At 44.7% G+C, this 72,089-nt stretch overlaps 1 long non-coding RNA gene across 1 annotated transcript; it reads right to left on the bottom strand.

Moving 5' to 3' along the window:
• Positions 1-23,121: 23,121 nt before the first annotated feature.
• On the bottom strand, positions 23,122-51,576 carry LOC138300817 (uncharacterized). Its single transcript, XR_011205014.1, has 3 exons — positions 51,419-51,576; positions 28,591-28,641; positions 23,122-23,321 (listed from the first exon to the last, which is right to left on the bottom strand). It is a non-coding gene; the product is annotated as an uncharacterized lncRNA (long non-coding RNA).
• Between the last annotated feature and the right edge of the window lie 20,513 nt (positions 51,577-72,089).

Genomic DNA, 72,089 nt, shown 5'->3' with positions numbered 1-72,089 from the left:
CTTTGGGTGTGTTTATTTCAAGGAACATATTGGAGGGGGAAGTTAATTGGTGAGGGGTGATGGCGGAGTATTGTCCATGGCAGAGTCCAGTCTATTAGTCTCACAGGTGTATTGCCCATATGGGCATAGGAAGTGGAGCTGGGGCAGTTTAATAATGGACAGGGTGACAAAGTGGGACAGTAGGATGACAATCAGCGTGGTCTCATTTCTTGGCGGGGGTCTTGGCATCGTTCTCTGTCTTGTTCCTGGATCTCAGGGACCGTTTGCGAGGTGGTTCTCCCTCTGCAGGTGGTGGGGTGCTGGTGTGGTGGTCCTGTGGCTGGGCGTCCTGTCCACTAGGGCCGGCGGAGGTGGTGGGCAGTTCATCGTCCATGCTAGTGTCAGAGGCCCCTTGTTGTGCACAGTGTCCCTCCTGGTGTTGAGTACTTCCTTCAGCACCCCTACGATGGTGCCCAGGGTAGAGCTGATGGTTCTGAGTTCCTCCCTGAAGCCCAAATACTTTTCCTCCTGCATGTACTGGGTCTCCTGCAACTTGTCCAGTACCGTTGCCATCGTCTCCTGGGAGTGGTGGTATGCTCCCATGATGGAGGAGAGGACCTCATGGAGAGTGGGTTCCCTTGGCCTGTCCGCCCCTGTCGCACGGCAGCCCTCCCAGTTCCCCTGGGTTCATGGGCCTCCGTCCCCTGGACCGTGTGCCCACTGCCACTGCCCCCAGGTCCCTGTTGTTGTTGGGGTGGACGGTTATCCTGGGTTCCCTGTAGTGGTGGACACACAGCTGATTGATGTGTCCTGGGGACGGTGGTATGGGCCCGCTGGGTTGGTGCTGTGCTGGTGTTTCCAGAGGAGGGAAGGCCTGTGGTGGCCTGTGCCTGTGTGAGGGGAACCGACTGTCCAGAGGTCCCTGATGGTCTGGGCTGGTCATCTTGATCCAGTTGGACAGAGCTGCTGTCATCACTGTGGACCTCTTCTGTGGGTGGAGTGGACATGTCTGGACCCTCCTGTCTGGTGACGTTGGGTAGGGGTCCTGCAGGGGTGGAAAGGCATGATTATTGCATCTGTGTGTGCCACGGTGTGCAATGGGTGGGTGACTGTGTACCCCAGTGCTGGCATTCCTGTGTGGGAGCTTGTGTGATGATGGTTTAGGGGGGTGCATGGCTATGTGCAGTGTGCATGCTTTAGTGATGGGTGTCCATGCTTTGTTGTTGCATGCAGGGCTTGGTGTTGAGATGGGTGGTTTGTGATATTGGGACATTTGTGAGGAGTTGGTGTGATGGGGGTGAGGGTGGGGGATATATTAGTAAAGCTTTGACTTACCAGAGTCCATTCCTCCACCTACTCCTGCGAGGCCCTCAGGATGCAGAATCCCCAAGACCTGCTCCTCCCATGTTGTTAGTTGTGGGTGAGGAGGTGGGAGTCCGCTGCCAGTCCACTGAACCGCCAGGTGGTGTCTTGAGACCACAGAATGCACCTTCCCCCGTAGGTCGTTCCACCTTTTCCTGATGTCCTCCCGATTTCTTGGGTGCTGTCCCAATGAGTTGACCCTGCCCACTATTCTTCGCCATAGCTCCATCTTCCTTGCAATTGAGGTGTGCTGCACCTGTGATCTTAATAGCTGTGGCTCTACCCGGACGATTTCCTCCACCATGACCCTAAGCTCCTCCTCCGAGAACCTGGGGTGTCGTTGCAGTGCCATGGGGTGGTGTAGGTGATGTGTGGGGTCGAGTGTGTGGTGATATGTAGTGGTGTGTTGTGTGAGGTTCGTGGAAGTTGTGTGGGTGATGGTGTTATGTGCCTGTGGAGGCTGTTGCACTTGCTGGTGGTGTCTCTCTCTGGCCTTCTTCCTGTAGTTTTGGTCGTAGGGGTTTGTGGGTGATGTGGGTGTGTGTTGTATATTGTAATTGGTGTGTGTATGTGTCTCAGGTGTGTGTATTTTGAATCATCCAATGTGGCTGTGTTTTGTAGGAGTGTGTGTATTTTGAGCGCGGCGGTGTGTACCGCCAATGGAATACCGCGGTTGAAAGACCGCCGCGTGGATTCGTGTGTCGTGATACTGTGGGCATATTTCTGTTGGCGTGACGGTGGAGGTTTTGTTTTCGCCAGTTTATCACTGACCTTTGGTGTGGCGGACTTGTGTGGGTGCCTGAATTTTGGCGGATTCCGAGATGTGGGTCATAATATCTGTGGCGAAATTCCGTGGCCGCAGCAGTGTGTTGGCGGTCTTCTGCACGGTGGTAAGCGGCTTTTACCGCCAATGTTGCAATGAGGGTTATAATCTTTAAATATCAAGAAAACACTGAAATTCACCAGCCTTACATAACTGACATAAGTATAACTTGCACAGCAATAGATTTCCGATACCATATGGGAGGTCATGAGCAGGGCATCATAGCAGTACAAGTTATACTCTACACGTATTACTCTTGCTGACCAGTGATAACATGTTTGTGCTCTCCCCTGTAAACATGATAAAATTGGTATACATTTGATTTGTCCATTTAATTTACTTCCAATTCCTGAGTATATGACACTTCATGTACCCACAGCCTGTAAATGAACGTATACTTTCAAAACATGTCTCAGGCCTGCCACAGCATCCTGTACTGCAGTTTTAAACTGCCTCTTCCATGTGGCAAAATAAACCTTTTGCAAGGCCTAAACCATCCTTTTGAATACTAAGTCAGCCTCAAGTTAGGCCCTAACACCCCATACGGCAGGGTGCATGGTATTCGATAAATGGAAATGTGTACTTAAGCTTTACTTGTCAAGGCAATGAAACCCCTCCAAACTCCACTCCCCTCCAAGTCATTTTTCACTGTAGCCATGCTAGTTTTCCTGTAGACTAACACTAGGTCACCCTATTATATTTAAGCAGTAAAAATGCCCATAAACACTATGGTGGTCATTACAACCCGGGCGGACGGTGTTAAAGGTGGGGTAATACCGCAAACAGGGCGGCGGATAAAAAAAGGGAATTATGACCCAGGCGGAAACCGCCAACAAAGACAGCCACTTTAACACACCGCCCACCACGGCGGTACAGACAAGCAGCGCGGCGGTCACCGCCAACAGACAGGCGGAAGACAATGTACCGCCCATAGTATCACAACTCGCCAATCCGCCACCTTTTCCGGGGCAGATTCACTGTGGATCAAAACACGGCGGAAACCGCTTTTGCAATGGGAAAACGCTCACCTGAACACATCCCACGAGGAACGAGGACTCCATGGACCCGGAACTCCAAATACTCCCTGCCCTTGTCTTTCTGCTCCTCTACGACCATCATCTACGTAGGCACCAAAGACAACGGTGAGTACTGCACCTACGACATGGGGGAGGGGGGAGGCAAAAGTTAGGGGGACACCCACCAAACTCCCCCACCCCCACAGCCAACCTCGCATAATACAACATACACATCAATGCATCCACAAAAATCACAGTAACAACCCACAATCCCCCCAGAAGAATGAAAAGACAAAGCGAAATCCGTTCAAACATTGTAATGTTGCAATATACATGTCTTACAAAAATATACAGATTTATACGAAATTCAGTCAGAAATATATACATTACGAGAAGTAGTTCAGATATGTACATAACAATGTCCGAGCACCAACAGTCCAAAAATGCATGGGCGAGGCCCACAAAAGATACCTGACCACAATCGGAGAGAACACTGCCGGGGCATCAGATAGAAATACTACAGGCACCACAGGGGGAAGGGAAGGGGAGGCACCTCAGCCGGATTACTGCAAAGCCAGATCCACGACGGGGCTCCATGCCCATTGATGTATCCTGGGGAGTGCAAAGCCACAGTCTCTCAAGTCTCTACAGTGGGTGGGGTGCCCACCGTGCCATCCTGGGGAGTGCAAAGCCACAATCTCTCAAGTCTCTACAGTGGGTGGGGTGCCCACTGAGCCATCCTGGGGAGTGCAAAGCCAGAATCTCTCAAGTCTCTACAGTGGGTGGGGTGCCCACCGTGCCATCCTGGGGAGTGCAAAGCCACAGTCTCTCAAGTCAATACCATTCTCCACTGGTTCTGGGGGGGACTGGTTGTCAGAGTCACCAGATCCTCGGGGTCTGTGCACGTTCCCAACACTTCCACCACAAGACAGCTCTAATACTCTGATTAGATTTATCACAGAGTCTAAGAGAGTCCAAGTGGGGAAAAGGGGTTTAGGACGGGAACAGCTGGGAAGGAGACCTGTAGGAAGCAAAAGGTTAAAACACAACATCAAAATTACATCTCATGAAATCAATACCATGCTACAACTCTAAGCTTTGTCTTTTCCGAAAAACATGAACAACCCTAGAATAATCCTAAAACTGACTAGGCTTTAGATGACCGAATGTCTGAGGAGGAAACAGGAAAAGTTAAATAGGACTTTCAGATCCGAGTACTTTCTTTAGCATGAGAATCAGGAAACACTCTGAGCAATTTCTAAACAACCATATGAATCTCCTTTTAAGAATATATATATCAGGAACATACAGCATTACATCTAGAACTCTGGTATTGTTGTGTTCATCTCAGAAAAAACATTGGGAAGTGAATTGCGCACGTTGCAGATTTTTATATGAGTATTAAACACCATAAAGGATTGTGCACCATGAAATCACACAACGTAGATTCAAGGAATAAATCACGCAACGTGTCAACTTGAAATGCTACCAAGAAAATGTCTTAGAATAGTAGCGCACACTAATTTACATTATTTATACACGAGGAAAGAATTGCGCGTCTTGCCGATTCAAATGCCACCATACAAATGACAAGAAATGGTAGCGCACAATGAACAACATGAAAAGCACTCAGGGAAAGAATTGCCCATCTTGCCGATTCAAATGCCAAGAAATGGTAGCGCACGATGAATAACATGAAAAAACACTCAAGGAAAGAATTGCGCGTGTTGCCGATTCGAATGCCACCATGTAAATGCCAGAAAATGGTAGCGCGCAATGAACAACAAAGTTAAATGCTCATGAAACGAGTTGCACGTCTTGCCAACTCGTAAAACATCATGTAAATGTCAAGAAATATCAGCGCGCAATGAACAACAATGTACTAACGAAGTCAAATCTTTATGGAATAAATTGCGCGTCCTCCCTATTTGCAAACCACCATACAAATGTCAAAAAATGGCAGCACACAAGTAATCTGTTAATCATTTAAGAATTAAAATCAAGAATATGAAAATTCTCAATTACGGTGTTGGGAAACGCCCAAACACCGTCTTACCGCCTGGAAACAGTGATCACCAATGAGAGATGAGTGCAGAAGACTGGAAAATCCAAATAGGCCGCTGGGACAGGAGCTCAGGAAGAAGCTGCTGCTCTGCACCAGGACCTCTGAATAGTGAGCACTGGAAGTTGGTCTGACTCTCTTTTATAGAGTCTTGGCCCAGCCTAGAACCACACCCAGGCATGTTGCACGGAAAGTCTCTAGAAGGCCCTGGAAAGGGACCACACCCTAACACATGCTGAATGTCTGCAGCAATACATTGCAAATGTACAGTATTTATAAGCACCTTCAAAATGAATCTTTTGGATGGAATTCTGCAATGCAAAAGGTTAAACAATAACATATCATCACAATGCATAAATTACATTATCTTGCGAGTGTTGGGTTTTTGCATTCTAGATGCCCGTAGAGCGTGCACTGTCCTGGTGTTGACACTGTTGCCCAGAGTGCTTCATTCTGTGCAGGGCTGAGGTAGTGGATGCATCTCTCCACTGGTTCTGGAGGGGGACTGGTGCCCAGACTGGATGAGTCTCCCCGTGAAAGTTCCTGTCCTGTCACTGTCCCAGCTGCACATGGGATAAGGATGCCTGATGTGGCGGTCTATTCATTCCTACCCGGTGCTTGCCCTGTTCAGCGGTCTTCAACATGAAGTTCTTTGCCCTGTTAAGCTGTGCTTTGCCATGGCGGTCTTTGCCCTGTTCAGCGGTCTTCACCATGGCGGTCTTTGCCCTGTTCAGCGGTGCTTTGCCATGGCGGTCTTTGCCCTGTTCAGCGGTGCTTTGCCATGGTGGTCTTTGCCCTGTTCAGCGGTGCTTTGCCATGGCGGTCTCTGGACTGTTCAGCGGTGCTTTGCCATGGCGGTCTCTGGACTGTTCAGCGGTGCTTTGCCATTGCAGTCTCTAGACTGTTCAGCGGTGCTTTGCCATGGTGTTCTTTGCCCTGTTCAGCAGTCTTCAAAATGGCAGTCTTTGCCCTGTTCAGCGGTGCTTTGCCATGGCAGTCTTTGCCCTGTTCAGCGGTCTTCACCATGGCGGTCTTTGCCCTGTTCAGCGGTGCTTTGCCATGGCAGTTCTGTTACGGACATTGGTGTGTGGCATGACGCTCCCTCCACTGGGCATTGGTGCGTGGCATGACGTTCCCTACACTGGGCATTGGTGTTTGGCATGACGTTCCATCATAGCCCACCTGGGCTGTGGCAGCCAGGGCCCTCCTGGGCACTGACTCCAGCGGTGGCGGTGGTCTCCTGACCAGTGTTGATACTTGGGCCCTCCTGGGCTGTGACTCTGGCAGTGGTATCCTGACCAGTGACGATACTTGGGCCCTCCTGGGCAATGACTCTGGCGGTGGTCTCCTGACCAGTGACGATACTTGGGTCCTCCTGAGCAGTGACTCCGGCGGTGGTCTCCTGACCAGTGACGATACTTGTGCCCTCCTGGGCAATGACTCCGGCGGTGGTCTCCTGACCAGTGACGATACTTGGGCCCTCCTGGGCTGTGACTCCGGCGGTGGTCTCCTGACCAGTGACGATACTTGGGCCTTCCTGGGCTGTGACTCCGGCAGTAGTCTCACATCCTGACCATTGACGATACTTGGGCCCTCCTGGGCTGTGACTCCGGCGGTGGTCTCCTGACCAGTGACGATACTTGTGCCCTCCTGGGCTGTGACTCCGGCGGTGGTCTCCTGACCAGTGACGATACTTGTGCCCTCCTGGGCTGTGACTCCGGCGGTGGTCTCCTGACCAGTGACGATACTTGTGCCCTCCTGGGCAATGACTCCGGCGGTGGCGGTGGTCTCCTGACCAGTGACGATACATGGGCCCTCCTGGGCAATGACTCCGGCGGTGGCGGGGTCTCCTGACCAGTGACGACGGTGCTGGCGGTTGTGTCTCGACCGCCGGGAATGATAGCACCCTTCTCCGCCGTGACACACACAACAGGCTGGGCAGACTTCCTCTGGCCCTTCCCCACCTTTGGTGGAGTCACAGCTGACTCTCCAATCCCCTTGGAACCCATGCGAGTTGTTATCCCACCAGGAGTCTTCACACGGTCCCGTCGTCCACTCTCCAATTTTAGAGCCTTTACAGAGGGTGGGCTGCCAGTGCCTTGGCTCCGGGTCACACTGCCTGCCCTGGTGGCCGGTGCACTCCACAAACCTTGAACAGGCACCACTGGTATTGGAGGCTTTTTGGCTGAGGCGCTACGATGGGACTGATGAATTGGAGGGGGGGTGGAAGCAAAAAGGTCAACTTTACAGAGGGACAGTTTCTGACGTACACTGGGATGGGTATTTGGAGGGGGTCTGGGAGTGGAGGAAGAGGAGGTGGTTGTCGGAGATGTCACTTTAGGTGTTTTGGGTGCAGGTGCAGGTGCAGGTACTGGAGGCTGTCGTGAGGTGGATGGATGTTGGGTGTGTGGGTGCCCGCGTTTGTGTACTTTGGGAGGGGGCGTCACAAACACACTGGGAGAGGACACAGGGGACGTGTAAATGGCAGTGGAGGTGGTGAGTGCAGGTGAGCGGCTTGTGGTGCTGGGTCTCCTTGTGCGATTCATGGTGCCTGTAGATGTGGTGCATGCAGGTGTGTGTTTAGATGAGACTGAGAGGGAGGAGGGAGGAGGGAGAAGAGGAGGAAGGAGACACAGTGGAGGCAGTGGATGTTGCTGTGTGTACGTGGGTGAGGCTTGCGTGAGTGCCTGTGGGTTGTGTGGTGCCTATGTTTGCTTGAGCTACATGTGTGTGCTGACTTGTGTGCATGCAGGTCTGTAGGTGTGCTTGGGATGGGCTGGGGTACAGGAGATTGGGTCTGGGTGGAGGAGGTTGGAGGGGGGAGGCTGGACACAGGGACAATGGCTGTCATCAGTGCTGAGGCCAGAGATTACAGGGTTCGCTGAAGGACAGCCTGACCAGAATGAATGCCCTCCAGGAATGTATTACCGTGATGCAACTCTCGTTCTACACCCTGGATGGCATTCACAATGGTAGACTGCCCAACAGTGAGTGACCTGATGAAGTCAATGGCCTCCTCACTGAGGGCAGCAGGGGTGACTTGGGCAGGGCCTGAGGTGCCTGTGGTGAAGGTGATGCCCACCCTCCTGGGCTGCTGGGAGGGCGGTGCTGGTAGGGGAGGTGGCGTCTGTACCTGTAGAAGTGGGGCGCACAGATGGTGCCGCCACCACAAGGGAGCCCCCATCGGCCAACGAGTCCGTGTCGCTGCTTGGTGATCCGGTGGCCGACGTGAAGCTCCCCTCGCCCTCCGTCCCACTGGTGCCTTCAGAGTCCGTGGTGTGGCCCTCCATGGCCATATGGGATGCAGCTCCGTCGTGCTCCGGTGCCACTGTACCTCTGCCTGATGATGCTGATGTACAAAAGGACAGGGAGAGCAGAAAAAGGGGGGGAGGGGCAGAATAAAGAGAGTTTTAGTGCATGGCATACCGATACCGTTGGCGGACAAGACAGACACAGCAGCCCCCTGCATTACGCTGTGCTCCTGCCCTCTGCACATGTAATCTCTGGGATATGGCCTACATGGCAATGGTGGACATTGCACACATGGATGCCACAGGGGCAACTATACCTGTACTTGGCACTCTGCAGAGGTGGGGTAGAGTGTCACATGGTCTGCATTACGGAGGGGCCTTGCCTACCGAACTCGCCCTGGCCTAGGGACACCCACAGCCCACTTCCCCCACCCAGACACCTCCACTGCGCGCAAAGTCAGCAGAATGAGAGTGTACTCACCCCCTTGTGTCTGCTGTGATGCCCTCAAGCGCCCATCCAACTCAGGGTAGGCCACCGCCAGGATCCGAAACATCAGGGGGGTCATGGTGCGACAGGCACCCCTCCCACGTTGGGAGGCCATCCCCAGCTGAGTCTTTGCCGTCTTCTTGCTGCAGCGGCGAATGTCCTCCCGTCTTTTCCGGCCGTGGGTGCCCCGTCTCAGGTGGGCCCCCAGGGTCCGGACCTCCTTGGTGATGGCACGCCAAATGTCCCTCTTCTGGTGGGCGCTGACCTACATGACACGCACAAGGAAAGAGGATCAGTCATTACCAACTGCACCGTCGATGTGAGTGGCCCCCTCCCTACTTTGGCCATGTGGCCCATTCATTCCTATGCATTAATTTTCTATGAACTCTGCCCCCTATCCTCTTCCAACCAGCCCTCCTCACCCAGGCCGAGCCCATACAACGTGCTCCCTGTGTACTAACCTGTTGGTCTGGAGGACCGTAGAGTAGCGTGTACTGGGGGAGGACCCCGTCTACCAGTTTCTCCAACTCCTGTGCAGTGAAGGCAGGGGCCCTTTCCCCAGACGCAGCAGCCATCGTCACTTCCAGACCAAGGTCACAGCAGCACTTGCAGTGTAGGTCCTCTCCTGTCAAAGGTCAGGTATCTAGTCATTGAACAGATAGAAAATGGAGGTGACGTCCGCGGCGGTGACGTCCGCGGCGGTGAGCATCATCACCGCCGGCGCACCTGTTCATTGGCTCCTGGGACCCATAGGGTCCAATGTTGACCAATGCAGCATTGCGCTGCGGTCTACGACAGCCTACCACGATGGTGTGCAACGCCAGCGCAGTTACCCCACAATCCCATTGTCCCAGTTTAGAGGTCAGGCAGCCGCCATTTCAGGGGCCCACATGGCTTCATTTACCTCTGCGTCACACATAGCTAGGCCTGCACTCAACACACATACAGGAAGGGTTTTGTGAGTGGTGTAGTCTTGTGTGTAACTGTGGGTACATACCTGGAGGAATAATGACTGATTCGTCGCTGTTGTCCTTCGTAGGCACCGTCAGCTGGGACATGTGAGAAGATGGCGGAATCCTCCAGTGTACCGACCGCTGGTGGACCTGTTGACAATGGAAGAGCGACATGTTATCGTCACCTACCGGTTTGACCGTGCCACAATCCAGGAACTATGTACCCAGTTGGAGCCAGACCTGATGTCACCAATCCGCCATCCGACTGGAATCCCCCCTGACGTGCAAGTGCTGTCAGTGCTCCATTTCCTTACAAGCGGGTCTTTTCAGACAACAGTGGCCATGGCATCAGGGATGTCCCAGCCTATGTTTTCCAACGTGCTGTCCAGAGTGTTGTCTGCCCTGCTGAAACACGTAAGGAGATACATCATTTTCCCTGAGGTGGCAGATTTACCTACAGTAAAAGGTGACTTCTATGCCCTTGGACATATCCCCAACATCATAGGTGCCATTGATGGGACCCATGTAGCTCTGGTCCCCCCCACAGGAGTGAACAGGTGTACAGGAACAGGAAGAGTTATCATTCTATGAATGTACAGATGATCTGTTTGGCAGACCAGTACATCTCCCAGGTAAATGCTATGTTCCCTGGCTCAGTGCATGACGCCTACATCCTGCGGAATAGCAGCATTCCTGATATGATGGGTCAACTCCAGAGGCACCGTGTATGGCTATTGGGGGACTCTAGTTACCCCAACCTTTCCTGGCTATTGACCCCAGTGAGGAATCCCAGGACCAGGGCAGAGGAACGGTACAATGAGGCCCATGGGCGGACTAGGAGGGTGATCGAACGCACCTTCGGCCTCCTGAAGGCCAGGTTCAGGTGCCTCCATAGGACAGGTGGATCCCTATTCCACTCACCAAAGAAGGTGTGCCAGATCATCATCGTCTGCTCCATGCTTCATAATTTGGCATTGCGACGCCAGGTGCCTTTTCTGCAGGAGGATGATCCAGATGACGGTGTTCTAGCAGCTGTGGAGCCTGTGGACAGTGATGAGGAGGAAGCTGAGGAAGAAGACAACGACAACAGGGAGTCAGTCATACAGCAATATTTCCAGTGACACACAGGTGAGAACATTTTCATGTTTAACATTAAATTAACTTTCACACATCTACCTCTATCCTGTCTGTCGATTTCAACCAGTATTTGGTAACTGAGTTGTACCTTTCCATTACGGTTTCACAGGTTTGGTTACCAACGTGTCATCTGCTTGCATCCTTCAAGGACTTGTGATGTGTGACATAGGTATGTTAGCCTTACAATAGGAAACGCATTATGACACTGTCATTGATAATACATATTTACTAAATCACAGACTGACTCAAGATTGTTTTGTGTTTCAAGGGTGTTTAATGAAGTGCTCAGAAATGGGAAATGGGTTGTAAAATGAGGATGGGTGATGGCGGAGGAATGTTCATGGCAGAGTCCAGTCTATTAGTCTCACAGGTGCACTGCCCATCTGGGCATAGGACGTGGAGCTGGGGCAGTTTAAGTATGGACAGGGTAACAAGGTGGGACAGTGGGAGGACAAACAGGGTGGTCTCATTTCCTGGCGGGGGTCTTGCCATCTTGCTCTGTCCTGTTCCTGGATCTCAGGGACCGCTTGCGTGGTGGTTGTCCGTCTGCAGGGGGTGGGTTGCTGGTGTGGTGGTCCTGTGGCGGGGCATCCTGTCCACTAGCGCTGGCGGAGGTGGTGGGCAGTTCATCGTCCTGGCTAATGTCAGGGGCCCCTTGGAGTGCCACGGTGTCCCTCAAGGTCTGCTGTATGTCCTTCAGCACCCCTACGATGGTGCCCAAGGCGGAGCTGATGGTCCTGAGCTCCTCCCTGAACCCCAAATACTGTTCCTCCTGCAGGCGCAGGGTCTCCTGCAACTTGTCCAGGACCGTCGCCATCGTCTCCTGGGAGTGGTGGTATGCTCCAATGATGGAGGATAGGGCCTCGTGGAGAGTGGGTTCCCTTGGCCTGTCCGCCCCCTGTTGCACAGCAGCCCTCCCAGTTCCCCTGTGTTCCTGTGCCTCCGTCCCCTGGACCGTGTGCCCACTACCACTGCCCTAGGTCCCTGTTGTTGTTGGGGTGGTGGGTTATCCTGGGTTCCCTGTAGTGGTGGACACATCGCTGATTAACCTGTCCTGGGTAGGGAGGTTTGGGACCGCTGGGTGGGTGCTGTACCAGAGGGTGGAAGGTCGGTGTTGGGCTGTGCCTGTGCAAGGGGAACTGACTGTCCCGAAGCCCCCGATGGTCCGGGCTGGTCATCAGGATCCAGTAGGGCAGAGCTGCTATCGTCACTGTGGGCATCTTCTGGGGGTGGAGTGATGTTGTCTGGACCCTCTGGTGTAGTGACGGTCCTTCGGGTTCCTGCAGGGGCATAGGAGCATGATTATTGCAAGTGTTTGTGTAATGGTGTGCAATGGGTGGGTGAGCGTGTACCCCAGTGCAAGCATTCCAGTGTGGGAGCTTGTGTGATGGTGGTTTAGGGGGTTGTATGGGTATGTGCAGTGGGCATGCTTTAGTGCTGTGTGTCCATACTTAGTTGTGTCATGCAGGGCTTGGTGTTGCGATGTGTGGTTTGTGTTATTAGTACATTAGTGAGGAGTTGGAGTGATAGGGGAGGGTGTGAGGGTGGGGGGGTGTGATAGCATGCAGGTAGGGTGGGGGATATGATAGTTAAGATTTGACTTACCAGTGTCCCATCCTCCACCAACTCCTGCGAGGCCCTCTGGATGCATGATGGTCAAGACTTGCTCCTCCCATATTGTTAGTTGTGGGGGAGGAGGTGGGGGTCCGCCGCCAGTCCGCTGAACCGCGATGTTGTGCCTGGAGACCGCTGAACGCACCTTCCCCCATAGGTCGTTCCACCTCTTCCTGATGTCCTCCCTATTTCTGGGTGCTGTCCCACGGCGTAGACCCTGTCCACGATTCTTCGCCATAGCTCCATCTTCCTGGCTATTGATGTGTGCTGCAGCTGTGAGCCAAATAGCTGTGGCTCTACCCAGATGATTTCCTCCACCATGACCCTGAGCTCCTCCTCGGAGAAGCGAGGGTGTCTTTGGCGTGACATGGGGTGGTGTGTGTGATGTGTGGGGCGGTGTGAGTGTTGATGTGTGTTGTGATGTGTAGTGGTGTGTGGTGTTTTGTACGTGGATGTGGGTTGGGTGATGGTGTTGTGTGCCTCTGCATGGTGGTGTTGTCTTGGCTGTGTTCGGTCTCTCTGGCCTTCTCTCTGTAATTGTAGTCGTAGGGGTTTGTGTGTGATGTGGGTGTGTGTTTTATATTGTGTTGGGTGTGTGGGAGTGGTGTTTGTATGTGTATCAGGTGTGTGTATTTGGAATTGTCCAATGTGGCAGTGTTTTGGAGATGTGTGTGTATTTTTAGCGCGGTGGTGTGTACCGCCAATGGAATACCGCGGTTGAAAGACCGCTGCGTGGATTCGTGGGTCGTAATAACATGGGCGTGTTTCTGTTGGCGTGACGGTGGAGGATTTGTTATCGCTAGTTTATCACTGACCTTTGGTGTGGCGGACTTGTGTGGGTGTCTGAATTTCGGCGGATTCCGAGCTGTGGGTCATAATAGCTGTGGCGGTATTCCGCGGCGGTGTATTGGCGGTCTTCTGCACAGCGGTAAGCAGCTTTTACCGCCAATGTTGTAATGACCCCCTATGTTTTGGAACAGCTATAGAAATACTTATTACACTCATTTTCATCATAATTTGAAATTTTCTTTATTGGTAAAATTGGATTTTAAATTACTATGCTGGAAATACCACTTTTAGAACGTTGGCATTTGTCTGCCTAAACCAAATATGCATAATAAGGGCTCTCTTGTGGTGTGATGTGTATTTCTTCAAAACAGGGGATTGGGGAGGGGTGTTTCTCCCATGACCACTATGGCCTGGAAGGTTGTACAAAGCCCTTCCTGAGCTTAAAGGGTAGCCTGAGGCCTGGCTGTACCCACCACATTCCTGACTTCAGTGAGGGGCAGCGCGGGGAACCTGGCTTCCGTATAGCAGTCCCAGTACACCCTCAAATCCCGCATGCCAGATCTCCAGTCGGTAAGCCAGATCGTCCCAACCCCCATTAACCTATTCATTAATGGGGACCATCTGGGCCACCAGGTAGTAGATATAAGTCTAGAATTCCCATCCCTCCTTCAGATTTAAGACTCTATGCTATATGTACAGAGCATTGCATAATCTGGGTCCTGAGATGATCAGACCTTTAGCCACATTTTATATACCAGGTAGACAATTGAGATCCTCCTCGGCCAGCCTTGCTGAGGTTCCCAGAGTCCAAAAAACAAGATGGGGAGAAAGATCCCTGTCTTTTCAAGGAGCAAAACTTTGGGATAGCTTGCCGATAAATATCCGAGCATGCTTACAGGAAACTACTTTCCGCAAAACCTTGAAAACATGGGTATTTAGAGCCTGAAGTTTTTGATGTTATGTTTCTTGCGATTAAGTGGGCAGGGTAAAGCGCTACGAGGCCTCAGGGCAGATAAAACGCTATACAAGCTATAATAACATAACATAACATAACAGATGGAGATTTCCACGAAGAGCTAAAGGCCACTCTATTACACTCTCCCGCCCATATAAAGGAGGTAAGCTTGGAAGTAAAGGATCGGAACCAGGCCCGAGGCACCAAGTATAGGAAATTTGTCAAGACGTACAAGTATCAGGGGAGACAGATCAACTTGAATGGTGCGGTCCAGAGAGTTCACGGGGGCGTCGCCACCGGCCCGCAGACAGGGTCCACACAAGGGGTTGAAAGCATACATTTTTTAAGAACAGCCATTAATTGCTGCTGGAGTAGTGTAATTTTGTTGATGCTAGTCCAGCCATGCATCGGTTTAGTGCCACAGGTGCTTCAGAATTTCTGATGCATCTGTGGAAATGTGCACTGTATCATAAATACACCACTATCATGGCATCGTTAGGGGTCCAGGGCTGGTGCAAGAAAACTGGTGCATCAATTCAGATGCACCAGTGTCTTGCAAATGAGGTCCAAAATCTTTTCCGTGATTTGGAGTTTACTTCAATAGTTTTCGGATGTGTTTAGAACTCGTAGAGTTTTCTATATGGCAGCGTCCCAAAGTCCAAAAGGTGCAGCTCTCATCATTGCAAGTGGGACGATTTAGAGAGGTAGGCAAGCTCTCATGGCCCAAATGTAAAACCAAAACACAAAATAATCAATTGTCCTTTTGCTTGCTGTGGGATAAAATGTTTTAATATGCGGGAGAGAGCTGAAAGATGGTTTCCTCCTTCAGTTGGGGTGAGGGCATAGCCATGCTCATACTGGTTGGTAGCCACCACCCCACTATTTTTTTAAAAATTCCCTGGCATCTATTAGGTTTTCTGCCCCCCCCGGAGAGTGGATTGGGGGTAACTGCCCCATCTGCCCATTTATTTGGGGTGGGTTTATGGCCACCACAACCTTCTTTTAAAAAAAAAAAAAAAATCTTCCCTGGCGTCTAGTGGGCTTTCTGCACCCCTTGGGGCAGATGACCCTTACAAAAATAGGCAGATCTGCCCCAAAGTGGGGCAGAAATGGCCAACAGTAATGTGCCCCCATGGTGAGTGCCTCTTGCCCATGGGGCTCCCACCCCCAAACAAAACACACACACACACACCAATCCCTGGTGCCTAATTGGTTTCTGCCCCAGGGGGCAGAGGGACCTAATAGAAATAGGCTGATCCTCCCCCAAGGGGGGCAGAAATGACCTAAAATAAATTCCCTCCCCAGGGAAGCGACCCTTGCCTACTGGGTCACTCCCCACCTCTAAAAAAATAAAAAATAAATTGCCCTGGTGCCTAGTGACTTCTGCTCCCCCTGGGGGAGGGGGGCCTAATAAATAATTGTCCCCCAGGGGAGCGACCCTTGCTCAAGGGGTCGCGCCCCTTCATTGTTTTTGAAAAATAAAACTCCCCCTGGTGTCTAGTGGCTTCTGCCTCCTCTGTGGGCACATCGGTCTAATTAAAATAGGTCGATTTGCCCCAGGGGTAGAAATGGCCTAATAAATAATTGTCCCCCAGAGGAGCGACCCTTGCTCAATGGGCGCTCCCCTTCCTCATTTTTGTAAAAAAACAAAACTCCCTGGTGTCTAGTTTGTTTTGCCCCCCTGGGGGCAGATCGGCCTAATTTAAATAGACCGATCTGCCCCAAGAGGGGGCAGAAAAGGCCTAATAATAAAATGCTCCCACTCTGGGAGTGGCCCTTGCTTAAGGGGGCGCTCCCCTTAGATGTAAAACAAAATAAACACACATAAACAAAAAATCCCTGGTGTCTAGTCAGCATTTTTGCAGCCCGATCGCTTTACGATTGGGCTGCAGAAATGATCAAAGCGACATCGAAGGAAAGCAAAGGCCTTTTTTTTCCTTTAATGCCTCTGCCTGCCCTCACCCCAATGATCGGAAGAGAAATGCAAAGCATTTTTCTTCCGATCACGCTGGAAGCTGAGATTCCAGCGCAGTGGGGGCGGCCTCTGATAAGGTCAGCACGCAATCACGAGCAGAAGACTTCAGACATCACAGTGGGTTAGGGGTGGTGAGGGAGGGGGGTGGGAGGCCATCTGTGGGAGCGCTAGCGCTTCCCCTGAGGGTCAGGTCTAGGACATAACGGCTACATCCTCAGCACCCGAGTGGTTAAAAAACTTTGACTATATGTCAAAGATAACGCAAACTCCCATGGGTTATGATTGCTTTCTTTCCAATTAGTAATTTCAAAGTTTCTGCATGAACGGAAAATAGAATAATGTAAAAATGTGTAATGGATTATGAAGGTGACATTGCTTACAGTATATGTCTGTTTTGCTGGTATAGCTTTATCAAACCTATCTTTTAAGGACCTGAACCCCAGATCAAATAAACTGAGCACTCAAGGTTGCTCTGAAGATTAAGACTTCCGCAATCCAAATGGCAGGTCTTCCCTCCGAGGCTATAAGATCTGCTTGGTCCTTGGAGGAGCTCCCCAGTCTGAGAGATCAATCTGTGAGATCTGTATACGGTTTCAATTTTTAATCTTGCACATTTCATACATATTCACTCTAGTACTACCTCACCACCAGACTGCTACGAAAAGATGAGATGAAAAAAATGAATGAAAATTAAACTATAAGTGAAGGAAGAAAGCTGCATGGACGTCTTTTAGGGATCACCAGACATGAAAGCAGCTAACCCTGGGTTGTCCCTTGCTACCCCTGCAGCAAAAGTGCCTAAGACAAACGATGATGAGCATATGTTAAAAAATGGCTCCCATGAGGCTTGTTTACTTTCTCCAGCGCAAAGGGAACTGAGGCACAGGGATGTCTGTATTACAGAAGAACTGCAAACAGCAGTAGTACCTTCTTGCAATCCTTCAGTGTTCTACTGTGTTAACTGGCCCCTTGCATGCCAGCCATTCACAGAAAGCAAAAAATGTTGGTATGTTGGCTGGAGATGTGAAGGCCTCTTCTTAGTGTTGGTGGGACTCATGAGGCAGTTTGAAGACATTTCAACTTTTACCTGCTAAAACGTACAACTCAAAAATGTGTCACAGCGAGTAAAAGAACTGGTGTTGCTCTTGTGGTGATGTTAACTTAATGACAGCATTGGGACATACATAAAGTCAATGCCTAAAAGGAGAGGAAGCTGAGTTCAGTGTCATCTTAAGGAATTGGGGTGTCCAGGCAAGATCTAGTATTGGGGGCTCTGCATGGAACAAATTATGATTGTTATATTTCATTCCTAATGACTCAAGCCCTTGTAATGCCAAACAATACTCAACTATATGTTACACTTCAACGGTGTCACACAAAAACTGTTACATCTTTGTCTTACCCGAGACCCCCAAAATCCTTAAAATGTTACAGGGTAGAGAGCAGAGGCTTAGGTAGAGGTAGAGAGAAAGGATGAGAGGTTTAAATAAAGAAATAGTTTAGACATGGGTCAAAGAGAAAAAAACTAATTTTCTGGTGGGTTCCCTTGAAAGGAAGGAGCCCTGTACAGTTGCCCACTTTGCACATGCCTTAAAACACCTCTGGCTGGGTTTTAGATGATTCAGTCATGTGATGTAGTGTTCTTTAAGGAGCTGAGGCTTCGACTTCTTCTTAAATTGGAGTGGTTTTAGGGCAGTGCTGATGGACACAGAGATGTTGTTCAAGATCCTGGATGCTTAGATGTAAAATGCCTTCTGTCTTCTTTTTTCCGTTTTACACTTCTTAGTCAGTAGTCTTAAGGTGCCAGTCTATGGTTGTGCTAGGAACCAACAGAAATAGTGAGCCTTTTCTGCAAGGTAAGTAGAAATGGTGGTTGTGATGGCGTTCTAAATAATGTAGATGGTTTTGAAGATGGTAAGGACTGGCAAGGGGAGTAAACTGAGTTCTATCAGGATGGGGGCGATATGATCATATTTCTCCAGGCCCTAGATGTGACATGCCTTGGCATGCCCTTGAGGTGTGCCAGGATGGAGTCTGGGAGGCCCTCAGGCAAAGCCTTAGCACCATCCAAGTGTGAGATTATGAGAGATTGAGCAGCAGTTCTGAAGTTGCTTTCTGGTAGAAATAGTTTCCCTTAATTTAGAAGACAGAGCTTGAAACAGGCTGCTTTTGTGTGGCCTTGTGTTCCTTGAAGGTGAGGTTGGTATGCGGGGGAATCCAATTGACTTGGCATCACACTGATAGTTTGAGTTCAAGCTGTCTTGGTTCATGCCATAGGCACAGGTTTGTACTTTTACTTGCTAATTGTTCTTAGCAAATGAGAGGTGACAGTATGGAACCCTGTGGGATTCTGCCAAATATAAGGATCTTTATGTGAATTGCAGGCTGAATCTACCCTGCCCTAGTGCTGGCATTATTTTGCTCTATGGCAGTGTGCTGCTGCTCTTCACTATGTATGTGACATGGAACCTCAGGCACCCAATGGATCAGTCTAGGCACCAAGTTCTCCATAAATCTAGGGGGTGAATGACCAAAAGAAAAGGTAGGCCATGGACGCAAGATTTCAGGTCTTATTGGGCATTTTTAATCATGTGTTTTTATATAGTGATTCCTGCAACATCAAACATTATTGTTAGACCTGTCAGCATTAGGGTGGTCTTCCCCCCAACTGTTTGCCTGCTTTCCTCACATTGTGTTTTATTTTTCCATTGACCTTAGTTATCTGAGCACTTTACCACTACTGACCAGTGCTAAAGTGCATGTGCTTCTAACCTAAACATGGTAACATTGAAATGTACGCAACTGGCATACTTAATGTACTTGTAAGTCTCTTGTAAAGTGATAAAACACATACCCAGGGCCTGTAGATTAAATGCTACTAGTGGGCCTGTAGCACTGATTGTGCCACCCACTTAAGTAGCTCTTTAAACATGTCTCAGGCCGGCCACTGCAGAGACTGTGTGTGCAGTTTCGCTTCCACTTTGACTTGACATTTAAAACCCTTGCCAAGCCTTAAACATTCCTTTTATCACATTTACGGTACCCCTAAAGTAGACCCTGGGTAGCCCATAGAGCAGGATACTATGAAAGTAAAAGGCAGGACATGTACTTTTAATTTTTGCATGTGCTGGCAGTGAAAACCAAAGCAAAACACAAATGATGGATAGAATGCGGAACCAATCAAACATTCACCCCCAGTCACAGATCTGGGTTGAATCCATCGTTCTTTTGCTCACCATGCCACCCCAGTTTGGACCCAGCCATATGCAAATCAGTCTTGACCCTGTCCCTCATGGGAACAGTCCAGCCCGCACTGCCAGGCCAGGTCGTTTCTGGACCGGAAACAAGCATTCTGGGATTGGTTTCAGGATTTCACCCTTCATCAGCCAGGCTAGCTTGAATCCAGTGGCATAGTGAGCCCGGGACCCACGTCTGGGCATACACGGCGCACTTATGGCTTATTCCTCCCACAGACCAGCATTGAGAATTCCTTAATATACTTTTAAGCTGTAATTCCCAAAGAGAAAGCAGTAGCTGCATCATGTATCATACTATTGGAACGGTAATGATAAATCCTCTCAACTGGTAAAGTCGGATTGAACATTACTATTTTAGAACTGACATTTTTAGAAAGTAGGCATTTATCTGCTGTTACAGCTCTGGGTGTCTGCAGTCTGTTTCCAATAGTCATCTGGGGTGGGAGACAGCTACCCTCTGTGCTTTCCCTCTAGAGAGCAACAAGCTCAGGAAGGTTAGGTGTATCACAGCAATCATCTGTATTCTGATGACTCTTCCTGGGCAGAAAGGGTGGAGGGGAGCTGACACTTCCACCTAAATAGGGAGTGTCTCTCCCTACACATAGGCGTGATTAGCCCATACTGATAGACTGGAGCCAGGGCTAGGAAGAAAGGACCTCTGTGCACTTCAAAGACCCTTCTTTGAAGTCAACCGCACTTCAAAAGCACATTTGGGTACAAGAAATGGGTCTCTGACCCTATCAAATCAGTACGCTACTGGATCTGTGAAGAACCCTGCCAGGAGTAATGATTGCTGTACTACAAAGAATGCCACTCTTTTGGACTGCTTTCCAAGAAAGACTGTTCTCTGTTTTGATGAGATTCCCTGTTGCCAGCTAAGTTCTGCCTTGCTGAGGAAGGACTGCATCCCTTTCACCTGAATCCAGAGTTACTCCAAGGGCTTGTTGGCTTTCCCCCTGTTCTCCTGCAGTCTCAGGGGCATCAAAGACTACCTGCAACCTACAGCCAGCCCCTGAACTCTGTCTGCTGTGAGTCATGCTCTGCCAAGTGGTGCCAAGCCAGTCCTGTGCTGGGCCCTTGGAAGTAAGTATCTGTGCTGCAAACCAAGAAAATCCATGCATCTTTGACTTTGTGCCCATCGGAATTGGCGCATATCCTCTTGGCTCAGGTGCTTTGCCGCTGCAGCCCAAATCTTGGACACTGCATTGCCAACTGAACAATGCATTGTCCCCAAAATTCTGATGCGTCTTCAACCATGTGCATCTTGATGCCAACGCATCGTACCAACCCAGCGGGTTGACGATGATGCATTGCCTCGATGCCTAACACTGCCTGATCTTTGATGGGGCCTCAACTCATGGCAGGTCGGAACCAATGCATCATCTACACCTCCTCGATCGACAGTGATGTATCTCCTCCCCTGCGCCACGCATCGAGCCCTCGAGGTCAACTCTTCTTCCATCCAAGGTGCTACTTCAGCTAACCCTGCATGGGTTCCGTTGCCGGCCTGCCCTCCATTGTGGTTGGCCTGAACTTTGGATTGTCCCCAGTCAAGCACGAACTCAAGAAACCTTTTAGCAGTATTTTTGGTTTATTCTTACAAAAATATTATTTCTACTTCTACTGATTGGACTTTTTGATTGTGCTTTTCTCATAAAAATATAATCTGTTTTTCTAACCCTGTGTGGAGTACTTTTGTGGTGTTTTCTTTGTGTTATTGAGTGTGTGTGTGTTGCACAAATACTTTATGCATTGCCACTTTAGACAAACCTGACTGCTCTGTGCCAAGCTACCAGAGGGTGAACACAGGTTACCTCTAAGTGGGTATCTAGCTTGCCCTGACTAGATGTGGTAGTTCCTGCTTGTATAGGGTGCCTATTCTGACAACCAGAAACCCCAGTTCTAACAATTATAAATAATGTATGTTTCTATTAAATGACATAATTGTACTCAGTTTACTTACAAGCTGGGAAAGCTAAGTTCAACTTGCTGTGATCTGAATTTGTGATCATTTTATTTCAACATTTGGCAGTGGAAACAATCTAATTAACTCAGCTGTCTTGAACGCAGTTCTTTAGTTGTATCTATGTCTCAATTGGAAATTAGGTTCCTGAACATCACAGACAATGGTCAAATAGGCTGTAGAAAGTGATTTACTGCAACCATTATTGGGATGATTCTGGGTACATATTGAGATGATGTGGTTTAGTAGTTAATTAAGTACAGTTTTAGCTTTCATCATTCCATCAGGGACAATAAGAGCCGTAAGCATCTTTAAAAAGTCTTGGTATTAATTTTTGGACTTTTATTAAAATATATATATATTGTATTGAATTATTTTAATCTTAGTAAATCCAGCTGAGGTCACATTCAAATTAACGCAGAACAAGATTGAACCCTTGACATTAGATTTATGAGCCTGAATTAGAGTTTTGGGGAGGGGGTTACTCCCTCACAGACTTGACGCAATATTAGGCTGTATTATGATCCCATAATAGCCTATGGAGATCATAATGCTGCAAAAGGGATATCACATGGGAGGAGAGCCATATTGATGAACACTTGAGCACATAACGGTTGTCCCGAGGCATCTTAGATGACATATTATAATTGCACCTTGGTAATTATGGAAGCGCCCCTGCCATATCTTGATGGCACTCTGGTCAAAACAAGGTAGTGACTGAAATACACATTTCTGGGTTTTCACAACTTTTGTTTTTATTTGACCCTGCACTTGATGCTCAGTTCTTAACTTAAGTGTTGCCACTTCTTGTAATGTTAACAGTTAGAATCTCATGTGGCATCACCTCCTGGGATAGTATTGGGTCAAAGGTCATATAATGATGATATCACTTACTTTGATGTCATGGGGGTGAAAGAGTATGTGATGTGACTTCTGCTACGATTGGCAGTTTGGTGAATTGATAGCCATGGACAGCTGTGTACTTTATGGAAAATGATAGGATGCCTCCTCCAATGGCATATCGAGATTATTTTGGCTGCCTGTAACATTTACAAACATTTTGCTGTAAAAGAACATATGTACCTTAAAGGATGTTTTCACAATTTTCTTGGACGAAGACACCCATCCAAACAAATCCCTTGAAGAGGTACAAGCTTTCTTGGCAGGACATGCCAATGTATTTTGAAAATGTTCTGTAAAAAGCTTGCTTAATTCCTTCCATTGTAAGGTCTGAATTTACACATCACTAGTTTCGAATATGCGCATTTAGCACTAAATTAAAATATAAATCTCCTATTTTTACATTGCACTTTGTGTCCAATTTTACCACCAACTAAACTGTTAGGAATTTTTTTTTGAGGAATGGTGGTTCAATCTAACACATTTTTCATGCATAATCAGTCATCAAATTTCAGCGTATTAAAGTATGCACTGAAGTGTTCTTCACCAGCTCCAAATGCTTTGCTTTTCAGTGAAAGAAGGCAACAGACAAATAATCAACACTAGGACAAAATAAATGGTTTTAATTTTGAAGTAAGAGACTCTTATCACATTAATCAAAGATAGTTGTAAGATGAAGGTCTTGTCACATTATTATTTCCATGCTTTGGACACCTCTTCAACACTTCTTGCTTCCATAATATTGCCCTCGATTCTGGTCTTGGCAAGGATTAGGCGGACATGGGTTGCAGGGATCCACTAAAAAGACAGACAGTCAAGTCAATGATGAAACTAAAATGATGACATAATTTAAAAAGTTAAGTCAACTAGTATTTACAATCTAAACATTTCTATTTGTTCTAGCCTAAAGTGTATTATTCATATCTGAAGTAAACGTTCTCAGCGAACCTTCTCTGCTAAGCAAAAACAGCCAGTGAATTGAAAAACAACCATGGTGAAATTTAGCAAAATGTGAGATGATGCATATACAGCCATAGTAAAAAAGGAGGAGATTCAATAAGCTTTATGTATTCAATCCTGCAAAAGGAGGATACCAAGGAAGTGAGGGTGAAGGAAGGCCACCCTTACCTTTTCAGTGTTGTTTTAATTTAGGTATATTTCCCTTTACACTCTTCTCTGTCTTCTGATGTTTGACTTGGAAAGCTTGTGTGAGGGTGTGTCAAGATGAAAGAAATACACTGGCTGGAGTTGTTTCCATGTCAAAGGAGCAGAAGGCGATGGGATATTACACCCTTGACAGCCTTTGCATCCATTCCGGCTATCACTCCTGCCTGGTGCATACCATCAGCCTTTGCGAATTCCTTAGTTTTGTTTGCTGGTCCTTCCCTATTAGGCTTAGGGCCTGAGATAAATTGATGGAGTGTGCTCTATGCAGTATGTGAATGTGGTGGAAAGAAACTCTGCAGATTGGTTTGGGTAGTCACACTACTCCAATTTGGTAAGTTAAAACAATGAGGAAGCAAATAGCCTTCTTGAGCATGATGGCATCACAATGGTGCACAATAGATTGAAGGGGCAAAAAAATACAAGGGGAATCAGCACACTGCTGTAAAGGTATAAGCTGCAACATCACTCAAAATCCAGCTGAGAAGGTGGAAAGAAAATGAATAAAAGCACCAAAACTGACTCCATTTTTCCACCCTTGCTTAACTAGAGGTTAAACATGAATCCCAAAACAAATTTCATGTTGGGGGTGGGTGGGAAGCAGAAAGAATAAGGAGATAAGTCCTGTACGGGAGGAGGATATGGGATATACCTGACACAATTAAAGTATGAGAAGTAAAATGCAACCTACTCTCAGATTTTCTGTAACTGTAACTATTTATCCTTTACCTTCATATTATTCATCACATAATCCTTGTTCTTAACATGACATTGTATTGGTTATATGTGCTTTAATATTGATTATATGGAAACACTAATAAATAATTATTATCAAGGGGAGTATGACACCACCATATATGGCTTTTCTAGAGCAACATACAGGACAGGAGGAAAAGGTTTCATTTCCTCTTAAGGAAATGTTTAAATATTGTGCTGCTGAACCTTTAAATTCCATTGAGGTTCACTTACAAGGTGCATAACTACTATTGCTTAAAAGGTATTTTCCATCTGTTTTAGAAAAATTAGCAAGGAAACTGACACTCATACTGAAGGCTTTAAGTCTATGACCCAGTGCTCCCCAAACGTTTTAGAAAGTAACAACTGTTTGCGACTCACCTAGTTTTAATTGACGCAAGGCAAACAATATTTTAATGTAACTTTAGCATTGTGTGGAAGATCAATGTAATTTACAACCAGCACATTTACCATTGAAATGGCCACTAAATGTACTCAGACATAGAGTTTTACTGACAAACCTATATTGCACACTAATGATAACGTTTGGAAATTGGTTTTCAGTGAATATCGTTTTTGCATCACCAAGTAGAGTGTGTTGATTTGTTTTGATCCTATTAAAATCTTATTCTATCATACTTCAGAATTACATATAAATGTGCTTCATTTTTGCTTTCATAAGAATGTACACAATCAGTTTACAGGTAGTTACATTTTTTGGTATGTTACAAAAAAATGACATTCTATGGCTTTTTCTTTCACACTCCTTGTACCCCAGCAAGATCATCATACAAGTCACTTTACTTTTCCTTCGTTAACCATAAAGCTAGAGGAGCATTAAACACTAATTTCCGTGTTACAAAATAGACAGCACTTTGTCAGAAGCCATAGCTTGACATTTGATCTCTGTCTTTAAAGATAAATACAGATTTTGAAGACATTTTTATTTAGTTATTGGTTGGACTTTCTCAACTCAAAAATATTGGCTCACTATCTACCAGTGAGTTGCACCCAACACTTTGGGAAGCACTGCTATGACTCATTACTTAAATATAGGCTCATACGAAGGTGATTCAGTATATCATTTATTACATCTTGCCCCTATGAAAGCAAAGAAATTGTAAGGTTTGGAATGTTAAAAAAAAGGTCTTTTATGATAAAAGTGTGCACTTTAGAAGTTATAACATCTTAGGACCCTAGATACATTTCAATTTTATCATTAATTGTTTTATCTAAAAGAGGAACTTTTTTTAATTGTTTCATTCAGTGATTAAGGAGTATGAAGATTCTGATATACTAGGCTTTTTGGTATTTATAACCTCTTTAGAAATTATGTCTAGATGCTGTGAATTTAAGATGTGTAGTATCTTAGTGGATGCAATGCATCTACAAATTATATTTTCTGCCCAAATTAATGTTTTATTCTGCTTACTTATGATTGCAAATCTAATTCTGCTATAGCCTTATAGCCCGGTGTTGAGGGCTATATGGGTTGTTAAAGGCCCTGAACCCATGTTATAGGGCCAAGCCACAGGAGAGGGTCTATAATGAGGGAGAGTGACTTTAACAACCTGTATAGCCCGAGGCAGAAGGACTAAAATGCTATTAGGACACTCACTGAGGGTATAATGTTTTAAATTAGAAAGGGAGAAGCAAGAAGACAAACATTGAAATGTTGGAGAAGAAGGCATATACCAGCCATTTTAAGCTCAGAGCTACTTCCTCAGCTTCAATGGAGCTCTCAACGTTCCATTGTTCTAATACACATTTGAAGTTTTGGAAACTGGCCCAAAAGGCCAATTTAAAAATTTTGGGGGCGATTATTAGGTGGTGGAATGATAGCACCATGGTGGATCCTGTCCTGCCTGATTTTAAGTTCACAAGGTGAGGACAACCAGTTCTTCCACTGCTGTTTGCACACAGATATTACTCCTGTAATTTCTCCTGCTGAAATCAGGAGGAAGTTTCTGTGCTAAAACAGGCACATGAGGAAAAGGCCGCTGTAATTCTGGGACCAGCATGTTAGTCCCCATTTGCGTGCAAGCTATTCTTGCTGGGGTGGAATAACCAGTCAGAATCAGTGTTTCTGGGCATGATCATTTGGGAACCCGGTACCATGATACTTTTAGGCATGGTCTTGTTGTTTAATACTGCTGATGTGAAATAAAAATTCTAACCTTTAAATAAGTTATGCCTTTTTCCAGAATTCAGTGCTTCCTAAAATATGTATTCTATGACGGAAGAGCATTTAGGACATTGCTGTTCGAGTCAACAAAAGAGACCCATGCAGTGGCATGACCCTGCTGGACGACTCCTGCCCTGACATTCTCTAAGGCTGCTTTGAAACCTGAATTACTGTTTAATGAGTTTTTCCTTTAAACATTTTCAATTCTACTTTCCTATAAAAATTGATGATTTAGGTTTGTTCCAAAGACATTAAAAAATGTCTTCTCTTTTTAAACCTACAGGTATATTTTTCACTTTGCCTGTTTGCAGCCTGAATTCCTAAGTAGCCAAATGTATGTTTTGAATTTTGACTGATCTTATAACAGTTCTTGAAAAAATGAATATGTTTTTATTTGTGATAAATAACTCTTCGTACAAAAAAGCCAGGAGACCACACATTTTAAAATGGTAATTAATGTTCCATTATGCTAGTATGAGGGAAACAAATCTGATGGGCAGTCTAGGCATGTCTTAATATGTCAAGTCAAATCAAATATTCTTTATTCAGCAAATTATGCCATAAAAGCTGCAAGCTGCACTTCCAATAATCCACAATAAGGAACATAATAAATAAATATCAATAAAGTTACTTGGATAAAAATTCAATAAAATAAGATCGGTCAAAAACATTCACAAAATTCATGAGAGAACAAATACAATGGACACTCTTAAAAACGTATTCCAATGATATGTCTTCATAACGGTTCCTTATTTTCATAGCTATGTTAAGAATATTTAGGACAGCATGGCAAAATTCTAAAGTCGGCAACCTCTGCAGGAGCTTTAAACCTAAAATGTGGTTTCTTACACTTAGGCAATGCCATATTGGACTAAGAAAGTTTGTGGAAAACCGGGAGTAATGGGCAAACCGGAATAATGTAACGCATGCTCTGGTTAGTAATATTATTACATCTACATGGAGGTAATGTGCATTACCATTATTTTTGGGTTGGGAAAGCTACCTTGAAATGCATTTTATTTAGCCTGAACAGGGTTAAAAAGTAACACTGATATGATTTTCTATCCAACACAATCTGAAAATGCTAGTTTTAGATACTGAACATAACTAATACTGTGCCCTGGTCAAGTGCGCCTTCAATTCTAGACTCCCACATCTCTCCAGGAATGCATTTTTGATAGCTGCTTTATAATTGAGGTTAAATGCTTGTGGATTGGTGGCAACCTCAGCTATATCAATGCTTCTGCAGGTATTTTGCACATAGGCGATCCATGGAATCCTGTTAACGTCATCTAATATAAGCAGTCAGACAAGAACTGGCCAGGATTGCCTCAGGGTTTCTCCAGCACTTGATCAACAATAGGAGTGTGGCTAGCTTTATTTGATCCTCAATATAGGGAAGTCCCAATTCTTTTTAATTTGTCAACATCAGCACGTGGCGGGAGGTTGGTGTCATCAAGTGACAACTATCTAACTTTTCTTCAAATTAGATTTTTCACATGGTCAATTATTTGAGAGCAAATATTTTTGACAATAGGTATGTTTTATATTAAGCTTCCTGTTTTCAGGACTTCTTACACTGTCAACGTCGCCCCATATGAAAAAAATCAAGGGCTGGATTTTCTGGTCCTCGAGAGGTAAAACATGTTTCAAAGATCACAACATATGGTCACATGGAGGATTGTGTTTTTGAAATTCCTGGCCCTGACCACGGTTGGGCTGTGAAAGAAATAGCCTGCCATGAAAATAAAAGGTTGCATGATAAAGATGACTGCATGCAGCTGTGCTTGCTGAAGGTAATGCTTTTGGTAATTTCAAGAAAATCAACAGTAAAGAATGGACCATCAAGCCATAAAACGGGCCCACAAATAGACAAAACCTGGCCCACAGACTGACCTGTCAGACCTGCCCCACAGGCTAGTCTGACCCAGCCCTAGGCACTTCAGAAACAAATCCTGTTGACGCTGAATAATTTTCACTTACCTGGAGCACACTTCTGTGTGTTATCCTGGCACTGTGGCACGGGTGCACATGCTGAAATGAGAGAAACGAGAGCCATAGTGAACACAAGCACTTCTGTTTTTTTCATAAAAATCTATTCTAAGCGGTTTATAAAAACATAGGAGTCCATTTTAACGTTGCCAGTGACACCAATCGATCATTTGATATTGGGGTAGTCAAATTTAATGGTGTCAGATAAAATTGCAGCTCCATTCTGTTTTTTCTGCTTGATAATAGGGAGATCCTGCATTATCGGTGCTTGCACAGAGTACTTCAGCATACTTCAGAAAGAGGAAGAAGACTTTCCTCTTTCTGATCAATGTTCCCAAGGCAAATATTGTCAGATTGTTTTCATGGCAAAATGTGCACAAGGCATTTTCAGTTGTGCACTCATTTCTCACGTCTTCTGATGCAGATTCTTGTTCAGAAACCTTTTTTTCACTCAATGTTACTCTAACTGATTGGGTAAATAACAATGACTGAGAACTGCAAGGAAATATTGCTGGAGCTCTCTTTTTTTCTGTGGAAATGATGTACTTCTTCTAAGGTTGGTATACAGACTTCATTTTGACAATCTGGAATATCAATGAATCAAAACTGATAGAATACCACACATTTCATGAACTATATGTCGAAGAGAAAAGGGCATTGATAAAACATACTGGAAAAGCATTTTTATAGCTGTTTCATGTTAGAGCAGGCTACACCAGAAAGCAAAGACAGAACATTTGATTTGGGAAATTTTTACAGGCCAAATGTATTTGCAGCAAGGAAGGTATTTACCAATTAAAGAAAGGGAATAATACAAGAACCTGTATGGTCATGGAATGAAGATTTAATTATATAAATGTTCAAGGGCTATTGGCCCTAATTACACATGACTGAATATACATATCTAAATATACTCATACACTTTGTGGTACGTTTACCATTCTTTTCTATTCACCATTTCTGTGTGCATGCCTACATGTCTCTACCCCTTGGAAAAAGGTGTGGAGACAAATTTATTAAAGTATTGATGCTGCTAGCAACTTTTTACATGTGGGGAGAGACCTCTGTCCCCTTGTTGGAGGTCTCTCCTACTATGTTGGAGATCTCACTTTGGTAGAGAATATGGAAATGTAAAAACATTTATTGTCCTTTAAAAATATTTTACATTAAATATTAATGTAAATTATTTTGATATCTTCATATTAAATGTAGAGCAAAATACTTAATGTTCAATTGAATATGTATTTAATGTACATATATGAATAGTTTTTAAAGATTAAAGAAATCAACATAAAATAAAATATTTATATTTGTTTATTATGTATCAAAAGTTAATATAAGTTATATTTAGATTTAGTGAAGTTAATGGAATTATTTTATTAAAGTTACTTTTATTTGTAACCTTAAAAAAGTTATTAACATATTTTATAATGCAGTATTTATTTTTACTTGTTTATATTTTTATATTACATCAAAGTAATATATATTATTAAAAAGTCAAAATAAGATAATGTGTTAATAATATTTACTACTACATTTTATTTTAAGTCCCTGCCTCCATCATGTTTTTTTGTAGGAGGCAATTGCAGTACCTAAGAATAGCCTACGTGTAGTGCTGGACTTACTCCAAGGCTGGGCTGGTGTACATTTACACTCTCTTGCTGTCTTTTGGGATGTAATCACTTTAGTAGTGTAGTTTGTGACTAACAATGGGCTTACTTTTTCGTGGGTGGGTGTTTGTATTTGCATGCCCCTCCCTACACCCCCTCTGATGCTTTCCTAAGCACTCCTCACTCCTTCCTAGATCCCTCCCATTTTGTGGTAGCTCCTCCCCATGTCCCCCCCACTCTCCTTGCTCACTGCCTCGTGTACTATTAAGCACTAAACTTACATGTGTGGAGATCTCCCCAGATAAAAGATAGAAAAAATGGATGTGGAAATTTACACCCATAAGTTTATGAATTGCATTTTGTGGAAAACAATTAGTAAAACTATGTAAAATGAAGCTTGTGACTCAGGTCCTACATGTTTACTCAAGGTGCTGGCCCTGGGCTATGTTGTACTTATGGCAATAAATGTGTTGCTTCTAGTTTAGTTAATGATAGAGCTCACCAATATAGGGAATCTTCATCACTTATTTGAAACTCACATTTGCATTTAAGATTTACAATATCGATTACAGAAGGTGAACACTTGAAGTTCACAGGGCTTTTTACTAAGAAGATGTCCAGTCACTTCTGAGATGCGTCAAGGGATCTAGTAACAAGTGTAAACTTACACATGAGTAAATCTACAAATGTAAGTTTACTCTTACACTTTTGTACAACTTTATTACTTTTGTCTATTAACCATTTACAGGTGTAAAGTTACTCAAAAGAGTATATTTATGTGTCTTCACCCCTTGAAACAAAGGTTTGAGCCAAATTTAGGTGTATTAAGTTGCTACAGACAAAAAGGAGCGGTAGTACATCCAGCCTCCCACTGATGCTGCATCACTTTCCCATCGAAGATAATGGAGGAGGGACTGAAAATAGAACCTCATGAAGTAATCTTATGAAGTAATGTTAAATTTAAAAACATTATTTCACCATTATAAAAATAAATATTATTCAGGGCTAAATCTGATATTTTAATAAACATTTATTATTTTTAAAAATAAATTACATTTTATCATGAATTTGTACAATTTATTTACATATTGTTTACTTTAGGTGGGCTGTTTTTCATTTTTGTTTGAAACATAGTTTTTGTTTAATTTAATATAGTTACAATAATGTAATTATTTTTTTTAAATTAAGTTTATAGTAACTGTTCATATGTATGTGAAGTTCTCCACCACTGGAGAGTGTCAATGTTTATTAAAGCTTAAAAAAATAGAAAAGTATTTGAATGTAAAATATTAGTGTTAAATAATTTTATATAGTTATCTGAAAGATAAAACATTTTTTACAATGTTATGTAAATAAGCCCCTAACTTAAATTTGTAGTTCATTTCAACTTCAATATTTTAACATATTGAATTTAATTACAATTATTTTTAGGGTTTAAAATATAAAATAAATTCCTACCTAAAGTTAAAACATATATATTTTTTATTTTCTATTAAAGGTATTTAAAGTAATGCATAAAAATAATTAAAAGTACTTGAATAATTTTTATTCAAATAGTGTTACATTTTATAATGTAAACAATGTCAGTAAAATATATTAGATTAAATTAAAAGTGTTTTATGTTTAGATTTTGTAGAACTAAGTTAAACTTGTTTATATGGTTAACATTGTTGGAATTGTCTAATTTAACTTAACATTATTTAATTTGGTTTTTATTGTTAACTTCTACCTCTATTATTTGCTATGAAAGGGGTTTGCGGTACCAGCAGCTGGGTTTAAGATAGGGGAACATAGGGTTTAAATAAGGTAATAAGAGGATGGAATGTAAATGAGAATTGAAAATATGTCAGTAATGGGTATGTTGTGGAACAAATGTAGCATATTCATATACGAACACTTCACTAAGAATAGGAATGCGTTGAATAGGGAAAGAAATTAGATACGTTCAATATACATCAAGTTAAAGAGGCTGGGGCCAATACAACAGGTATCATTATGGGACTGAGCAGATGTACTTAACAATATATAAGGTGATGTATGTGTATAGGATAATGATTGTACAACTATATTTTGGACTGGTTATATTTCAGAATAACAAACTGTGTAACGTAACTTTTCAGCTTTGAGAAAGCAGTTACTGCAAAGCCCATGCTGACTGATGTTACATGAAGAAAAATGATTGAAGAGATGTTAATTAATTATACACTGAAGGCCTCATAATGAGTTTGGCAGGCAGCGGAGGCCGCTTGCCAAACTCGTTAGGTCGGAAGACCGCCAGTTCGATCTCTCGTCCGCTGACCCTATTACATTTTCACACTGGCCCAGTGGGAAACTACCCACAACATTGATACCGGCTCGTAATTAAGCCAGCAGTAATGTTGGGGTGTGTCCGGTGCGACAGCACCCGTCGTTCTTTTCAGTGCCTGTAATTTAGGCACTGAAAAGTGTGACAGTGCTGCCCATGGGGGCCCTTGCACTGCCCATGCCAAGCGAATGGGCAGTGCAGGGGTCTCCATGGGGTCCCAGCACCCCGTCTCCAGCAGCCTTTGCATGGCGGTGGAACCGAAATACAAAACCTGGCAGACACAGGAGTCGTAATCCTCAGGTCAGCGCTGCTTGCAGCTTTTCCCTGGCGGATTAAGATGCCCAGCGAAAAAGTGGCCGTGCTGGCGGTAGGACTGTGGCACTTTCATCATGGTCATAATGTGGCTGTCGGACCGCCAGACTCGTAATGAGGGCCAGAATCTTGGGGATCTGAACTACAGTAACTACGTGATCAAAATACATAGGAAGCAGAAGAATGCGAAGGATCAAATAATATTCTATTTATCACTCTGATTTAGAATTTAATCAAACAGGGAAATCCAATATCTGCATACTACACAATAAGATGAAGGAGTTTCCTGCATGGTATAATTGTATGTGTAAAACGATTTTACTCAAATTGTCGTTACTTGGCTGTTGGAAAATCGGTTATTGGTAGGGCAGGTAGGTACCTACACCTAGCAACAAGCCACTAACCTCCACATAGGTACAGTTAGGTCTCAGTAAATTAATCCCAGCTCAACCCTTGGTAGCTTGGCAACGAGCGTCAAGGCTTAACTTAGGAGACAAAGTGTAAAGCATTCAAATATCACAAAACAGTAATTAAATAAACACAGGAAACAGTTAAAAAATCCAAAACCAATTTATAAAAATAGTTTATATTTTTATCTTTAAAATGTCACAAAAACGATTAAAATCGGTTCAGGGGAACCGGAGATATGAATTTTAAAAGAATTATTACTTTTCTAGCGCTTAGAAACAAAAAGCGCCAATCGGGTCATCTGGTTGCACCTCGACCGGGGCAAAGTCAAACTTTCAGGCCGACCGCGATGGAGCCCTGCTCGGCTACAGGTCGCGGGAGGCCTCGGTTAAAAAGTTACCTTCTGACTTAGGGGGTGATTCTGACTATGGCGGACGGCGGAGGCCGTCCGCCATAGTACCGACGCCAAATGACCGCGGTCAAAAGACCGCGGCGGCCATTCAGACATTTCCTCTGTGCCGGCGGGCGCTCTCCAAAAGAGCGCCCGCCGGCCCAGAGGAAATGCCCCTGCAACGAGGACGCTGGCTCAGAATTGAGCCGGCGTAGTTGCAGGGGTGCGACGGGTGCAGTTGCACCCGTCGCGTATTTCAGTGTCTGCAAGGCAGACACTGAAATACTTTGCGGGGCCCTCTTACGGGGGCCCCTGCCGTGCCCATGCCATTGGCATGTACACGGCAGGGGCCCCCAGGGGCCCCGCGGCACCCCCTACCGCCATCCTGTTCATGGCGGGTTTCCCGCCATGAACAGGATGGCGGTAGGGGCTGTCAGAATCCTCATGAAGGATTCCCCCGAGCAGCGGTAAGTCGGCGGGAGCCCGCCGACTTGCTGGTTCTGACCGCGGCTGAACCGCCGCGGTCAGAATGCTCGTGGGAGCACCGCCAGCCTGTTGGCGGTGCTCCCGTGGTCGGTGGCCAGAATGACCCCCTTAGTCTTTATTTTGAAGTTTTTCTTCACCGGGACGAACCTGCCAGTTCAATCCGACCTCCTGGAGCCCTTGTCCGGATACGCGATGTGGGTTTCCTCGGTGGAGACTTTTACCTTCGGACTTAGTCGTTTTTTCGAGATGAAAATCCTTCGACCGGGGTAAACCTGGATCTTGATCCGACGTCCATGGAGCCCTTCTCGGATACGATGGCTGGGAGGTCCCGGTCAACTTTTTACGTTCGGACTTAGTCTCTTTTTTGGATGTTTTCCTTTACCGGGACGAACCACGAAGTCAGGCCGGGTCGCGGTTGAGGCAAGCCGGCTAGAATTTCCGCGGCGGGTCGGTCCCTCTCTGGAGCTTTTTTCCAAAAATTCTCAAATCTTTTCCAAACTTCTGGGGCTTCACCCAGATGTTCTTTTAAGGTTCTTTTGGGGTCCACAGCTCACCCCAAGGGTCCAGAAGTTCTGTGATGGTCCTTGGGGGGTGCGGACTTCAACTCCCAGAATGCACCTGGCGCAAACTCCTTTTTGGCCACTCGACAGTGGTCAGCTGGTCGCTTTCTTCAGGAGTTGGTGCAGGGGACTCTGGTTTAGCAATTTTTCACCTGTAGCAAACAGGGAGTCCCTCCTTGAACCAGTTGAAGCCAGGCAAAGTCCTTCTTGTGGTGAAGCCCAAGTGTGCAGCTGGTACAGTCCTTCTGAGTGCAGGTTCCAGGTGCAGGCCAGGGGTCCAGCAGGGCAGTCCTTCTTCTTCTTTAGTTCCTTTCTTGTTGAATTCTGGAGGGGATCTGAGGCGTGGGTGCAGGTCTGCCAGTTTTATCCTTGCTCCTGGGTGAAAAGCAGGGGGGCCCTGGTTCTCCAATCAGGGACAGGGTCGTCCCCCTGTGATGACCACTTCCTGGGAAGTGTGGCAAAAATCCATCCCAGAAGGCAACAGTCTCTAAAAATCCAACATGGATGAATCTGATTTTTGGAGGTTACATCTGGCTGAGCCCACCCACTGGTGTGGCTAAAAATCATAAACACACCCCTCTCCTGCCCTCTCCTAATCTAATCAAGGGGGCACCTAATTGTCTGGGGTTGCAGGATGTGGGGGTGTTGCTGGGTGCTGCAAATGTCCTTCTCTGCCTTTGAAGACCAGTTTGGCAGCCCTCCCCCTTCCTGCCTCACCATCTGCTGAGGGGAGATTCTCTCCCCCAAGCACATTCCTTTGTGTGAAGCCTGGCCACTTCACACCTCATCAAGGCAGCCTGGCAGAAGCTGCTGCAGGCTGGCCAATCAGAGCACAGCAGCAAAAACAATGCAGAGCTGAAATTGGCAACTTTTTAGGTAAAGTCTAAACTTTTTACCTGAACTAGTTATATTAAATCCAACAACTGGAAGTTGTAGGATTTATTACAACAATTAATTTGATACCAAATTCTTGGTATGCAACATTTAAGGAGACTTTAAAATGTAAAATAAAGTCTGCCCATTCTAGCCTATGAAGGCCATTTACTTCCATGAGGGAAAAACGAATTTGGCTGTTTTTACCTCACCAGGGCTTATAAATCTATTTTTATAAAGTCCCTGCTTATAGTTACATGGCCCCCAGCCCTAGGGGCACATAGGGCACACCTTAGGGGTGACTTATATGTAAAAATAAGGTAGTTTAAGACTTTGGAAGTACCTTTAATTCCAAAGTCGAATTTGCATATAACTTTAATTTAAAAGCAGCCAGCAAGGCAGGCTTGCTTTTAAAATGACACTGGGCACCTCAGCAATGCACCTAGGTGTGCACCACCTATGCTGTGGTCCCTAAACCTACATGCCCTACCATATACTAGGGACTTATAGGTAGGTTAACTTAGCCAATTATAATTAGCCTAATTTGCATATCCATTTTACACAGAGCACAGGCCCTGGGACAGGTTAGCAGTACCCAGGGCACCATCAAAGTCAGGAAAACACCAGCAAAAAGAGGAAAATGTGGGCAAAAAGTTATGGGGCCTCTGCAATCAGCCCTGTTTTCTCACACAACCCCCCCCAGCCCACACGCCCAGGAGACTCAGCCCAACCCTGGGAGAGTCTTCCTGGCTTGTTAGGCGAGGAAGACAGTGAAGAAAACTGGCTGTCCCTTTGCAGGGCCTACTCTGCCTTATATCCTCCTGTCAGGGTCACTCCCTATGGGTAGTGAAGCCATCCCAACAGTAAAAGGACCCAACTCAAACTGAAACTTTCCTCTAGGGGGGTCTTCCTCCTTTCTCTCTGCCAACTTGGGTAGTGAGGTGCCCACCTCCCCTACTCCAAACTTTGCTAGGGCAACACCTAGCTTACCCAAAGAGGTCACCCAACACTTGAGCAACCCCACCATGACCAATAGGGTCAGGGGGCCTACTTTGCTATTGGCCCTGGGGTCTGCCTCCCAGGCCAAGTACAGTGCTGCCAGGAAGGCTAGCACCCAGCAGAGGCTACTGACAGCTGTCATTACCCAGAACCACACCCTAAGCTCTCCACTGACAGGTGGCTGAGCTGCTTTAAGGGCAACTTTGGGGTCCTGGCACCCCTCTTGCTGTCTAGAGTGGGGGGCTACCACCTCCTGTGGCAGACACCCTCCTTCCACTCTCCCTTCTGTCAGTGCAGGGGCAACACCTTGCATCTGGACAGCTGCCTGACTACTCAGGACTTCCTTGGGGTCAGGTGAGGCCTCACCAGTGCCAACTCTGGGCTCCCCCCCCTACTGGGGCAGAAGGCCCTTGGCTCCCTGGAACTCTCTTTAAGAGTGGCCTACCCTTCCTTTTCTTCTTTCCTTTTCTTGGGGACCCCTGTCTCCTAACTGTAGGGACTGACTCCCCAGGACTTTGGTTTGGGGGGGCGCCTTGGGCGACCACCCCATCTGTGACCAGACTCACCTCTGGGAGGTCATTGCCCAGGATACAATCTAGGGGAAGGTCAGCACTGACTACCACCCTAATCCAGTCAAGGATACCCTCCCTCTCTAGGGGCACTATGGCTACAGGTTTGGAGGTGACCTCCCCTGTGGCTATCCTGACTTTCTTTGTCTTTCCTGGGACATACATGTCTGGGGTTACTAACCGGTCACTCACTATAGTGTGACTGGCACAGGTGTCTCTCAGGCCAGTGGTAGGGATCCCATGCACTTGAATGTGGTGGAAGTGCCTACTCCCACCCTCAGGGATCACCAGCTTACCATCTGGTCCTGTCTCCCAGCACAATGCTAGGAGGACTTCATCATCTGAGGAATCCTCCTCTCTGGCTAGACTGGACAGCCCAGTGCTAACCACCTTATTTGGACAGGCTGCATCTCCTCTGAAGTGACCTGTCTGCTGACAGTCAAAGCAAGCCCTACTGTCCAAGAGCTTTTTTAACCCTGGGTCTCCCTGTCTCTGCTTGTCAGAGTGGGAGTGGGATTTACTCTCCTCCTTCTTAGGGTTCTGGGGTACAGAGGGAGTCTCTGTGGTGGGCTTACCACCTCCCTCCTTAGGTTTTTGGGGACCTGTCCCCCCCTTCTTGGAGTCTCCCCCCGGGACTTGACAACCACCCTGGTTCTCAACCACTCATCAGCTGCCTCCCCTAGCTCTCTAGGGTTGGTCTGCTTAGAGTCCACTAGATGCTGGCGTAACCTTTCTTGGGTACAATTGGTCAAGATGTGCTCTCTCATGATCAGATTGTATAACCCCTCATAAGTATCTACTTTGTTACCAATAATCCAGCCCTCTAGTGCCTTTAGTGAAATGTCCACAAAGTCAACCCAAGACTGGGTACTGACCTTCTGGGTGTCCCTGAACTTCATTCTATATTGCTCTGGGGTCAGACCAAACTTCTTGGCTAAGCACCTCTTCATACTAGGGTATGAATCTGCCTCCTCCCCCCTTAAGGTCAGAAGCCTATCCCTCCCTGAGTTGGGGACCAACTCCCACAAAAGGGAACCCCAGTATTGAGGCCTAACCCTTCTCATTTGGAGTGCCCTCTCAAAGGCCCCTAGCCACTTATCTATGTCATCCCCCTCTACATAAGCAGGAACTACCCCCTTGGGTAATCTGGGGCAAATTCCCCACCCATGGACACCTCAGCTTCTTTATCGCTGCTTCCATCTCTTTTTTCTTTGTATGCCCACTTTTTCTTTTCTAGGGCCAGCTTCTCTGCTTCCAAAGCTATGTATGCTAGCTGGGCCTCCAGCTCTCTTTCTCTGATGGATGGGTTCTCTCCTCCTGAAAGGACCCCCTTCCCACCACTAGCTTTGGATCTGCCCCTAGTGACTGTATTTACTGAGGACCGTTCTTCCTCGTCCTCACTTAGGGTCAGATGCCTTCCCTCCCCTGAGTGGTTAGAGCTTGCATCCTCCCTTCTTTCTCCCTCCTCTGGAGCTTCTTCTGACTCTACCTCTTGGGCCTCAGCCCATGCTGTCAGGGATGTGATCAGGATTTGCTTCCTGAGATCAGTGGTTGCAGGCAACCCTCTTTCAATACACAACCCCCTAAGCTGGACTACTGTCAGTGTGGGTAGGCTAGCCAGATCAAGCTCCATGGTTCCCTAGTTTTGTGTCAACAAAAACTTTTTGCAAAAATTGGAAACAAGAATTTAGAAAAATTACAAAAATTCAATAATTGAAATTAATCCAAATTAAAAATTAAAAACAATTTTTGCACTAGGACAATTTAAAGGATTTTTAATTTGTTTTACCTAAAACTGTAACGTGATATTGAATACAAGTACAGGATCCCGTCGCTGCTTCCAATTATGTTGGAAAATGGGTTATTGGTAGGGCAGGTAGGTACCTACACCTAGCAACAAGCCACTAACCTCCACATAGGTACAGTTAGGTCTCAGTAAATTAATCCCAGCTCAACCCTTGGTAGCTTGGCAACGAGCGTCAAGGCTTAACTTAGGAGACAAAGTGTAAAGCATTCAAATATCACAAAACAGTAATTAAATAAAACACAGGAAACAGTTTAAAAATCCAAAACCAATTTATAAAAATAGTTTATATTTTTATCTTTAAAATGACACAAAAACGATTAAAATCGGTTCAGGGGAACCGGAGATATGAATTTTTAAAGAATTATTACTTTTCTAGCGCTTAGAAGCAAAAAGCGCCAATCGGGTCATCTGGTTGCACCTCAACCGGGGCAAAGTCAAACTTTCAGGCCGACCGCGATGGAGCCCTGCTCGGCTACAGGTCGCGGGAGGCCTCGGTTAAAAAGTTACCTTCTGACTTAGTCTTTATTTTGAAGTTTTTCTTCACCGGGACGAACCTGCCAGTTGAATCCGACCTCCTGGAGCCCTTGTCCGGATACGCGATGTGGGTTTCCTCGGTGGAGACTTTTACCTTCGGACTTAGTCGTTTTTTCGAGATGAAAATCCTTCGACCGGGGTAAACCTGGATCTTGATCCGACGTCCATGGAGCCCTTCTCGGATACGATGGCTGGGAGGTCCCGGTCAACTTTTTACGTTCGGACTTAGTCTCTTTTTTGGATGTTTTCCTTTACCGGGACGAACCACGAAGTCAGGCCGGGTCGCGGTTGAGGCAAGCCGGCTAGAATTTCCACGGCGGGTCGGTCCCTCTCTGGAGCTTTTTTTCAAAAATTCTCAAATCTTTTCCAAACTTCTGGGGCTTCACCCAGATGTTCTTTTAAGGTTCTTTTGGGGTCCACAGCTCACCCCAAGGGTCCAGAAGTTCTGTGATGGTCCTTGGGGGGTGCGGACTTCAACTCCCAGAATGCACCTGGCGCAAACTCCTTTTTGGCCACTGGACAGTGGTCAGCTGGTCGCTTTCTTCAGGAGTTGGTGCAGGGGACTCTGGTTTAGCAATTTTTCACCTGTAGCAAACAGGGAGTCCCTCCTTGAACCAGTTGAAGCCAGGCAAAGTCCTTCTTGTGGTGAAGCCCAAGTGTGCAGCTGGTACAGTCCTTCTGAGTGCAGGTTCCAGGTGCAGGCCAGGGGTCCAGCAGGGCAGTCCTTCTTCTTCTTTAGTTCCTTTCTTGTTGAATTCTGGAGGGGATCTGAGGCGTGGGTGCAGGTCTGCCAGTTTTATCCTTGCTCCTGGGTGAAAAGCAGGGGGGCCCTGGTTCTCCAATCAGGGACAGGGTCGTCCCCCTGTGATGACCACTTCCTGGGAAGTGTGGCAAAAATCCATCCCAGAAGGCAACAGTCTCTAAAAATCCAACATGGATGAATCTGATTTTTGGAGGTTACATCTGGCTGAGCCCACCCACTGGTGTGGCTAAAAATCATAAACACACCCCTCTCCTGCCCTCTCCTAATCTAATCAAGGGGGCACCTAATTGTCTGGGGTTGCAGGATGTGGGGGTGTTGCTGGGTGCTGCAAATGTCCTTCTCTGCCTTTGAAGACCAGTTTGGCAGCCCTCCCCCTTCCTGCCTCACCATCTGCTGAGGGGAGATTCTCTCCCCCAAGCACATTCCTTTGTCTGAAGCCTGGCCACTTCACACCTCATCAAGGCAGCCTGGCAGAAGCTGCTGCAGGCTGGCCAATCAGAGCACAGCAGCAAAAACAATGCAGAGCTGAAATTGGCAACTTTTTAGGTAAAGTCTAAACTTTTTACCTGAACTAGTTATATTAAATCCAACAACTGGAAGTTGTAGGATTTATTACAACAATTAATTTGATACCAAATTCTTGGTATGCAACATTTAAGGAGACTTTAAAATTTAAAATAAAGTCTGCCCATTCTAGCCTATGAAGGCCATTTACTTCCATGAGGGAAAAACGAATTTGGCTGTTTTTACCTCACCAGGGCTTATACTTCTATTTTTATAAAGTCCCTGCTTATAGTTACATGGCACCCAGCCCTAGGGGCACATAGGGCACACCTTAGGGGTGACTTATATGTAAAAATAAGGTAGTTTAAGACTTTGGAAGTACCTTTAATTCCAAAGTCGAATTTGCATATAACTTTAATTTAAAAGCAGCCAGCAAGGCAGGCTTGCTTTTAAAATGACACTGGGCACCTCAGCAATGCACCTAGGTGTGCACCACCTATGCTGTGGTCCCTAAACCTACATGCCCTACCATATACTAGGGACTTATAGGTAGGTTAACTTAGCCAATTATAATTAGCCTAATTTGCATATCCATTTTACACAGAGCACAGGCCCTGGGACAGGTTAGCAGTACCCAGGGCACCATCAAAGTCAGGAAAACACCAGCAAAAAGAGGAAAATGGGGGCAAAAAGTTATGGGGCCTCTGCAATCAGCCCTGTTTTCTCACACAACCCCCCCCCAGCCCACACGCCCAGGAGACTCAGCCCAACCCTGGGAGAGTCTTCCTGGCTTGTTAGGCGAGGAAGACAGTGAAGAAAACTGGCTGACCCTTTGCAGGGCCTACTCTGCCTTATATCCTCCTGTCAGGGTCACTCCCTATGGGTAGTGAAGCCATCCCAACAGTAAAAGGACCCAACTCAAACTGAAACTTTCCTCTAGGGGGGTCTTCCTCCTTTCTCTCTGCCAACTTGGGTAGTGAGGTGCCCACCTCCCCTACTCCAAACTTTGCTAGGGCAAAACCTAGCTTACCCAAAGAGGTCACCCAACACTTGAGCAACCCCACCATGACCAATAGGGTCAGGGGGCCTACTTTGCTATTGGCCCTGGGGTCTGCCTCCCAGGCCAAGTACAGTGCTGCCAGGAAGGCTAGCACCCAGCAGAGGCTACTGACAGCTGTCATTACCCAGAACCACACCCTAAGCTCTCCACTGACAGGTGGCTGAGCTGCTTTAAGGGCAACTTTGGGGTCCTGGCACCCCTCTTGCTGTCTAGAGTGGGGGCCTACCACCTCCTGTGGCAGACACCCTCCTTCCACTCTACCTTCTGTCAGTGCAGGGGCAACACCTTGCATCTGGACAGCTGCCTGACTACTCAGGACTTCCTTGGGGTCAGGTGAGGCCTCACCAGTGCCAACTCTGGGCTCCCCCCCCTACTGGGGCAGAAGGCCCTTGGCTCCCTGGAACTCTCTTTAAGAGTGGCCTACCCTTCCTTTTCTTCTTTCCTTTTCTTGGGGACCCCTGTCTCCTAACTGTAGGGACTGACTCCCCAGGACTTTGGTTTGGGGGGGCGCCTTGGGCGACCACCCCATCTGTGACCAGACTCACCTCTGGGAGGTCATTGCCCAGGATACAATCTAGGGGAAGGTCAGCACTGACTACCACCCTAATCCAGTCAAGGATACCCTCCCTCTCTAGGGGCACTATGGCTACAGGTTTGGAGGTGACCTCCCCTGTGGCTATCCTGACTTTCTTTGTCTTTCCTGGGACATACATGTCTGGGGTCACTAACCGGTCACTCACTATAGTGTGACTGGCACAGGTGTCTCTCAGGCCAGTGGTAGGGATCCCATGCACTTGAATGTGGTGGAAGTGCCTACTCCCACCCTCAGGGATCACCCGCTCACCATCTGGTCCTGTCTCCCAGCACAATGCTAGGAGGACTTCATCATCTGAGGAATCCTCCTCTCTGGCTACACTGGACAGCCCAGTGCTAACCACCTTCTTTGGACAGGCTGCATCTCCTCTGAAGTGACCTGTCTGCTGACAGTCAAAGCAAGCCCTACTGTCCAAGAGGTTTTTTAACCCTGGGTCTCCCTGTCTCTGCTTGTCAGAGTGGGAGTGGGATTTACTCTCCTCCTTCTTAGGGTTCTGGGGTACAGAGGGAGTCTCTGTGGTGGGCTTACCACCTCCCTCCTTAGGTTTTTGGGGACCTGTCCCCCCCTTCTTGGAGTCTCCCCCCGGGACTTGACAACCACCCTGGTTCTCAACCACTCATCAGCTGCCTCCCCTAGCTCTCTAGGGTTGGTCTGCTTAGAGTCCACTAGATGCTGGCGTAACCTTTCTTGGGTACAATTGGTCAAGATGTGCTCTCTCATGATCAGATTGTATAACCCCTCATAAGTATCTACTTTGTTACCAATAATCCAGCCCTCTAGTGCCTTTAGTGAAATGTCCACAAAGTCAACCCAAGACTGGGTACTGACCTTCTGGGTGTCCCTGAACTTCATTCTATATTGCTCTGGGGTCAGACCAAACTTCTTGGCTAAGCACCTCTTCATACTAGGGTATGAATCTGCCTCCTCCCCCCTTAAGGTCAGAAGCCTATCCCTCCCTGAGTTGGGGACCAACTCCCACAAAAGGGAACCCCAGTATTGAGGCCTAACCCTTCTCATTTGGAGTGCCCTCTCAAAGGCCCCTAGCCACTTATCTATGTCATCCCCCTCTACATAAGCAGGAACTACCCCCTTGGGTAATCTGGGGCAAATTCCCCACCCATGGACACCTCAGCTTCTTTATCGCTGCTTCCATCTCTTTTTTCTTTGTATGCCCACTTTTTCTTTTCTAGGGCCAGCTTCTCTGCTTCCAAAGCTATGTATGCTAGCTGGGCCTCCAGCTCTCTTTCTCTGATGGATGGGTTCTCTCCTCCTGAAAGGACCCCCTTCCCACCACTAGCTTTGGATCTGCCCCTAGTGACTGTATTTACTGAGGACCGTTCTTCCTCGTCCTCACTTAGGGTCAGATGCCTTCCCTCCCCTGAGTGGTTAGAGCTTGCATCCTCCCTTCTTTCTCCCTCCTCTGGAGCTTCTTCTGACTCTACCTCTTGGGCCTCAGCCCATGCTGTCAGGGATGTGATCAGGATTTGCTTCCTGAGATCAGTGGTTGCAGGCAACCCTCTTTCAATACACAACCCCCTAAGCTGGACTACTGTCAGTGTGGGTAGGCTAGCCAGATCAAGCTCCATGGTTCCCTAGTTTTGTGTCAACAAAAACTTTTTGCAAAAATTGGAAACAAGAATTTAGAAAAATTACAAAAATTCAATAATTGAAATTAATCCAAATTAAAAATTAAAAACAATTTTTGCACTAGGACAATTTAAAGGATTTTTAATTTGTTTTACCTAAAACTGTAACGTGATATTGAATACAAGTACAGGATCCCGTCGCTGCTTCCAATTATGTTGGAAAATGGGTTATTGGTAGGGCAGGTAGGTACCTACACCTAGCAACAAGCCACTAACCTCCACATAGGTACAGTTAGGTCTCAGTAAATTAATCCCAGCTCAACCCTTGGTAGCTTGGCAACGAGCGTCAAGGCTTAACTTAGGAGACAAAGTGTAAAGCATTCAAATATCACAAAACAGTAATTAAATAAAACACAGGAAACAGTTTAAAAATCCAAAACCAATTTATAAAAATAGTTTATATTTTTATCTTTAAAATGACACAAAAACGATTAAAATCGGTTCAGGGGAACCGGAGATATGAATTTTTAAAGAATTATTACTTTTCTAGCGCTTAGAAACAAAAAGCGCCAATCGGGTCATCTGGTTGCACCTCAACCGGGGCAAAGTCAAACTTTCAGGCCGACCGCGATGGAGCCCTGCTCGGCTACAGGTCGCGGGAGGCCTAGGTTAAAAAGTTACCTTCTGACTTAGTCTTTATTTTGAAGTTTTTCTTCACCGGGACGAACCTGCCAGTTGAATCCGACCTCCTGGAGCCCTTGTCCGGATACGCGATGTGGGTTTCCTCGGTGGAGACTTTTACCTTTGGACTTAGTCGTTTTTTTTAGATGAAAATCCTTCGACCGGGGTAAACCTGGATCTTGATCCGACGTCCATGAAGCCCTTCTCGGATACGATGGCTGGGAGGTCCCGGTCAACTTTTTACGTTCGGACTTAGTCTCTTTTTTGGATGTTTTCCTTTACCGGGACGAACCACGAAGTCAGGCCGGGTCGCGGTTGAGGCAAGCCGGCTAGAATTTCCGCGGCGGGTCGGTCCCTCTCTGGAGCTTTTTTCCAAAAATTCTCAAATCTTTTCCAAACTTCTGGGGCTTCATCCAGATGTTCTTTTAAGGTTCTTTTGGGGTCCACAGCTCACCCCAAGGGTCCAGAAGTTCTGTGATGGTCCTTGGGGGGTGCGGACTTCAACTCCCAGAATGCACCTGGCGCAAACTCCTTTTTGGCCACTGGACAGTGGTCAGCTGGTCGCTTTCTTCAGGAGTTGGTGCAGGGGACTCTGGTTTAGCAATTTTTCACCTGTAGCAAACAGGGAGTCCCTCCTTGAACCAGTTGAAGCCAGGCAAAGTCCTTCTTGTGGTGAAGCCCAAGTGTGCAGCTGGTGCAGTCCTTCTGAGTGCAGGTTCCAGGTGCAGGCCAGGGGTCCAGCAGGGCAGTCCTTCTTCTTCTTTAGTTCCTTTCTTGTTGAATTCTGGAGGGGATCTGAGGCGTGGGTGCAGGTCTGCCAGTTTTATCCTTGCTCCTGGGTGAAAAGCAGGGGGGCCCTGGTTCTCCAATCAGGGACAGGGTCGTCCCCCTGTGATGACCACTTCCTGGGAAGTGAGGCAAAAATCCATCCCAGAAGGCAACAGTCTCTAAAAATCCAACATGGATGAATCTGATTTTTGGAGGTTACATCTGGCTGAGCCCACCCACTGGTGTGGCTAAAAATCATAAACACACCCCTCTCCTGCCCTCTCCTAATCTAATCAAGGGGGCACCTAATTGTCTGGGGTTGCAGGATGTGGGGGTGTTGCTGGGTGCTGCAAATGTCCTTCTCTGCCTTTGAAGACCAGTTTGGCAGCCCTCCCCCTTCCTGCCTCACCATCTGCTGAGGGGAGATTCTCTCCCCCAAGCACATTCCTTTGTGTGAAGCCTGGCCACTTCACACCTCATCAAGGCAGCCTGGCAGAAGCTGCTGCAGGCTGGCCAATCAGAGCACAGCAGCAAAAACAATGCAGAGCTGAAATTGGCAACTTTTTAGGTAAAGTCTAAACTTTTTACCTAAACTAGTTATATTAAATCCAACAACTGGAAGTTGTAGGATTTATTACAACAATTAATTTGATACCAAATTCTTGGTATGCAACATTTAAGGAGACTTTAAAATTTAAAATAAAGTCTGCCCATTCTAGCCTATGAAGGCCATTTACTTCCATGAGGGAAAAACGAATTTGGCTGTTTTTACCTCACCAGGGCTTATAAATCTATTTTTATAAAGTCCCTGCTTATAGTTACATGGCACCCAGCCCTAGGGGCACATAGGGCACACCTTAGGGGTGACTTATATGTAAAAATAAGGTAGTTTAAGACTTTGGAAGTACCTTTAATTCCAAAGTCGAATTTGCATATAACTTTAATTTAAAAGCAGCCAGCAAGGCAGGCTTGCTTTTAAAATGACACTGGGCACCTCAGCAATGCACCTAGGTGTGCACCACCTATGCTGTGGTCCCTAAACCTACATGCCCTACCATATACTAGGGACTTATAGGTAGGTTAACTTAGCCAATTATAATTAGCCTAATTTGCATATCCATTTTACACAGAGCACAGGCCCTGGGACTGGTTAGCAGTACCCAGGGCACCATCAAAGTCAGGAAAACACCAGCAAAAAGAGGAAAATGGGGGCAAAAAGTTATGGGGCCTCTGCAATCAGCCCTGTTTTCTCACATTGGCTATAGTATACTGTTGTGTTGTAAGGCTTCAAAACACACTGAAGTCTTTTTAAAGATGTACCTGTGAAATAAGGTGGCATACTTTTAAAGCGCGTGGGGAGTATGGTGAGCAATATTTGGGCTTCTGTTATACAGGACATCATTCTCAGAGATGAGCTATGTAAAATTACTAATTTCTCCTACTAATGGGCCACACTCTCTTCCCTCACACCCCATTCTTCTAGTAGATGAAACCTCGTTGTGCAAGAACATTACTCTTTTCACTGCACCATTCCCTTTTCATTAGCATACCCTATGCTCACCTGACACAACTTTCTGCTACATAATTGATTCCCTTCACAATAACCCACATCTTCTTCACCTATGACTCATATTCTTGTGCTGGACTGCACCAAAAAAATATAACTTCTCCTACTAGACTTATTACACTAGACTGCACATCCTACAAGACCATGTGTCCTTCCAGTAAATACATCACTTTCCATGATACCATATAACTTCATAAAAGGCAACACCTCCTTTATCTAGGAGACATCTCTTTTCCCATGAGAATAATTAGCTGAAAATATACAAATAACTATATTGCCACATCTCTCATGCCTAAAAATATTTACACATACACAGATACTCACACCAACAGCCCTGCTGTAACTAAAAGGTGTAGATACTACTGCATGTTTCACCATATATAAAGATTTTCACTCACTAAGTTCACAATTGATAACACACATGTAAGAATAAAGGTACAGATACTTTCACACACATTCGCACACACACAAACTTGAGGCAACACCATGTTTCAGTCCTGAGGTTTTACTAGTTTACACAATCCATCTTGGCTCTTGTAGTGTTGATATCCATTTTAAAAATATGTGGGACTACACCTAATGACAATATTTGGACAATAGAAAGCCCAGACTGCACAAGTTTGTTTTCATCTCCTTCCTGGGACTGATTTGGATACTAATACATATGCTTAGAACAACTTTTTAATTGAATTAAGTGATGCTGTAGTGATATTCTTGTTGTTCTTATCACATTCCTGTTTCTTCCAAGTGATACTGCATCAATGGTGTGTGTGCCTTCTGAACAGGACTGGAGTGTGAACATATTGTTCTCCTAAAATAGGTTAAAAAATTTACGAAATTCTGGGGCATATTTACAAAAAATTGGTGCATCAGTTTTTGCATCGGCCTGCACCTCCCTAACTACACCATGTGTGTGCCATCTTTACAATACGGCACACCATAACACACGTTAGGACAATAGTGTCACAAATGTTGTCGCTATTGTGGAGCTTTGCAGGATTAGCACCAAAAATGATGGCGCTAATCCTGCAAAGTCAAGGGACGCTCATTGAACAGAATGGCAGCATTAAAAAATGACGCTAAAAATGGCACAGTGAAAGCTTGTAAATTTCACTGCAGCATTTTTACGGGCCTTTCTGTATGGGAATGGCCCCCTTGTGTACATTATGCCTGGTCCAGGCATAATGTGGTGCAAGAGGTTACAAAGTGGTGCAATCCTTGCATTGTGCCACTTTGTATATATGACATGGGTAAATGGCTTACTTAACTCCACAGTAGCATAAAAAAATAACACTAGTGTGGCGCAAAAGGGCGCAAGAGGCTTGTAAATACGCCCTTTTATTTGGAGAAGATTGGAATTACACTTATACTTTTGACACACAAGCTGGTGTTCATTAGCGTTGCTTTAGTGTCTTAGGAGAAAGCAACACTTTGAAGCCCTACATATACCTACAGTTGGAAGAGGAGGGGGAAATAAAATAGGGTTCATATTATTTAACACACGTGCCCTGTGTGAAGCACCCAGACTAGATATGTCAGACTGTGTAAATGCATGTTTAATGGACTGTTCTAGATGGCCAGTCACAATAAGGAGTTGCACCACACCAATGCATACTTTAGGGCGTGCAGGGTGGAATATGTGTTACGCTGCTCTGGTTGTTTACAGTTTCAGAACTGTTTCTGTTTAGATGGTTGTCTAGAAGTCAGTCAAGAAACTGGAGTAACTTTGTTATTTTAGGGCTTTCTAAGTAACCTCCATTACCACTACCATCCTGATTCTCTGTGTGGATTGCGATCCCACTAAATATCCGAAAAACACACTGCTGTTTCACCTCTTCGAAATCTTATTTTGGTGAACTTTCTTCGACACATCACTTTTAACACCTTCACCTTATCCTTTCCGGTTACACCCTCTTTCAACTTTATTATAATTAGACTATTTAATTGTAAAGAACAATGTCGTCTTATGGTTGTTACTACCTAATATGCACCAACCCCACATTCGACATATAAATAAATAAATACATGACACCTACAAACACCTTACGTCATGGGGAGTTTAGAAACGTTTGCAACTAATATTTTTAGTTACGGACTTACATTTGTCCTTCTCCACTTGAAAGGGGTATATGGCAATGGTTGCTTTAAAAGTCTTTTCTGACATGCATTTATAGAATTGTGTGGTCTCACAGACACACAGCACGTTCTACTGCTCCTTGGCATCCATGAAGCGTTGTATGTCAGAATGACGAGAACAGGCAAATCTTGAAACAAAAACTATTTTGGCCTAGCTGTTGAGAGCCTAATCCTCCTAAAGTAAGTACATATATATGGAGTTATGTATTGTAATCCTCAGATTACTTTTAAACACTTTATGGTAGTTTGGTATCTGACATTTTGCTGCAATATGTTAGTGTGATTGTAGTTTGCCCCTGATATGCTGGTAGCACACTCCAGAACCACAGAGCAAACCTATATTTAACCTTGCCAGACTACATAACATATGGTCATCCTTCAGAATACATTTAAGTTTGACTAATAAATACGAGACCTGGCATAAGAACAATTGGATAAATGTAAGCTTTAAAGAAAAACACATGTACGATTTTATCTGTATTTGGTTCCAGAGTATGTATGTCAAAGCTGTACAAATGGGATACTAATGGTTGTATCTATCAAACAAATCGTATTTTCTAAGGGACAAAATGCAGAGAGCTATGAATGGCTTCATAGCAAACATTTGGAAAGATCTATTTTCTATATGATTCAACTACAATAAGACAGAAACCATGAAAGGTTAGTGTTTATGACTTGTATGACGAGGTCATCGCATTATGCTCATCTTATTTGTTGGATTTACCTCGATGAAGTGCTATTACATTCAGGTTTAGATGGTCTTCACTGAAATAAGGTGCTCTGATGCATCTATGGGCATTAGAGGGGTTTAGCTGGTTGGCGATGAAACAATGGCATTTGCACTTGATGCGGCAAAACATTATGGAGAAACAGTAAGGGGCTACGAAAAGTGGTGCTGCATCCAGTGAAACGCCACTTTCCTTGCGCCCCTTGGTGCCCCGCTACTGCCACCATGTGTGCGGCATATTTAAATTACGGCGCACCATGGCGCAGAGTAAGGGGCAATAGCATCATTATTTTTGATGCTATTGATGTACTCTGCAGGAGTAGTCCCAACATTTAGGCTCTAATCCTGCCGAGAACATAGGAGCCCATGGTATTCAATGGCATGCCCCCTTTTAACGCCTGCTCTGAGCAGGCTTTAGGAGCGCCAAAAAATATGGTGCAAGGAAATCATTTCATTTCCTTGCGACATTTTTTTTGCCCCCTCTAATGGAGGAATGCCCCCTTTGCATACATTATGCCTGGTGCAGGAAATATGTTGCGCAAAGGGTTGCAAAGCGATGTAGTGCATGCATTGCACCACTTTGCAAATATGGCACGCCATTTGTATCTATCTAACGCCACATTAGCGTAAAAAAATGACTCTAATGTGTCATCAGGATGGCGCTAAGGGCTCTTAAATCCCACCCTAAATTATTATGTTCACCGAATTTTCCCCTTTCCCACGTTTAGGTGAACTAGCGATCTACCACGATCTTTTCCAGGTGCAGAAAAATGCGAGGAATAAAACACGGTTTTGACTCATTTTATTCACTCTTTAAATCAAGGGTTCTAACAAATTTGGACACATGGAAGAAATTGCGTGACACTAGATAAATCATGTAATCTCCCTTTGGCTGACATTTTAAATATATCTGTAATATGACATATTTGTGTAGTCTAAGCAAACCTGCTATACTAATATATGAAATCCCACTTGAAGTACATGATCTGTAGTTATATCCCGGCGACAAGTAACTACCGCGCTCTATGGCTCATCGGCTTGACTCACTCTATGTCAATACACATACAGTTATGGGGATAAAGGCAACCTTCTCAAACTCAAAAGCAGCTCACCTGTGTTTAACTACATCCTGACAGAAATAAATTGGGAAACTAGTTTTGAAGCAGGACCCTTAATAGTGTGCTAAAGGCCTCCTTAAGAGTTACGCAGAGTGGTATTTCACTGATCCATTATGGAATTACCACTACTTTTCAATATTACACGTTTTACTGGGTGGTGAATTCACCAGGCAGCATTACCTGTTTGTCCACTTTTCTACCTACCATACTCAGGTGGAAAATTTCAACGCTAAAGGGCCCTGAATTCCTGGAAAAACGTGGTAAAAAATTGGTAGTTCCTGACCTGTAAGGCATTCCCCATTCCAGGCCTCAAACATGTAATGGCCGGCAAAGGGGAGGTAATGCTACATGGTAATCCCCGTCCCGCTGTTATCACGTCACTTCACTGGCTCCTAAGAGCTGTATCTTTTCCCTACAACATGAAGCCCAGGTTGAAGCATTGCTAAGAGCCATCACTTACGGTCCTGACAGGGGTTTGTCTGTTGGCAGGGATCATTGCACTGCGGCTTCTGGTGGTGGTGTCCTCCGCCCTTGGCAGACATGGTTCTCTCGGGTAGTGTGGCACTGCCTGCTTGAGGAAGAAATACCGGATTCTTCGAGCTGTATTTAGTCTGTCCAAGGGTACTGCTTATATACACCGGACAGTGACTATCCAGGTCAAGAGGCCTTCCTCACATTCGTGGCAGCGTCTGTCATTCCGCACTAACTAATAATTATATAGCTGGTGTCGCAATTATGCACCTTACACCTTGCCACCCTAAGGCTCGGGTGGTTCCTAAATAAAAACACTGTATGCAGCCAGGAAATTAGGTCTCGTCGATTCATTATTAGTTCACGCTTATCATTTGCATTATTCCATTCTCAAATAGGTTCCTATGAGCATTTAATATGCACTTCAGCGCTCTTTGGAGTTGTCTGCTTAAATAAAGAATTAACTTCCTCGTGCCCCGTTGATGAGCTAGTCTGGACACAAAGGAACAGAGAGTGTCATCAAAAATAATTTTAAAGTAGGTAAAGGGTGGAGATGGAAACGTGTGTGTTCGTACCGTGAGGGTGGTGTGTGTAATATGTATAACGATGTAACCCGCGTGACCAGAGTGGTTGGTAGTTGTCAGAAGGACCCTTAATGTATCTGTAAGTTCGAGTGTCCATTCTTTAAAGGTCTGAGTAAACATCACAGACTGTTTTCAAACTGCTTATATAATTTGTGAACAAGGGAACAGAGGTTTGTGGAATGGAAATATTTTCCCGATCACCCAATTTAACCGTGAGTGGCGAGACGGATTAGAATTCCTTCCCAAGAAAAATATTCCTCTTTATTTCCTGGTCTCACAAGTCAAGTACTCCGTTGGTCTTGATTAGTGTTCGTTTGGCATTTTTCTCAACTTCACCTACGCTATTTATGGAGCGAACACATGGATGGAGAATTATAGAGGAATACGCAAAATATATAGAAAAACTAAGATATGTAAGAGAAATTCATACATACGAAAGATAAACTCCGAGAGATGTAAAAGTAACGATGTATGACTATTACTAATTCATACTACTTATTGTTTAATTTTATTTGCATTTTTCTGTTCATCTCTTATCAATTTTGCTCCAACCTGTAAATATTTTCATAAAACCCCCAATAAAGGCTTTTATAAAAAAAGGAAAAGCTTCAGGTTGTTGAGTTGAACGATAAATCCTTTTTTTTCGGGTGTGTCTTGACTGAGAAAGTACTAAAGAATAGTGACTGGCCAGTGTTATATTATGTTAATGGAATTCCTCAAGTACATCTTCAAAAACAAGGAGCCCATCAGAAGGGGCATAGCTGTCAATAATGCAGAAGGAGAAGTAGCTAGGGGTCAACAGTTTGCAGGCCCTCTCTCCCAAATTATCCCTGACATGTGATGCATAACCATGTCATATGATACTTACACATTGGACTCAACAAATAATACTAGTGCTTAGCTTGTAAGGGAGAAGGGAGATATTTTCTCCTAAAAAAATCTGGGATCAGTTGCTGCTTTGTATTTGTTGGGACAGGTTTAGACATTGTCAATGAGTCTACCTCATCCCTCTCCTCAGCGATAATAGCGGGCTGTGTGCTTTGACTTTTAACCCTCCATTATTCTGTTTTAGGCTTTTTTTATTAAATCTTTGGAGGTTGTTGATCTCTGACTGTGCAAGTGCTGGCTACCTGGTTTTGTTGAGCAAGATTTCATCCTCCACAATTGTTGCCCAACCTGTTCCAGGGAAAGACAGTGAATACCATCCGCTTGGCATCAGTGTTAACCCTTATATTATTTGTGGAGCAGCACTGGACCCCCAATTAGGTGTTTTTTCAGGATGACACCTTACGTTAGCTCTGGCAGACACAAGCTCTTATTGGAAGTATTATTGTGGTGGGGAGGACTGGATGGTGAGCAAGCCAAACCGACCCCTACACTGGCTGCTTTTGTGCACTGTGAACCTCGACCCTGCAGTACTGAGCCTATTGCACAGCCACCTCGCCTCACACGTAGCTTCTGCTTGCCTGCCTCCCTCTACCCAGGATGAGGCGTTGCGGCCAGAGGTGCCTACCAGGTTCAAGTCTCGGTGTTGTTTCAACATTCTATGTGTCTTGGTGTATGATTTAATCCCCCCCTGCATAACACAAAGAATGTGAAGGTGTAGTGTAAGTAACAATCATGAAAAGTGCTCCATTACCTTCGAGTCTAGTTTCCACTAAGTAAAAACTGCAGAAAAATGCACAAAGAGATCAAAATAAAGCTGTAACATAAGTAAAGAAAAATAGACACCCATTTCCTGGCTGATTTTTCAAACTAAAACTGGAAACCTGGATACATCACAAATTCCCCGCTTAAATTGTGTGATTTCCGGCATCTATTTTATTTCACCAAAACTATTTTTATTTTATTATTGTGTATAAAAGCCCTTTCAGGTATGTGAGTTCAGAATATTAGTTGTCCAGAAAACTATTGTGCTTGATTTAATAGACTGCATTGTTGCTATATAATAATCCTGGTAACGTAAAGTGTTTACATGACAAATGTCTTGCTTCTTAGTGCACTAATGATGCATGTTTGAAAACTGTTACCTTTTGTACGTACCCCTTAGTACAGTGATGTAATATGATTTATTAATGTCAAAGTGTCTCATGTTAAGGAAATACACTTTTTGAATTTAGCGGCAAATTCATCATATTTCATGTGACATGTATTGTATGATGTACACAGTAAACATTTTCAGGGCTCGGCTCATGCAAAGGCTCTGAGATTTGAACCAGGGTTGTATTTTGTTAGAACTGTCAGCTCTTGGTGTGGTTTCCCTGTCTTTTTTGTTTCTGACCTCCTGTTTTTGATCCTTTGCTGAATTTAGTTTTTGCTGGCTTTAGGACTCTGGGCACTTTACCATTGCTGACCAGTGCTAAAGAGCAAGTGCTCTCTGTCTAAATGGTGTTGGTGGTTAGTATGTCCTGATTGGCATATTTGAATTACTAGAATGTCCCTAGTACAGTGCACAGTGTTTGCCCAGGGCCTGTAAATTAAATGCTACTAATGAGCCTGCAGCACTGATTGTGGCACCCACATGAGGAGCAATGTAAGCAGGTCTCAGATCTGCCACTGCAGTGTCTGTGTGAGCAGCTTTAAACTGCCATGCCAACCTGGCAACGGCACCCATTTGCAAGGCCCAAACCTTTGCTGTTACAACATGGAAGTCACCCCTAAAGTAGGCCCAAGGGAGCCCATGGGCAGGGTGCAGTGTATTTAAAAGGTAGGGCACATACTAGTGTGTTTTACCTGTCCTGATGGTGAAATACTGCTAAATTCGTTTTTCACTATTGCAAGGATTATCTCTCCCATAGGTTAACGTGGAGATTGCCTTTAAATCTCTTTTAAGGGTAATTTCCCAATAGGAGCAGATCGAGATGTGGAGTTTGGGGTCCCTGAACTCAAAATTTAAATATACACCTTTTGTTAAAGTTGTTTTTTAAATTGTACGTTTGAATATGCAACTTTAGAAAGTGGGCATTTTCTTGCTTAACCATTCTGTGTTTCTGCCTGCTTGCAGAGTCCACATCTGGGCCAGACTGACAGTTGGGCCATTTGTGAATTCCCTATAGACAGGGACAGAAAGGGAGCTCAGGACTGTCCTGCATATCCTGATGAGTCTCCTTGGCTAGAGTGGGACGGAGGAGAAGACACCTGCACCTGAAATGGCTGTTCCCGTCTTTACACAATGCAGTCTCCAACCCCCTGGTGTGTGTCTTGGGCCAGGCCTGGGCAAGCTAGAATCCTGTAAACAACTTAGACTTTCCTTTGCAATTTGCCTACTTCAAAGGCAGAAATGAGTATAAGTAGTGGACCCATAACCCTAGACATGCAAATTGCTTCTGGATCTAGAGGAACCTCTGCCAAGGAGAAGAGTTTGATGCTTGAGGAGGATCTGCCACTATGCTTGTTGCTTTGCCGTGCTGGCCTGCTGCTGCTGCTTTTGCCTAAGAGGGAAATAACTGGACTCTGCTTTCTGAAATCCTGCTTGTGAAGTGTCTACAAGGGATATTACTGACCTTGCCACCTGTTAAGAAGTCTCAGGAACAGCAACGACTTCACCTACCAGTCTCTGTGTTTACTTGCTGTGGATCCTAACTCGCCCGGTTGTGTCTGTTCCACTCTCTGGGCCACTGTGAGTGAAAGCTGGTTGCAAATCAAGAAAAAACTGTTGCACTGACTTCAGACGACACCAGGACCGATGCGGCTGCCTGTCTCCACAATGCTGCCTGCATCTGAAGCCGTGGTCACTGCTGGAGTGCTACTACCATGACTTAATGAGTACCGAGTGCTGTGTCAGTGAAATTTGTGACATGCGTGTCCACCGTGGAGCCTCTCGACCCATCCCTGAACTGTAAAACCCCTGAATATTTCTAAACTCTACCCATTTCTGAATCCCAGAACCCCATTGTTATTCATAATCCCCAAACATTGCTAACCACTTAAAACAACTTTCCTCATACAAGCTCCACCGATCCCTGAACCATAAAAAACCCACACCACCCTTAAATACCATCTATCCATAACACCTCAAACCCCTCACCACACCTAAACTCATCCCTGAACCCTAAAACCCTTTCTATATCTAAACTCAACCAATCCTCATTTCCTTAAAACTCTTCACCAGCCTGAACTCCACCCAATCCTACCTTAAAAACTCTTCACAACCCCCAACCTCTACCCAGCTCTGAATCTTATAACTCCTTGCCAGCCCAAATCTCCACCATCCATTAACCCTAAAAACTTTAAACATCCCTACACTCCATCCATCCCTGATCCCTAAAGACACCTAACTCCCATAAACTCCACTCATACGTGAACCCTAAAAATCCCTCACCACCCCTAAACTCCACCTCTTAGGGATATCTAAAAAAAAACTACCAACCTCCAAACTTCATCCATCACTGAACCCTAATACCCCCTTCTTTACCTGAACTCCACCCATTCTTGACACCTAAAACCCCTGGCCACCCCTGAGCATTAGGTATCCCTGAACGCAAAACCCCCTCAGTAGTCTTTAACTCAACCCAAGTTCAATGTCATTTAGAATTTTCCTTTAAAGCTATTTTTACTTTTAAATGATTCCTTTAATTTTTGATTTAATTGAATGAATTAACCCTTATTGCATGATTAATTAAAATCATTTCAACACATTAAAATAATAAAAGAAAAACATAAATAAATAAATAAATAAAGAAATAAAAGTAAACAGCAAGAAATACCCTTCAGATGCCAAAGCTAATGCCTGATCATAGCACCTTCTACATAAATGCAGTAAAATACTATAAAGCCCAGAAGATCGTCCCATCCTGGGTTCCCCAAATGTTTGACACAAGCTGTTACACAATTAAGTACCAGTAGTGCCACCTTCTGCGGGTACCAACTAATTGTTCCCCTGTTGACCCAGACCCGTATTCAACATTCCTCAAGACCAGCGCAACAAGATATGCACTAGCCAGGGAGCGGCTGTGCATAAAGTCTCTCTCTCAGCTCGTCATCCAGGGCCGTTGAGTGACAGAGAGGGATAGCTTGGTTGGCAGGAGCCATCTCGTCAAAGCCTTTTCTTAAAGGGCCCCCCCTCCCTCCACAAATACCCATGCTAGTTGGGCTCCTTGTCTGGCGTAAGGCTAAATACAGCTTATAAAATAACTTTCCAAATTGAGCTAGTTCCACGGGGGCCACTGCGGTGAAAATAAGACTAAGAGCTTTGTTACATGTTCTCACCCCATGTTTCAAGAACAAAGGTTTTAACAGGAGGTGCTGTTCAGATGCCAAGCATGGGCAACAGCATACAAGATATTTTATCGATTCAGTATAGTATTTACACAGCATGCACTCGTGCACGTGCCTTTGTGCAATTTTCCACTTCCATCAATGTTCCCAGGCAGGTAAAGTTAAAAGGCGCATCTGCGGAATATTCTGGAACACTCGCTCTCCTAGAAGTGCTTTTAGATAGGGCTGGCCTTTAGTGGTTGCTTACGATTCATACAAGCCATCAGCTCCACGGATATCCCTGACTATTGAAATATCTTTGGCTCTATAAGTTTGCACGTCAAGCTCTTTCAGTTTTTTCTTCAATACCACTTTCGGGATGGCAGGGTCTGTAGAGTAGGAAGGGGGAAGGTTGAACTGTTCCTCAGCCTGTGTCAAATAGCTGGCCCAACTACTTGTTTATTTTTGAAAATTACTTTCAAGGCCCCCTTGAGGCTGCATTCCTCTGCCCTTCTGACACTTTGATAAAACTTTATCATTTCCATTTTGCACATTAGGGGCCAGATGTAGCAAAGTGTTTGCGCCTCGCAAACGGCGAAAATCGCCGTTTGCGAGGCGCAAAAGCCACTTTGCTATTCAGAAATGCATATTGCGAGTCGGGACCGACTCGCAATATGCATTTCCGACTCGCAAATAGGAAGGGGTGTTCCCTTCCTATTTGCGAGTCTGAGTGGGATGCAATACCATTTATTACGCGGTCGCAAATCGTATCGCAGTTACCATCCACTTCAAGGGGATGGTAACCCACTCGCAATTTGGAAGGGGTCCCCATGGAACCCCTTCCAGTTTGTGAATGGACCCCAAACATTTTTTTCAGGGCAGGTAGTGGTCCAAGGGACCACTGCCTGCCCTGAAAAAAAAACGAAACTAAAGGTTTCGTTTTTTTTTTTAAGTGCAGCTCGTTTTCCTTTAAGGAAAACGGGCTACACTTAAAAAAAAAAAACTGCTTTATTTAAAGCAGTCACGAACACGGAGGTCTGCTGACTACAGCAGGCCTCCATGTTTGCGAGTGCCTTGACTCGCTATGGGGCCACAATTTGCGACCCACCTCATGAATATTCATGAGGTGGGTCATTGCGACCCCATAGCGAGTCGCAGTCGGTGTCTGAGACACTGTACTGCATAACATTTTGCGAGTTGCAAATAGCGAGTCGCTATGACTCGCTATTTGCAAGTCGCAAAATGTTTAGTTGCTACATCTGGCCCTAAATCCATACATATTATATCTAATTCCAAACGTATCCCTGCATGCCTTGTTGGTCTGGGGATCTTGAGAATCCTTTTGTAGGCTCTCATCTGGGCATTCTTTAGAGTGGCTGTCAATTTGCCTGGAAATGCTGAATGGCCGTAGGTAATTGTGGGTAGCAATTTTGCTCTTATTACCCTTTCTAAAGGCTCAAATGTGGGTGCCTTAAGCCATTGATGGAGTTAATGCATGAGAGATTTTTATTTAATGCTTTGGAAGCCAGTGCCACTAACTGGTATCTTGTTCTCCCGTATTTGATAGCCAAACCCCCAAGTAGTGATATTTATATTCCAGCTGTATGCTTAGAGGTCCAAGTTTCCATCTTCTATGCAAATCTTTTGACTGACTGCTGAAGACCAGGACTTTGTTTTTTTCTGCATTTGCTTCTAAAGCATTTCTTTCATTGTAGACATGCAGTATGTCAAGACCCCTTATGAGCCCAATCTGAGTTTGGCCAAGCAAGACCATATCGTCCGCATATTGTATTATGGGGAGCACCAATTGCCCCAACCTCTGAGGCAACGTATTTCCTCTGAGCAACTCAGCACCCAGGTCAGCTGTGTATAAGTTAAAGAGAGTGGGGGCGATAATACAGCCCTGTTTTAGGCCTTTGTGGTAAAAAGCTTCCTGGTCACAAGTGTTTTTGTGATTTTTATTCTCATCCAGATGTCCGAGTATAGGGCCATTACTGAAGCTAGCAATTTCCTTGGAATCCACAGAACGCTAATTTCTTCCAAAGGATGTGCTGCACCGCCCCATCGAAAGCCGCGCTATAATCAATAAAACATGAAAAAAGAGATGGAGATGTTTTTTTAGTGCTTGTTGTCCAGGATAAGAGAGTGTCAGGACATTGTCTAACAAAGAGGAACTGGGTCTAAGACCTGTTTGATAAGGTGTAATTATGCCATTTTCTGAGATCCATTCTTCCAACTCTTGTAGCAAAACCCTTGCATATGCTTTGCCATCTATATCCAAAAAGGCTATCAGCCTATAGTTTTCAGGGCAGGTAGTGTCCCCTTTTTCATAGATGGATTGAAGTATTGATCCCTTCCAAGCCTCCGGAACCACCGAAAAGTATAAGCAATCATTAAATAGAGCGGTCAGGGGTGCGTCCCAGTAAGCTTGATCTTCTCTGAAGATACTCCCTGGTAGGCCATTGGGACCAGGAGCCCCATCCCGCCTAATTTTACCAAGGATCGTTTGCACAGTTTTAATGGTAATGGCACCAATTTTGTCGTCTAGCTCATCCAATTCATTGAGACCAGCATGGAGAGATTGATCCCCTACATATTTTGGGTCCACGTAGAGATTTCCCACATGCCTTTCCTGATCGCTGGCAGAGATCATATTAGTACTTGTTCAGAATCATAGAGCAATGTGCTGATGTAACCCTAAATTTATCTACTTTTATTAGATGGAAGCAATGTTACCAGGTGTTTCCAGCGTTCTTCTGTCTCTTTAACCCCGATCATCCATAGCGCTCTTTTATAGTCTTTCCGTGCCGACTTCCTTAGTGCATCTCAGGCCGGAGTTTTGAGCCTCTTGTAGCACCTTTCTGCCTGCCAATATCTCTTTTTATGCTGTAACCATTCCTTGGGTACTAGCTGCTTTTTCACCCTATTCTGTTTACCCCCAGTTTGTCCGCGCTGCACTCTATTGCAAAGGTGAACTTGAAGTTTTTTGAGCACCAGCCCCCATTCGTCTATTATTTGACCAACCCCCTGATGGAAATTTATTGGGGCGTTTGCCGGCTTCCATGCCTCCTATTTTATTTTACAGGCAGCAGACCTTTTAATGTGTTTTGTTGAGGGGCCTTCTGTGAGTTGACGGCCACTTGCTTTATACAGGTCATGTCTCGTAGCCCCTAGATCAACTTTTATTGCCACTGGGTTATGATCACTTTCAGATCTGTAAGTCACCTTGTGGCTTAGGCACCGGCTCAGGAGTGCTGGACTTAGAAAGATTTAATCTATTATAGATATATTTCTAAAAGTAGGAATGCATGTGCCTACTACTAGGTTGCTACGAACCATTGTTTTTAGATCATTTTAATTGAGAAAAGATTCTGAGGCCAGTCTTACAGGGTCTCCGCAGAGACCCCCTTCCTGGCCAAGCTGGCGAATATTAAAATCACCTGCCAACACATAATCATGGCCTGGATGATTATAGACAAACTCCTTCAGTAGGGCCAGTATGGATTTGGCCATCATCAGTTTCTTTCCTTGGAGGGGGTTAATGTATATGTTTATCACTGTTACTGGAGTGCTTTGTTTACATAAGGCCAAGCCATGTATTGTTAGCAATAGCATGTTACTTGTAGATTGCTCCCATATTGCTAATTTAATGGCCAGATTTAACTTAACATATGTAGCAAGGCTTCCGATATGTCTTCCAAACAAATTGTTTTTTTATAGGCAGGCAACTGAAATGTTATGAAGCCTTCTATGGCTAGAGGTTCTGCTGACCATGTTTCTTGGAAACACATTATATTTGCCTCGGTTACAAAGCTTTTAATACCAGCCCTGGTTATTAGTGAAGCCAGGCCAGACACTTTCCAGCTAATTATTTTAATCACGTTAAGTTCAGATTTTATGGGAGTGCATTCAGATCTAATTACACTTCTTCATTTTAGTAGACAGGGCTGCAGGGAGCCAATCCCATCCTTGCCCCCTCCCAATATCATGACAATCATTTAGCCCATCAGAGTGAGTCATACCTATATTCTTATGCCCATCCTGGTTGGGTTCACCAGTTTCCCTCAGATGTATGGTTATTTTTCCCCCTAGGAATAGAGGATTCATGACCGAGGTTCCTCGCAAGGCATTGGGATTTTCCCTCGGCAGAGGTGATGCTTGGTTTCCAGCGGATAAGGCTCAAGGGTGCCATTCTCTGACTCCCTTACTAATTCTTATTCCCCAATTTTCTAAAAGACCTTCATATTCAAAAATTCTATCAATATTACTTTGTACAGATCATGCGGTCAATGTTGACTCGTTCTCACTGATCCATGTGAGAGTGCTAAAATTCACCACTAGTAAATCTTCTGACATTAAGTTTACAAATGCCGATATATGATGTAGAAATCGTAGCATATTCGATCTGTAGAGAATATCCCATGGCCCCTGAGAAGCATGCAATGGGGTGAAGATTATGGTCGGCAGATCCGTGATTTTCTGATGGGTTACGGAATTTATTTGTATTTTCTTAAAATTGTCTTTCCTTAAAATTGTTTTTCAAGACTTGATTATCTCCAGTAAGGTTTTTCAGTTTTTGTTTTTCCATTAATTCACATACATCAGAGCCAGAGACTTAGCTCAGCTCTGGCTGGGCTCTCTCTGTAAGTCTGCTAACTTGCCCACCTCTACTAGGGGCGGCGGGATGGAGTAAAAATGTAAATTAGCACTTGTATAGCGCACTACTCACCCGTTAGGGTCTCAAGGCGCTGTACTCAGACCGCTATGGAACCCCTCCTGGCTTTTCCCTGTGAGGCACCCACTCCTGAGCACCCCCAGGGTGAAGCCAGGCATCCAAGCGCTGTTGGGGCCGTTGTGGAGATTAAGCAAGCTATTGCCCAGAGTTGCAGAGTGGGACCCATGAATTAGATTAGGCACCGAGGCGAGAATTATCTGGTCAAGGGGAATTGAGCCCAAGACCTGCTGAAGCGGGACTTGAACCCTGGTCTTGAGCCAGATCTCTGCTTCAGGGTCTGCCGCTCTAACCATTGAGCCACACTTCTCCATCATAAGATTTGCAGCCTAGCAAACAGCTCTGATGGAATCCTCAGATAGACGGTCAGGCATACTACACTCATTTGGTTTAAAATGGGATTGCCATGAACATATTTCCCAGAGCTGTTTTTACCTCCCAGTCTACCACTGATACAGAGTAGTTTCTGGAATATGATATAAGCACATAAAGGCATGATGGTGATGTATCGAACACAGGAATATGATGTAGTATCCATCCAAGTGCTGTTGTAGTCAGTGCTTAATTTGAGCCGGTGGCTGCCGGTGCTTAACACTGGCAATTAATTGTAAACACTGGCACTTATGACGGTCTGCCACATGGTGGCACTATCTAATTTAGAGATGAGTACAACAACGGTTGTTTAATATATAATAAACATTTTTATTACAGCATTATATTATACACCTAAAAATAACTAATACCTTCCACCCACGCAATTCTGATAACTTTGGGGTCCTGGAATAGCCTAAATTGTCACACTTGTAGAAGTGTAATTGTTAGTAGTTGTGTTGGTACTGTCACTGAAGTGCTGGCAAGGGTAATGGGCGGGGCAAGGCCCAGGAAGGCCCTGACGCTTACGTTTTTCTACAAATTAAATACTATTTGCAGTAGATGTGTGCACTTGATAAAAATGATACCTTATAATTGTGCCTCATTTAGTACAATTATCAAAATCCAAAACAGGTTATGAGGAAAGAATAATACTTTTTATTTTAGAAAGTTACATTCTTTTGTCCCAGTGAAAACTAGTTAATTTTCCAAAAATGAAAAGTTATCTTAGTGGAAAGGAGAATATTTGCAGCAAATGGCAAGCTGATGTTTAGAAATATGGCATTTCATGGTATTTGAGGGTTCATTTATTGTACTGTCATAAAACAGTACGCTGGTGTTCTGGATCAAAATGTGTACCAGTCAGAAAGCAGATTTAAATTCAAGATATCAATAATAATACATGCTGGTTTTGGTCCATCTACTTATGATGTTGTGTAATCACTTCCTTGATGTAAATAGACCTAGACTGATGCTATGGTGGCTATTATGTGTGTTGTCAAAGCGTTGCATGATCTATCTGTGTTAGAAATGGGTCTTTGTTTGGCAGTTAGTCGGTGCGAGCGTTGAATCCGAGCACTTCGGGCAGCGTCCTTCACAATGTGGTGCGGTGACTTCCATGGAGACTTCGGCGGTGCTGCAGCGGTGTCGGGCCTGTGAAGGTCATCGTGCTCCAGCAAAGACCATGGTTTCAGTTTCAGGTGGCGTCACAGGATTCATCAGCGGTGTCGGTCCATCGATTTTCTTGGATTTTCACCAGCTTCTCCTTTCAAGGGCCTAGGGACTGGATAGTGCACCACTTGTCAGGGCAGGAGTCTCAGCAGAGAGTCCATGTGCTGGTAGGCAAAGTCCTTGATGGCCCTGGGACTTCAGAACAGAGGGCAAGCTCAGTCCAAGCCCTTTGAGATTCTTCTCAAGCAGGAATATACCACAAAGTCCAGTCTTTGTCCTCTTTCACAGGCAGAACCTTCAACTGCAGGATATCTCCACAAAGCACAGTCACAGGCAGGGCAGCACTTCTCCTCAGCTCTTCAGCTCTTCTCCTTGACAGAGGTCCCTCTTGGTTCCAGAAGTGATCTAATGCTCAGGGGTTTGGGTGCTCTTCTCACACCCTTTCTGCCTTTGAAGTATGCCTACTTCAAAGGAAAGTCTCACTTGTTTGAGAAATCCTGCCTTGCCCAGGCCCCAGGCACATACCAAGGGGTTGAAGACTGCATTGTGTGAGGGCGGGCACAGTCCTTTCAGGTGTGAGTGACCACTCCTCCCCTTCCTCCTAGCTCAGATGGCTCATCAGGATATGCAGGCTACACCCCGCTCCCTTTGTCTCACTGTCTAGAGAGAGGTGCAAACAGCCCAACTGTCAAACTAACCCAGACAGGGAATCCAGAAACAGGCAGAGTGAGAATGGTTTAAGAAAGAAAATGCCTACTTTCTGAAAGTGGCATTTTCAAACACACAATCTCAAAACTAACTTTACTAAAATACTTTTTTAAATTGTGAGTTCAGAGACTCCAAACTCCACATTTACATCTGCTCCCAAAGGGAATCTGCACTTTAATCCTATATAAAGGGAGCCCACATGTTAACCTGCGAGAGGGATGGGCCTAGCACAGTGAAACCCGAATTTGGCAGTATTTCACTGTCAGGACATATAAAACACATTAGTATATGTCCTACCTTAAACATACACTGCACCCTGCTTTGGGGCTACCTAGGGTCTACCTTAGGGGTGACTTACATGCAAAGAAAGGGAAGCTTTAGCCATGGCAAGTGGGTACACTTGCCAAGCCGAATTGCCAGTTTAAAACTACACACAGACACTGTAGTGGCAGATCTGAGTCATGTTTACAGGGCTACTAATGTGGGGGGAACAACCAGTGCTGCAGGCCCACTAGTCGCATTTGATTTACAGGCCCTGGGCACTTCTAGTGCACTGTACTAGGGACTTACCAGTAAATCAAGTATGCCAATCATGGAAAGCCAATTACACATACATTTTACATAGGAGCCCTTGCACTTTAGCACTGGATAGCAGTGGTAAAGTGCCCAGAGTAACAAAAACAGAGTCCAGCATACATCAACAACTTGGAAAACAGAGGTAAAACGTTAGGGGAGACAACGCCAAGGATGCCAAGTCTAACAATCTGTATAGAATTTTATCACATCATTATCACTATTAATTACACTGTCTGATACTTGATCATATAAGAATGTCGTTAGCTAAGTGATAGATCTCCAGTATCTAAAACCTGAATGGTAGCTCTGCTGTCTGAGGCATCTGCCTACATGACATTAGAAATGTGATATTCTAATATATCTGGCATATAGCATGGGGATATGAAGAAGGTGCAAGGTAGAAGTGAAGAAGGGAGTTATATTCATTATGAAAAATGAGAGGAGTCCATGTCTACTTGCAGATCATCATTAACTGAATTGCCTATAAAATCCTTTTAACCAAGTTATGATGGAAATGTTGCAAAAATAACATTTAGGCATACCTTTTTTTTATCATTTCTTGCAGTTGCCCCCACCTGCCAACACATAGTGAGCTTGGCTGTGCTTTCTTGGTAGATCATAAATAATCATACGTTTCAAGTGGTTGCTCCAGAACTATTTGTAAAATGCATGGACAAAACATTGTGTTGTAAAGTGCACCACTTGATTGCAATTCTTTAGAAAATCCTCAAGGTTGGGAAGTGAACCTTTCTGAGGACATGTTCATTTCACATTTTTTTTTACGCACATCTGGGCAGGCATTTACCACCCATTATTTGCATTTGTTTTAGAATTTTAACAATTTTCTTTAAAAACCGACACATGTCAGCATGGCAGCACCCATTAGAATGTTTGTAAAACATATTTGTGACATACTGATATAATACAGTTTCTGGTTATCCTCTTTTATCAAATATCAGAACATTGAACAACCTATTACAGTGTGGCTCACCCATCCTAAAATTACCCTTCAATTTCCATTGGAAAAAATCCATCAGTCGATAAGCAACATTAGGTCAATAGAGTTGTTTTTATTTTTTAAGAGAATCTACACAATAATCACAAATGCGGTTAACAGCAAGATGTACGCATGGAAACTCGATCTTATAAGTGGTGTTTGAATGAGCCATGACTTCAGGTTTCCCTCCAGCATATTCTGGCATCTCATGTTGTTAATGGAGAGACCCTACTAGGCAGCTCTTTAACACTTCTTGCCTCCGATATAGTGTCCTAGCCTTTGCTGGTCTTGGCAGGGATCAGGTATGCATAGATTGGAGGGACCATTACAAAAAAGATAAGTAGCAAAACTGATTGATAATATTGAAACTTTACACACTTATGGAAAATCTCAACACCTGTAATATTTGTGATCTTCATAAACCAGCCCGGATGAGACTAGCATTTTGCTAGCCTCTGTTCATGCCTTCGCAACTGTGAGCAATGAAGCACACAACATATTCCTACCCTGTTAATATTAGTGCATTGATGTGCTTCTGATTGGGTAGAGCTCATTTGCCTGGGGATGCAACAGTCTACCCAACTGCACCTCACAGGGCTGCACAAACTGCGTCTAGGGAGGAGCATAAATGACTGATCAAGGCTCAGATGCATAGCAAAGCCAGCCCTGCTCAATTTAACCTTCCATTTCAGGTGGATAGCCTCCAGAAACAAATTGTGACTGAAAAAATGTTTTGTAGCAAAAAAGCTATCAGTGTATGCTTTCATATGGACACATGGTCTCACCTACAAGTAAAGCATTCCTGATGGCCACACTCAATCCATACAGCGGTAGCTTTGTCCTTGATCAAAACCAAAAGAACATTAAGCTTCAAACACAATAAATCTCCTGATGCCTACACTAGAGAGGATTTTTCAAACATTGTATGCTCAACATCAAACAACTTTCTCTTTCTTAGCATGTTATCAACGTAACCCTTAACAGAAATATGGGATGTCACAAAGGTGCCGCATTGTTAATGAAAAGTTGGCCTGACCTTTTAGAACTCCATCATGCTTGCTTGATAAGGGTGCTGCGTACTCTACTGCAAGCAAGTATAACCCCCTCCTGAGTCTTATGGGGGTAGTAAAATACAGACATAATCAATGTTCAATGGACTGCCTTCAGCAACATTGATAACTATACCCCTGCTGCACAAAACCGCCCCTAAACGTCAGAAGAGTGAGCAAGCAGAGATGAAGATGTATGAAATGCACATCTTCCACTTTGCCAGTGCTTACCTCCAGCCCTTGGAGGTCCGCTATCATTCTATGTTTTGTGTCATCAGGAAAAGTTGCGTGAGTTAGAAGCAGGGATGACTGTCACTTGGACACCCCTCTCCTATTGGTTTCCATGGTGCCTTTACAAAGGCAGCTAGGTTACACCACTGTGCCATGGTGAATGTGAACGTCGTTAGCATATTCAGTCCCATAGTTTAATTAAATTGGGACCCAGAGAGCTGAAAACATGGTCCCACGGTCACACAAGATATCCATGCAGAGAATGTGAATTTAGAAAATCCTCCCCTCAGCACGCCAAAGCAAACCTTCCTCCCAGCCATGAACCTTCCCCTACCTGGAGCGCACTTCTGTGAGTTGTCCTGGCACTGCTGCACGGGTGCACATGCTGAAACGAGAGAAACAGGAGCACAGTAAGTACAGGACTTCCAGTGTTCTATGAAAACCAAGCCTGTGATCAAAAGAGTCCTAAATATGCAGTCTCCTATTAAGGGGAAAGGAACCAGTACAGAGCGTAAAGTCACTACCCCCACCTTGCTACTGACACAGTCGCTCAACTGTATGACACAGGCACTTCCGTGTATCAAAGTACGTGAAGACGATGAAACTCTATAAGTGAGGAGACACCCACATAGATAACAATAGACACTAGCACGTAGGTGAACCCACACACAAACACACATATATAAGGCACAAGTGAAACTTCAATTAGGCCAGAATCTTCTCACTTAATTTTGCAAATTCCACTCTCTGCTTGCTATTCAAAGTTGCACATTATGCCATATTGCATATGTAGATCATGTTTTATTGCTGGACCATAGGATCAACAACAGAGTGAAAAGCCAATCCTAATTGCCGGTTTTGCACTTCACATACATTTGTATAATTTTGTGGAATTTCACATAATTATTCAAAAACAAATTACACAAATGGCTAACTCTAAATATATGCTGCTGCATTAATAACAGTGGCAGTTGTGAATGATCGGTTGATAAGGTTACCTCTCACTATCTATCAGCAAGGATTTTCTGCTCATGTCCTGACCTTTTCTTGAACAACACAATGTACTCTAGTAAGTGTAATACTGACTGTTTCTAAAAGGAATGCCGAAGACTTGTAACTCCTATTATTAGGACAGAAAGACATCTGGTTATCATAGCTTTTGAGGCACGTTTTTTAAAGCAATATAGACTACAACTTTGTTATGAAAGCACAAGAGCTACTGTTAATTCAAAAACAATTTGATTAGTACTGAATCTGTTGTATTAAAAGCTTTTGGAATGGTATTACTAATACCATTTTGATCACCTACTCATACAAATCTGTAGAGAAGGTCTTAGTAATATTGCTTCAACACTGTGTGTCAACTAAATATGAACAGATTAGGGACATAGGGCCAGATGTATCAAAGGGTTTTATCCATTCTGTGTCTATGGGAAAATGTGTTTGTACATATGACCCATAGTTACTTTGGTATTGCAATATTCTGTGTATTGTATTGTAAGTCATGCTGACAACTAACCTGGCTCCTACTGATCTTGTGTTAGTGCTTTACGGAAACCACCACTATACATAGGAGCCTTTATGCTACAGGAATGCAGTAATATCAGGTCTAGCTTAGCACACTGGGCTGTTAGATGTGAGGGAGGCTAAACAGAAATGTCAATACGTGATAATCATGAAAGGGGGAAGTGAATCGTCATCTGTAAATTGTTAAGAACAGTGTTCCCTAAACTGTGAGTTGTGACCCACTGGTAAGTCAGGAGCTGATTTTTAGTGAGTTGCGAAAGCCCAAGCATTAATTGAATAAAGAAGCCTTTGATTCTGTATTTATCTTGTGAAGTTTGCTGCGCTTCAAAGACAGAGGTAAATGTCAAGCTATGTCTTCTGGAAAATTGCTGCTTATTTTTTCAACATGGGTTTGGTGTTTAGAAACTTCTCTTACTTTGCTGCCAGAGAGAAAAAAGTAAAGTGAATTATGTGACAATCCTGCTGGGGTACAATGAGTGTGAAATGAAAGGTTGTGGGATGTTAGGCGTTTGTAACACACAATTAATAAAATACCTGAACATATCAAGAAGTTTGGAAAGCAGAAATGAAACACTTGTTTGTAATTCTGAAGAGTGATGGAAACAAAGACTTTAGTAGGATCAAAACAAATCAAGAAATTTACTTGGCTATGCACAAACCATGAGTATTCACTGAAGCCAGATTTTCACACATTAATATTTGTGTGCAACCTAGTTTTATCAGTAAAACTGTACGTCTGTGCAAATGTAGGGCCCATTTCAAATGAAAATATGTGTCTGTACATTACATTTCACTACCAAGCAACGCTTTAGTTAGATTAGAAAATCGGCTCTTCAGGTCCATTAACTTCAGGCAGGTTTCAAAAATGTCTTGTTCTAAAATTGGTCATCATTCTTAAAAAAATGGAAAGCACTGGGTTAGGAAATCACACTAGTTGATTACATTTCTCTAGATAGTCCCTCTAATATGGCATCCTAGTCCTCACAGTCTAGAAAGAAATATACATACCCTACATGTAAAATCCTTACAGAATGCAGAATTTTAATCCTTGTAATAACCAAAAGTGTTTGAGGCAATAGCTGCATTAGGACGAGCCAATGATAATTACTTGTGTCACATTCCATTATTTCTTTGCTCACTGTGGCATTCCAAACAGGTCCCATAGATAAATTAGTCTTGACTCTGCTCTGAAAAGGAGAGCCAGGCCTGAATTGTCTATACATGTCCCATCTCAGCAGAAATACTTGCAAAGTCGGAAATCTCTTGGGTATGTAAAGTTGCAAAATTGTGTATTGGGTGGTAAGTTTAATTATCTATTATTGGCTTCTCCTTGAAAGGATTTCCATAACATACACTGCACCTTGAATTGTATTTTTTTGTTCTACTGGGAGGCAAGGCAGGAGTAAATGGATTATGTTTTGTCCTATCAAGACAGAGAGTATTGCCTCTTAGTTCTGTATTCTGTGGAGTGGAGTTTCCAAATCTTTCAAGATTTATTTTATTTTTTATTTTTTTATTTTTTATTTTATTTTCAATTGTTTCCCTCGAGATCACTATTCTCCAGTGTGCTGTATGTGGTGAAGCAAATTGGTATTACACTAGTCCAAATGCAAGAAAGACTATTGGTAGGCCAAGAAATTGGTCAGCTCATCTTCTCAGCATTAGGCTTTCACTTTAGCTATTGATGATAGCAACACCATCTCAAAATATGATGGATCTCGCATTTGCTACAGTTAGAGCTATTGGCATTGTAAATTCCTAACTGGATTTTTCTTGCCGCATAATTTGTAAATGAAAAGTGAAACATTAGTTGTCTTAAGCGAGCTGAAACAAAGCACCATGGCCGCAATGAGCAAAGAACTTTCCTCACAGTCAAACATTTTGGCAATTGTGCAATTATCCATATAACAGGGTCAGTATGCAAGGCGGTCACAAAACATCCCCAAGGAGGGAAAAACATAAAGCATTTACCAATGATAACAAAGGATTTTTGAAAGGCAAGACCATGAACGAGTGAAAGTGATCGACCTGAGGTGGGAGTGGTTAAAAGTCCACAATACTAACAAAAAGTCAAAGCACTTGCGCGCTCGACCTAAAAAACCACCAAGCAGAATTGAACAATCCTACTTTGAAATAAAGTTTTCAGTAATTTAAATTTTTTTGTCAGTCAATTGATTATGACTCAGATTTGCATAGAAGTTGTGTAATGAAGAGCAGCAAATAAAGTTGCTGAGCCGCTTTGCCTGAATGGGAGAGAACAGAACATCACCATATCTACTGGAAATGGCTGTTCTGCGATCTCCCTGCACTACTGCACTTTTTTGTTCAATGCACCAACATAGACACCTTTCCAATACAAAAACAATGCTTTAAGGCACTTCCCACATTGTATATGTGGATTGTAATGCAACAAACATGCAAAGAGGGAAAAAGAGGAGAAATGGAAATATGTCTGCTGGTTAGGCCTGCCATAAAGAGGCACAGGATTGTGGCACAAATCCCTGTACACAAGTCTTTCTAGCTAGGTATTTTTATCAAAACGTATGGGGGTTGCATGTGAGAGAGCGTAGCTTTTATACTCGGAAATTAACATGGAATGTTTATGAACTAATGCGTAATAATGCCGCATAGAAAATGTATTAATGTGTTTTGCTAAACGCATGCTTGAAATGTGCCCACAGGGAGTGGCCGCCATTGTATACAATGATTAATGTAAACTGACTAATGTTATAGAATTAATATGCTAATATATGGTTTTACACTAAATGCTAAGGATTATATGCTAAAGTTCTGCCAATAAAACATTAGGCCTTAGTTAGCATGAGTCGAGGCCTAGCTGCCCGGTTCCTTATAAAATTCTAACGTACAGTGTGCTGACTTGCTGAAGGACATGAACTTGTACTTTTCCAAAGCTAGAAGATGAGTGTAACTGTAGTAGATCCATTCTCATGAAATTCGACTTGCTCAAGGAAACATTCTTGCTGAATGCAACAGTGTAGACTAGTCGCAGGTACAAGGTCGCCTGAACCGGTACAGACAATGGAACCACTGACTGAAGATGCGAAAAGGACCACGAGAGAATGAAATCATACCGGACATTCTACCCACTGGAGACGTCAATCATAAGAACCAATAAACTACGTGAGAACTGTTATGGGGTGACAATTTTGATGAACTCACTGGAAACCCACTGGATGAAGATAGTGGGGTGCCACCCCTATCCAATCAGGAATTAGGGGTCTGTACAACAGAAAAGGGATAAAACCTATGACACAGGAAGCCATTAGAGAGGAGAGGGGAGATGCTATTGCGAACTTTGCTATGACCCAGACCCTTTGTCACTCTACCTAGAGACTTTGCTGTTTGGTTCTTCAAACCATCCCTGCTCTTATCTTGCCTGTTTATACTTTACTTCCTTATGAGGGAAGTACCCTTTTACCTGCCTTACCAAGCTGTGCTGAATTCTTGGCTGATGGCGAAATAACTGATGTCCTGAGGACGAAGATTGAATATGTATG

This window comes from Pleurodeles waltl, chromosome 6 (assembly GCF_031143425.1).
Source record: "Pleurodeles waltl isolate 20211129_DDA chromosome 6, aPleWal1.hap1.20221129, whole genome shotgun sequence".
Lineage (NCBI taxonomy): Eukaryota > Metazoa > Chordata > Amphibia > Caudata > Salamandridae > Pleurodeles > Pleurodeles waltl.
This window is presented reverse-complemented; position numbering and strand designations above follow the sequence as displayed.